The sequence below is a fragment of the Medicago sativa genome, chromosome 5 (assembly GCF_051527215.1).
Source record: "Medicago sativa cultivar Bolivia chromosome 5, Bolivia_mono, whole genome shotgun sequence".
Classification (NCBI taxonomy): Eukaryota; Viridiplantae; Streptophyta; class Magnoliopsida; order Fabales; family Fabaceae; genus Medicago; species Medicago sativa.
This window is the reverse complement of record NC_140753.1, coordinates 66,074,591-66,146,679: the sequence shown is the minus strand read 5'-3', so window position 1 is coordinate 66,146,679 and position 72,089 is coordinate 66,074,591. Positions and strand designations below refer to the sequence as shown.

General features: G+C 32.8%; 5 protein-coding genes and 1 pseudogene across 5 annotated transcripts; all 6 read right to left on the bottom strand.

Moving 5' to 3' along the window:
* Positions 1–635: 635 nt before the first annotated feature.
* Positions 636–10,605, bottom strand: LOC146924125 (uncharacterized). The gene is made up of 3 exons (XM_085709150.1): positions 9,611–10,605; positions 1,755–3,543; positions 636–1,175 (listed from the first exon to the last, which is right to left on the bottom strand). Exons 1-3 carry the CDS (start codon positions 10,481–10,483, stop codon positions 820–822), a joined length of 3,018 nt encoding a protein of 1,005 aa, XP_085565276.1. The 5' UTR covers positions 10,484–10,605; the 3' UTR covers positions 636–819.
* A 13,984-nt stretch (positions 10,606–24,589) lies between these two features.
* On the bottom strand, positions 24,590–31,603 carry LOC146924124 (uncharacterized; annotated as a pseudogene).
* Positions 31,604–34,619: 3,016 nt separating this feature from the next.
* LOC146924123 (uncharacterized) lies at positions 34,620–38,143 on the bottom strand. Its single transcript, XM_085709147.1, has 2 exons — positions 35,364–38,143; positions 34,620–35,165 (listed from the first exon to the last, which is right to left on the bottom strand). The coding sequence occupies exons 1-2, from the start codon at positions 38,044–38,046 to the stop codon at positions 34,810–34,812; spliced, it is 3,039 nt and encodes a 1,012-aa protein (XP_085565273.1). The 5' UTR covers positions 38,047–38,143; the 3' UTR covers positions 34,620–34,809.
* Positions 38,144–42,101: 3,958 nt separating this feature from the next.
* Positions 42,102–50,720, bottom strand: LOC146924122 (putative zinc metalloprotease EGY2, chloroplastic). Its single transcript, XM_085709148.1, has 11 exons — positions 50,378–50,720; positions 48,579–48,710; positions 46,221–46,271; positions 46,001–46,111; positions 45,841–45,915; positions 45,638–45,743; positions 45,451–45,544; positions 44,922–45,075; positions 44,331–44,538; positions 44,009–44,169; positions 42,102–42,569 (listed from the first exon to the last, which is right to left on the bottom strand). The coding sequence occupies exons 1-11, from the start codon at positions 50,585–50,587 to the stop codon at positions 42,321–42,323; spliced, it is 1,551 nt and encodes a 516-aa protein (XP_085565274.1). The 5' UTR covers positions 50,588–50,720; the 3' UTR covers positions 42,102–42,320.
* A 9,064-nt stretch (positions 50,721–59,784) lies between these two features.
* LOC146924121 (uncharacterized) lies at positions 59,785–62,136 on the bottom strand. Its single transcript, XM_085709140.1, has one exon. It carries the CDS (start codon positions 61,244–61,246, stop codon positions 59,945–59,947), a length of 1,302 nt encoding a protein of 433 aa, XP_085565266.1. The 5' UTR covers positions 61,247–62,136; the 3' UTR covers positions 59,785–59,944.
* A 170-nt stretch (positions 62,137–62,306) lies between these two features.
* LOC146924120 (uncharacterized) lies at positions 62,307–71,597 on the bottom strand. The gene is made up of 7 exons (XM_085709139.1): positions 71,459–71,597; positions 71,300–71,363; positions 71,103–71,201; positions 70,898–70,999; positions 69,546–69,741; positions 68,988–69,001; positions 62,307–62,709 (listed from the first exon to the last, which is right to left on the bottom strand). Exons 1-7 carry the CDS (start codon positions 71,578–71,580, stop codon positions 62,431–62,433), a joined length of 876 nt encoding a protein of 291 aa, XP_085565265.1. The 5' UTR covers positions 71,581–71,597; the 3' UTR covers positions 62,307–62,430.
* Between the last annotated feature and the right edge of the window lie 492 nt (positions 71,598–72,089).

The window sequence follows — 72,089 nt, the reverse complement described above, 5'->3', positions numbered from 1 at the left end:
ACCCCTTTTGCAATCAATATGCTATCAAGAATTTGTCTACCTTTAACAATAACCCTTCAAAGCCAATTAACAACACTTTAGCCAGAATTTTATATAAGCACCCAATCAGAGAAATTGGTCTAAATTCATTAAGTCTGAATGGGCTCTCAATTTTAGGAATTACGACGATTAAAGTAGAATTCAACCCTTTTTCCAGTTACCGTTCTGATGAAAATCAGACAAGAAGCGCATATCATCACTTTTAATTTCCATCTGGCCCTGGGCTTTTGTAACCGTCACAATCTCACACTGCCTGTCGAACCTCTTCTTCACCAAAAAGAATAATTAATTCTCCTCTTTCTACCACATAGAGAAACTTAAAATTTAGATTTTCCACCCGTGATCAAAGCGCATTCTCTTCTTTAAAGTACAAACATTCGCCACACCTTTTACCTGCTCCCCATTTACTTAAAAACGTAACTGTACATGTATTTTGTATTTTTAATAACAATAATAAAATGTCACAATACCTCTCAATAAACTAAATAAAATAACACATCATATTATTGTTAATTTTTTTATATTAAAATGATAAAAATTATGTTTTTAAAAATTATTGAACTACACTGAAAAGGATATATTTCTTGAACAAAAGATACCATGCAATACCATATGTATAATATAATGTAACCAACTGCAAGCTCAAGTTCTTATCACGCTACATATATAGGAATTGAAATAGTACAAAATAACAACTAAAAACACACGTGAGGAATACAAGATTCATGATCCATCATCCAAGTGAACATCATTATTTTCTTTATCACGTAGTAATAGCTTCTAGGATGACAACTTCTGTTTAATTTCAAGCAACTTCACTATAACATCTTTTGTGAGCATTCTCTGAGTTGGAAATTCTTCAGAACATGCAACTCCTATTTTAGCAAACATCACTAGACACTCTTTTATGTTATTTTCCACAACATGTGTTTGATCTTCAGAAAATGACATAAGCAAGCATGGATCCACTATATCAAGAATTCCTTCCTGAATTTTCATCTTACAGAATTTGTGTAAGCTTAGATTCTCACAAAAGGTGTTATCTGTTGGTCTCTTTCCAGTAAGCATCTCTAAGAGAAGAATTCCATAGCTATAAATATCTCCCTGGGGTGATACCAAACCACCTGATCCATACTCTATTCAAACAACAAGAATATTAGTTATTAACTATTTTTTAACATGAATTTCATTGATCACTTTGACAAATTCATTAACCACAAACCAAGTTGCTTGGGCTCCAGTGGCAAGGAGCTCCTTCCAAGGACGTACCTGAGGAATACCGGGTTCGATTCCTAGGAGGAACAACGCTTGGCCAGTGTGCATGCCTCTGCGCATGAGCCGGATTAGTCACTCACCTTTGGTGGGTCGGAAACCGGTGCGAAAGCCAAAAAAATTAAAAAATTCCATTAACCACTTATTTTGCATAAATACATGCACTTTCATGGTTAATGAAATCCTAGTAGAAAAACTGGTTAAAAACGTACGTGGTTAACAAAGTTGTAAAATTGATTAATCACACAACTCAAATTTTGTATTACAAAAATTATCCTCTATATTTAAATTGGTGATATATCACTGTATTAAATTGGTGTGTTCAAATAACATTGCTCATATATCATACCCTGATGCATAATGATTAATTTTTTTTTTTAAATAGGCATAGGAAAAACATTTTGAAGGATAGTAAAAAAAAGTGATAACAGAAAGAACTTTACCAGGAGGAACATATCCTATAGTTCCCTTAATTGTAGAGGAATTAACTTGATCTTTACTTGAACCTCCTGTAGCTCCACGAATTAGCCTAGCTAAGCCAAAGTCTCCTAAGTGGGCTACATTGTCATCATCGAGAAGAACATTGCTCGGCTTAACGTCACAATGAACTACCACTTGTTCTGTATCATTGTGAAGATAATCCAATGCATGAGCTACATCGAGAGCAATGTCTAACCTTTTCATGAAATTGAGATTCAGATTTCTAGACTCATGTTCTTCGTTGCCATGCAACATGTTTTCTAGACTCCCATTAGGCATGAACTCAAAAACAATAGCCTTGAAATCTTCACCTTTATAATCAACACTTGAACAACAAGTGAGGATCTTAACAAGATTCCGGTGCTTAATCTTTCCTAGAGCTTTGCATTCCGCCATGAAACTCTTTGCTGCTCCACGCGTTTCAAGATTCAACACCTTTACAACAATAGGTCTTTCAAAATAGAGAAGAGATCCTTTGTAAACAGAACCAAAGCTTCCTGATCCGACCAAATTGGATGATGAAAATCCATTGGTTGCTTCATGCAACTCTCCATAAGTCACCCTTGAGAATCCAGTTTTAAGAGACGGTGAAGAAGGTAACTTCGCGGAATTTCTTTTGATATAATATATAATTATAAAAGCCATGAAAGATATAAAAACCCCGCCAATAACAATGATGAGGATAAACTTCTTCTTAAGAAACCTCTTATGTTTCTTAGAGAGCAAGCTAGAACATGTAGGAAGAATTAATTGAGGAATACCCCCACAAAGATCATTGTTACCCATAAGTGAAATTGCAGTGACATTGCTAAAGACACCTCCTGTGGGAACCTCACCATAGAGATTGTTAAAAGAGAGGTTTAAAGAATTCAGTGATGTTAGATTCTCTATTTCATGAGGGATAACACTAGTGAAGTTATTGCTTGAAAGGTCTAAGATTTGGAGGGATCTTAATGAGGATCCCAAGAAGGAAGGTATACTTCCATGGAAAAAGTTTTTCTGCAACATAAGCTCAATTAGTGTCAAACAACCAGCAAGTTCATTGGGAATTTGACCGGACAACTTGTTTGCGTATAGGTACAATATGGAAAGATGCTTCAAGTTACCAAAATCTGAAGGAATGGGACCAATCAATGAGTTGTTGGACAAGTCAAGATTTATTAAACCTTCTAGATAGCCAAATGTTTGATCAGGTATATCACCACTCAAGTTGTTGTCAGAAATACCAAATGACTGCAACTTGGTGCAATATTTGAGAGTCCATGGAATGCTCCCTTCTAATTTATTAGTATGCAAATATAGCTCAGACAACTTGGTAAGATTGCCAATAACAATAGGAATCTTACCAGATAATTTGTTTTCTTGAAAAACTAATACTACTATGTTTGTAATCTTTCCAATTGAATCTGGAATTGTTCCATCTAGAAAATTCTCCTTCATATCAAATAATGTTAGACCTGTCAGTTGTCCAATTCCTTCAGGTATTCTTCCAGATATTTGATTACTCGCCATGCTAAGAATAGTTAGATGGGTAGAAAAGTTACCAATACGATCTTGCAATACACCGCCAAATCTATTGTCCTCCAATATTAGTTCTTGCAATAGTGTACAATTGGTTAACGAGGAAAGAAAATCCAAATCGTTATCTCCTCCACTCCCGAAATTGTTATTGCCAATGTGAAGAATATGAAGTTTGTTTAAAGATCCCAAAGTTGGAGGTATTGACCCATGAAAACAATTCCATGATATATCTGTTGGAACATGTGTGGAAATTGAGTAAAAAGACTAAACACAAATTCCCATGTTGGGTAGAACTAGTGTTGTGTGAATTGAAAAAAGTGGAGGTCCCACATCGGATGGAACACACACATTAGTAGTGTTTATATAGTGGGGGTGTACCTCTAATTAATTGGGGTACATAAGCACTAGAGAAAAATATATATTGATATATATTTTATTATTTGGAAATGATAAATTAAATAATTAATTTAATCATTATTAGAAAGTGCTTTCTTAGTCCCCAAGTTTTGCTAAAATATTTTTGTACTAAATATAATATATTTTGGTACTCAATTGAGATATTTTTGCACTAGATCTAATATGTGAATTACTTAATCGCAAAGTAATATGTTACTTGTTCCCAAAGTTTCTCATATTACTTGTTCCCAAAGTTTCTCACTTATTAGTTGTGAATTTTTTCTATAAATAGAGAGCTCACACAGTGCATTCTACACACCGAAAAGAATTTCATTGAGTTGCCGGGAATTCTTTTCTTCTCTTCTCCCTCCGACTTGTGTTAACAAGTTTCTTCTGCTTCTACTCCTTTCTGTCCCTTTCGATTTCAAATAGAGCGGTTACGTACCGTATCGAGTGGCTTCGATCAATCGATTGAACCATATTTTAAGAATGTTCTTAAGACCATAGTCCCTTTTTCGGTTTAATGTCCCTTCGGAATTAAGAATGGTCTTAAGTTCATAGTCCCTTCGGTAATATACGTCCCTTCGGAATAAAGAGTACTTTTAAGATCATAGTCCCTATTTGGAATAAACAATGTCCCGTCGGAATTAAGAATGATCTTAACGGTATATAAAAATTATTTCAATAATTTTCTATTTGATGAGAAATGGTGGTATCACCATATTTGAGTGGTTGTAGTGCCATATTGATGTTTTGGAGAAGTTAAAATTAGAATGGTGGTAACACCATATTTGAGTGGTCTCAGCACCATAATAGAATGGTAATAATACCATATTAATTTGAGTGGTTTCAATATTAAAGAGTGGTCTTAGTACCATATTTGAAGGTGTAAATCTCGAACGATTTTCTACAGTGCAGTAGTTAATCGAACAGTTGTAGCTGGGCTTGTTTTATCCTGGAGGCGGCGTGGTTGATAGTCTACCTTGCACAATTTTGGGTAGTGCCACGAAACGTCTTAAAGAGAGCGACCTGGTCGTGACTCAACCTAGTAACAACTTCGGTAGATAATAGAATTTGGAAATTCAAATATTTGGAATCCAAAAACAACAATTTTAAGACGTTTCGATCTACTATGTTTACCGAAGAAGTTACTTATTAAGGTTAAGTTGTCCCTAAATATATTAAGGATAAATCAAGCTATAGAAATACATCTTTTGACTGAAACGATGAAGTGATTGTTGTTTTAAATAACAAACACTAAAAATTCAATTTGTTTGAAATATGGTTTCAAAATCAGAGCCATATAGTGAAACAATAATTTGTTACAAAACAAATCATTTGTTACAGAACCAAACAATCTTAGTTTATTACTAAACATAAGAAAAATGTAATGTTTGGAGCTCAAAAGAAAACAAGTTTAGCTTGTTACGTTTGTCACTAAAACAGCAACCAGAATTGAAAAATCTGTCACGTAAAGGTGATGTTTTTTCAAACCGTAAGAAGAATGGCCATAACTAATGCAACAAATTATACAAATGGTATAGGTAGTTTTATGGCATATTGTTGGGTATACAGAGTCGCAAGTTAGCATATTAAAATGCAAGAATTTAGAATACCCATTTTCCCATGATGCTAATGCTAAGGTTTGAACTTGTGGCATGTTATAAAAATAAGAAAGAATCTGAATTTCAGATTTCTATTGAATAAGACTGAGTTGACTCAGACTTAAAGAGAGACTTGTGTGCTATGCACTCTTGTTGAAAAAGATGGCATGTTCAAAATTAAAATTCTCCTTCTATTTTATTAGTTGTGTGATTTTAATATTTGACATATCAAAATTTATTGTCTGAACAAGCGTTTAATTTTAAACTTGAGTAACTTTGACTTAATTCCAACGTTATATGATTAGACAATTTTATTTATTGCAGTCAAGATATATGAACCAAAAGTTCATATAAATCAGAATTAGAGAATATGAATCTCTAAACATAATAAATTATGATATGTGTGAATTTGATGACACATAAATTAGAAATGATAAAATGATATTTTATCATATTTATTGATGACTGTGAATTTTGGAAAATAAAATTGATACGCTTGATATGTTCAATTTTTATAACAAAAATTGAAATTTATGTTGTATAGAGAACCCAAGTCTAAGAACAAAAATTCTAATTAAGAAATTTTTGAAGAAAAGACAACTCAACTTGTCTTATTTTTTGAACTTGGGATTGTCTGACATAAGTTCGGACTTTGAACCCAAGAGAGTTAAACTCACTAGTAGAGGCTATGAATGTGTATTCATTAGGTATGTTATAAATAACGAAGCATATAGGTTTTATGACCTAAATGTTAAAGTGATCATAGAATTAAAAGATGTTGATTTCTATGAAGTAAGTACCCCTGTAAATTAAAGAATAATGGGGCACTAGTGGGGGTAAACTAAATTCCCCTTGTATATTAAGAACTAGTGGGGGCACTATATCTGATCATATTTCAGTAATCAGAATTAGTTATGAAAACATCATACGAGATGTTATAGAACCTCAAGGAGGTAAGAAAGCTAAAATTGCTAAAGAGTATGAACTTGGTTTATACATTGGAAGAAGATCCATTAAGCCTTAAAGAAGCTATATCCTCATTGGAAGCTGAATTATGGCAAGAAGCAATAAACGATGAAATGGATTATCTAGAGTCTAACAAAACATGACACTTGGTTGACTTGTCTCATAGTTGCAAAATCAATCGGTTGTATTTGGATTTTGGAAAAAGGAACTAAAACCTGATGGAACGGTTGATGAATACAAGGCTCTCCTTGTAGTCAAAGGTTTTAGACAGAGAAAAATATAGACTTCTTCCACATTCATTCACCAGTCACGAAAATCATATCCATAAGAGTACTAGTCCCTTTAGCCGCCGTTCATAACTCGATAGTACTCCAAATGGATGTGAAAGTTGCCTCTTTTTTATGGTGAACTAGAAGAAGAAATCTATATGAAACAACCTGAAAGTTTTGCGATTCATGGACAAGAAAACAAGGTCTGTAAGTTAGATAATTCTTTGTGAGGTCTAAAAAGGAATGACATAAATTTTTTAACATTCTAATGCTATCGAATGAGTATAAAGTGAATGAAAGTGACAAATAATATTTGCACGATCATATTTCTTTATGAAGACAACTTACTCATATTTGGTTTAAAGATTCATGTTATGAATTATGTGAAATCATTGTTTATCAACAACATTGATAAGAAAGACCTAGACAAAGTTGAAGTAATTCTTGATTTCAAGATTACTAGATCAGAAAAGATAACTTTTTTGATAAATCTCACAAAGTTGAGAAGTTCTTAAGGAAATATTATTATTTCATCGTAAACTTGCAATCATATTATGATCCAAGTGTAAGAACGCTTGAGATGGAGTTAGAAAAACAGAATATGCGAGCATCATTGGCTGTACTTAGGTATGCCACTGAATGTATTAGATCCGACATTGCCGATGTCATGAAACTCTTGTGCAAGTTTACTAGTAGACGGATGAGAAGCATTGCCATGCTATAGAAAGAGTCATGAGGTGCCTTAAGAAAAATATGACTCTAAGATTACTTCACTAGGAGTAACCTATTGTACTTAAATGGTACAAGATATAAAATAGAACATCTTTCAGATGAATATTTAGCGACTAGTGTTTGCACATTGAGCATCACTAGAGAAGTTGTTTGTTAAAACAAATGATATTGAATCAGTCCACTATGGAATGAATCTGAGATGAGAACACTAGAGAAAACTAGTGGAGAAGCAAGTTGACAAGATGCTTGCTAGTTGAAATCCCTTAGTGGATAAAACCGGTTCCAGAAGTGTTAATTTATTGTGATAGTCTGCAGCTATTACAAAATTGAGAATCGTTACCACAATGGTAAGAGGCGATTATTAAGGCACGAACACAGAGAAATAGAGAGCTAGCTACTCTCAAAAAGAACGGTTAAAGTAGATCATGTACGTACTGATAAAGAATTAGTCAATCCTTTGACGAAAGGAATTACTAAAAAGAAAGTCCTAAACACATCCAATAGGATGGGACTAATGCCCAAAGGTCACAAGTGATGGTAACCCGACCTACATGACTGGAGATCCCAAGAAATAGGTTCAATGGGTAATAACAAGTCACAAGTGATAGAACATGCTATGTTAAAGGTAAGAAAGCATGATTCCTGCAACGATAGAAGGATGAGATAATAGAAACTCTTAATGAGATCTATACTATATTTGGAGTGGAGTACATAGCTACAGGAGTACTCTTGATAGACTCACCTATACGAATGTGGAACTAAGGACCGGTTCCTATGGGATTCGGGGTAGAATACCTAGAGCGTTCGTTAAACCGGGATACACGTGCAAGGCCATAAACGCACGGGCTTTTAGAATACACCTTATGAAAAGGTTTGTGTGTGGGTTCTATGTCTGAGATAGAGTTCAATGCTGTAAGCAACTCTTGTTAATCAGAATTTTACTCGCTATGCAGAGGTTCAAGTTGTAGGCGACACCTTTGTTTACTAGCAAATCTTATGGAGACGTTTTTGACGTTATTTATGAAACCATTTTTTAAATTCAAGTGGGGGATTGTTGGAACATGTGTGGAAATTGAGTAAAAAGACTAAACACAAATTCCCATGTTGGGTAGAACTAGTGTTGTGTGAATTGAAAAAAGTGGAGGTCCCACATCGGATGGAACACACACATTAGTAGTGTTTATATAGTGGGGGTGTACCTCTAATTAATTGGGGTACATAAGCACTAGAGAAAAATATATATTGATATATATTTTATTATTTGGAAATGATAAATTAAATAATTAATTTAATCATTATTAGAAAGTGCTTTCTTAGTCCCCAAGTTTTGCTAAAATATTTTTGTACTAAATATAATATATTTTGGTACTCAATTGAGATATTTTTGCACTAGATCTAATATGTGAATTACTTAATCGCAAAGTAATATGTTACTTGTTCCCAAAGTTTCTCATATTACTTGTTCCCAAAGTTTCTCACTTATTAGTTGTGAATTTTTTCTATAAATAGAGAGCTCACACAGTGCATTCTACACACCGAAAAGAATTTCATTGAGTTGTCGGGAATTCTTTTCTTCTCTTCTCCCTCCGACTTGTGTTAACAAGTTTCTTCTGCTTCTACTCCTTTCTGTCCCTTTCGATTTCAAATAGAGCGGTTACGTACCGTATCGAGTGGCTTCGATCAATCGATTGAACCATATTTTAAGAATGTTCTTAAGACCATAGTCCCTTTTTCGGTTTAATGTCCCTTCGGAATTAAGAATGGTCTTAAGTTCATAGTCCCTTCGGTAATATACGTCCCTTCGGAATAAAGAGTACTTTTAAGATCATAGTCCCTATTTGGAATAAACAATGTCCCGTCGGAATTAAGAATGATCTTAACGGTATATAAAAATTATTTCAATAATTTTCTATTTGATGAGAAATGGTGGTATCACCATATTTGAGTGGTTGTAGTGCCATATTGATGTTTTGGAGAAGTTAAAATTAGAATGGTGGTAACACCATATTTGAGTGGTCTCAGCACCATAATAGAATGGTAATAATACCATATTAATTTGAGTGGTTTCAATATTAAAGAGTGGTCTTAGTACCATATTTGAAGGTGTAAATCTCGAACGATTTTCTACAGTGCAGTAGTTAATCGAACAGTTGTAGCTGGGCTTGTTTTATCCTGGAGGCGGCGTGGTTGATAGTCTACCTTGCACAATTTTGGGTAGTGCCACGAAACGTCTTAAAGAGAGCGACCTGGTCGTGACTCAACCTAGTAACAACTTCGGTAGATAATAGAATTTGGAAATTCAAATATTTGGAATCCAAAAACAACAATATCAAACCTTTGCAATTCAGTGAGGTTGGATATTGAACACGGAAAAGTTCCGACTATGTGGTTCCCTCCTACCAAGAAGGCTTGAAGATTAGGGAAAGCAAGATGTATATTTGATGGGAGAGAACCAGATATCTGGTTTACTCCTAGGACAAAAACATGAATATTTGATAGGTTGTAAAGAGAATCAGGGATTTCACCTGACAAATTATTTGAACCCAAATTTAGCTCTTTTAGATTTGACAACTTACCCAAGACATGTGGTATACTTCCTTGTAGTTGATTCCTTGCAAGTGTTATATTTTGTAGTGATGAAATATTTCCCAAGGAAGGTGGGATTGTACCCACTAGATTATTTGCTCCAAGATACAACTTATTAAGCTGCATCATGGAACCAAACCATGAGGGAACATTTCCAACGAAATGATTGTACAACAAGATAATTTCCTTAAGATTGGTACAATTAGTAAGCTCAAAAGGAATCTTACCATGAAAATTGTTCTTGCTCAAGTCAAAAACATGCAACCTCTTCAAAAGGCCAACTTCTTTTGGAATTTCACCATGCAAATTGATGTTGGAAAGTTTGAGTTTTCTGAGAAAGGTTAGATTTCCTAAGGATGGTCCAAGAGTACCACCCCAATTTTGATTTTCCAAATGTAAGACAGTGACTCTCATGTGGCGTCGACCGCATGTAACACCCTCCCATTCACAGAAATGAAGAGATTCATTCCATGACGGAAGAGCATCAGGTATACCATTGGTAAGTTTTTCTTTCAATGAAAGCAAAGCATGTTTATCAGTCACTGAACTCAAACTCAAAGCAAGAGCAACTGTTGTTGGCAGCATGTAGTACAACAACAATTGTGAATGAGTTCTCATTTTGCAGCTAGTGAATGTGGATTATTGGAAACCAACTATGATTTAATGTTTGTTTAGCTATAACTTATAGATATTGAAAGAAGTATATGTAATTAGAAAGTGTACCTAGCAATCTGAAAGATAAGTGCTTGGTCAACAATAAAATATCTGCGTGAAAAAAGTGTTTCTTTTTGTGGAAACTGATACGCTGAAAACAAAAACTGCGTGAACTGAGGACTCACGGTGCTTGGTCAAGAATTATTTTCAATCCATTCACGTATCATTCAGAATTTTGAATTTTTATTTGCCTTCATGTTTAGTATATTATAAAATTTTATTTTGCAAAAGTTTGATTTTTTTTTGAAAGGGATGAATTAAATATGAATTCTTGTACTTTTTGCAATTAAAAATCTTGTTTAAGTTATGCTTTATTAAACAATTAGAGATGGTGTCGGTCAGGCAGATTCACGGTGGATGCTTGATAATATCACTTGTCAGGTGGGGGATGGGTTGTCTACTTTATTTTGGGTGGACCCTTGGCTTGAGGGGGAAACCGTGTAGGAGTTTTGTGAGATTGTATAAGTTATGTTGGCAGAGAATAAATTAGTGATAGTGGCTTCTATGTTTGCGAGAGGTTGGGGTGTTAATGGGGAGGCGTGGAAGTAGCGTAGGAGGTTATTTGTGTGGGAGGACGAGTTGTTGGGGGAGTGTGTGGTTCAGCTAACTTCGTTCTCTTTTCAGGTTGATCGTGTTGATGAGTGGATTTGGTGGTTGCATGCTTCTAACTATTACACTGTTGAGACAAATTCAGATAGGCAGCAGCAACATAATAATAACAAATTTTTGTGGTTAAAAGCGGTGCCTCTCAAAGTGCTGATTTTTGCGTGGAGTCTGTTTCTTAACCAGATTCTTACTTTGGATAAGCTTTTCCAACGACATGTTTTATTAATATCTGAACAGGGTTGTGTTGCAAACTGCGATTCAAATGAGGACAGAGATCACTTATTTATAATGTGTCTGTTTCTTAACCAGATTCTTACTTTGGATAAGCTTTTCCAACGACATGTTTTATTAATATCTGAACAGGGTTGTGTTGCAAACTGCGATTCAAATGAGGACAGAGATCACTTATTTATAATGTGCGATTTTTCGGCTGTTTGTGGCAGCTTATTGCGAGATGGCTTGGTTTCTCAACAGTTTTGCATGGTTATTTTTAAATCATTTGCACCAGTTTGGTGGTTTGCGGGGCTTTTCAAAGAAATCGACTGAGTCCATGAATATTGTATGGCTGTCAGTTGTTTGGACTATATGGAAAGCTCGGAATGATAAAATTTTCCAAAGGAAAGAGGATAACTTGTTGGCGCTAAGTGAAAGGGTGAATCTACACTCTTTTTGGTGGTTGAAATCGAAATATGCTATTTTTGATTTCGATTACCAATCGTTGCGGCAGAGTCCTTTAGCTTGCTTAAATTCAGTGTTCTAGCTTGTTTTTCTTTTTTCCTTTTGTTGTTATGTGCCTCGGTGGCATTGTACAGGATTGTTGAACTTTGTTTTGGTCTAGGCCTTTGGCACTCCTTGTGCTAAAGCGTCTAGCTGTGTTTTTATATATATCATTTTGGCTTTTTCAAAAAAAATAAAAAAATCCAACTCAAAATTTCATACAAAAAACACTGTTAATAATTTTCAAACATTAACGCAATAAAAAAACCGGAAAGACGGACACGTAAGTACCCGTCTTTTTGTTAGTATTGATAAAGATAAAAACATATTTAATTTTATAAAATCAACATATCATTTTTTTTTAGAGAGCAGCATATCAATCTTGAATGCACGATTGTATACGCATAAAATATTGCAGTTTTCATTTTTATTTTAGGGAAATGCTAACAAGTGCCCTAAGGGAGCTTGATAAGAAATTTAAAATGAAAATTTCATCTTGGAAGGAATTTGTGCATTCAACACATTGAAAAATCAAAAAGCAACTTTTCCTACATGAAAGTTATCAATTGTTTCCATTTTTTAAATCCTTAAGGGCACTTGTTAGCAAGACCCTTTATTTTATCCCACGAAGATAATCTTCATGCTTTAGTATAATACCACACATTTAGCCCAATCAGCAAGTTGGGTTGACTGACTCGGAATGAAAGACTTGACTAAAGAGTAAACTGTCACTTGATTTGATTGTGATAATAATTAAAAGAGAAGACAAAAATTGTTTAATACGTAATGAGGTACTCCCTTTTTCCCTGATATAACCCTTTGAAGACCTTTCTCCTAAATAGAAGTCTATGCAATTTTCTAGATGCATTTTTTTCTTTAAACATAGTCCTTTTTCTTTTTTTAGAGAAGATAGTCCTCTATAGGCGAAAGCTAAAATTAAGAGAAAATTACATTAACCTCCCCTAAGGTTTTGTTAAATAACACAAACACCCCCTCTAGTTTTAAACTCAACACAAACCTCCCTTATTTTGTTATTAAGTTGACAAATACCACCCTTGAACTTTAACACCTTTTAATATCTCCGTTAACTTCTTTCAAAAAAAAATTATCTCCGTTAACTCCTTCCTTCAAAAAAATATATCTCCATTAACTCCTTAACTTTTAGACACACCCATGAACTCTTAAGTTGAACTTTTTGTTTTCTTCTACTGCTGCATTTTAAATTCTGTTTCTCAGGGTCATTTATCAACTTCATTTCAGTATAAGTTTGAACAATTGAAGTTGTTTATTAAATTGATTTGGGAAACATGCAATTCAACCAATAAAAAGATGAATCTATAAATTTTGAATGAAAATATGACTAAAAAAATGTAACTAAAACACAATGAAGATGACAGAGCGTACAATACAGTACCATTGGTACACGAAGCATTTACAGCAAAATGGGTTGGTGGCAATCTTTTTTCAACGAATTGATTTCTTTTGACTCATTGATTTATGAATCTACCAATTTAAAAATACTATCTTTTTTTTATCGTGTTGCAATGCTTTGATTTGGGCAAATATCATGAACTTTGTTTTGTTTACTTGAATGGAAGTTGGGAATGGGTTTCAATCTTAGAGGTGGTAAGAAAGGAAGTTGGAAAGTTTGTTAACGGTGGCTAACAGACAGTAAACATGAGGGAGGTAAATGTTTTTTTGAAACTAGAGGGGATGAGAGTGTCTTTTAATAAAACATCAGGGGAGGTAAATGCAATTTTCTCTAAAATTAATATAAGTCAGCTTAGTTTTCTCAACTAATTCTCTTTCAGCGATGAAGGAACTTTAACCCTCCTCTGTGTGTTGTTTTACTCTCTCTATTTCTATACCAACTTCAATTAAGGTGTTTCCACACAAATTAAGGAAATGGATAAATAAATGTCATAATTTTATAAATTTATATTTATTCACTATTGGATGTTATTTATCTTCATATATAAATACCTAATGAAGTATAACAGTTTTAGAGAAAAAATTAGACATCATTCATTTATCAATAACTATCTCCAATCTTTAATATTTAATTCTACTCACGCATTTGAAAATAAATAATATATCACATTCGTATGATTTGACGTTAGGGATGTCAATATATATATATATATATATATATATATATATATATATATATATATATGTTGAGTATTGAATATACTACGTACTTTCATGTACTTTTATTGTTTTTTGAAGGGCACTTTCATTTATTTTTAATTGTCTTTTGAAAGTTATCTTTTATAAAATTATTTATGTTTTTCATATAATATGCATGTTTAACTATTCATTATGTGATTACACTATTTCTTTTCCTCAAATAAACAGTTATAGATTTTAAAAGACAGAAAAAAAGAAAGATTTATTTCTTAATAAACGAACTGACAGCTCATCCCAAGACCATGGGCAAGTCAAGTTATTTGCCAATATATTCCATTGTTGCGTTATTTTTATCACAATGATACAATTCGATATTTTATGCAATGAAAAGACAACGGAAATAGTTATTCTCCCATTAAATACATGCCATAGATACCCAAATTTTCAAATTTAAACTCAAATAAAGGAGTATGGAAAAATTAACCAATAATTATTTTACGTGAGGAAGTCAAATATTATCATCATCACAAAGAAATTCTTCATTCTAATGATACCACACATCAGGATACCATTGGTAAGCTTTTCATATTGAATAGACGATTTTGGACCACAAAATACTCCCTTAATTTCTATTTTATCATCACATGAAGATATTCTTCATTCTAATAATACCACACATTTAGCCCAATCGGAAAGTTGGGGAGTCGTTTGGAACATAGCATATTGTTGGGTTGACTGACTTGGAAATTGGAATGAAATACTTGATTCACCACCTAGAAGGCGTGCTGAAAGTGAACCACCAAAAGAATTACAGAGTCACTTTAGATGCCTAAATACAATAGCACCAACAAAGCAAAAATAAAGAAATTACAAGGAAACACCCATACGTAGAAGTGGGTTACGCCACCACTCATGGTAGCAAAAAGCAAATGAAGCAATATTTGATTTCAACCAAAGAAACGAATCCAGCTTGACTTTTTCGAGAAGGGCATAAAGATCGGAAGCCACATTTTTGAAGACGTGGTTGTTCCTTTCTTTCCAAATTACCCACACACAGGCAAGCCAAATTACCCTGAAGAATGAATGAGAATAACACTTTTAGAGATAAAATTAGACATCTATTCGGTTATCAAATACTACCTTTGGTCTTTTTTTTTTTTTTGAAAAAAGAAATCAAAATGAATTATATTAATACCACTACCTTCCCAGCACAAGGTGTGCTAGAAACAATAGCAAAAAATATAACAGTGTTGGACAGTAGCACAACAACAGTTAGCTAATACCTACACATGCAGTAGGATTTAGGCACCAGTTATGAAATGAATAATTAAAGACAACAAAATTAGCTTTAAACCACCAACAGGAAATGAGCTTTATACTCTCCAATATCTGATGGGGAGAATTTTGTTTTCCTCGGAAAAGCCTTCCATTTCTTTCCTTCCAAATTACCGAAGAACTAGCAAACCAAATCACAGACAAGAACGAGCACCGCGATTTTGCATAACCTGAAAAGGTTCAAAACTGAACACAACGATCCATAATGGTGGTAGGATTTGCTGAATAAACTCCTAGCCAATTTCTAACAAGTTGCCAAATCTGACCAAAGAGAGGACAAGAAAAAAAGAAGATGATTTTCTGTTTCTTTAAAACCACAACCAGTAACACAAAATTGAGCATCGTGAGAAATAATCCCTCTTCGAAATAAATTCACCATAGTTGCCAATCTATTCCGAAAAAGTCTCCAAGCAAACACCGAAACTTTCAAAAGGAATTCTTTCCTCCATAAGAGATCTGCGAACTCATAATTAGGTGGAGAGTTCCTATTCATGAGGATACGATAAGCTTCTCCAACTGTATAATCAGCAGCTGGATCAGGAATCCAATACCATCCATCTTCCTTATCCATTACCTGCAACCTCCGATCTTTAATACAAACAAAAGTTATATGTATTTAGTTTATATTTCAAACAAATTAATTTAACTTTTTACTTATTTTTAAGGTCATATGTTGTAAGTTACTTACCAACATGCGGTTGGTATGAGAACCTGTTGGAACATGTGTGGAAATTGAGTAAAAAGACTAAACACAAATTCCCATGTTGGGTAGAACTAATGTTGTGTGAATTGAAAAAGGTGGAAGTCCCACACACATTAGTAGTGTTTATATAGTGGGGGTGTACCTCTAATTAATGGGGGTACATAATTATGTGAACGAAGTAAGCAGTAGAGAAAAAATATATATTGATATATATTTTATTATTTGGAAATGATAAATTAAATAATTAATTTAATCATTATTAGAAAGTGCTTTCTTAGTCCCCAAGTTTTGCTAAAATATTTTTGGAACGCAATCTAGAATATTTTGGATCACAATCTGAAATATTTGGGTAGGCAATCTAATATATTTTAGTGCTTGATCTGAAATATATTTTGGTACATAATATAATATATTTTTGTACTAAATATAATATATTTTGGTACTCAATTGAGATATTTTTGTACTAGATCTAATATGTGAATTACTTAATGACAAAGTAACGTATTACGTGTTCCCAAAGTTTCTCACTTATTAGTTGTGAACTTTTTCTATGAATAGAGAGCTCACACAGTGCATTCCACACACCAAAGAGTTTCATTGAGTTGTCGGGAACTCTTTCTCTCTTCTCCCTTTCTTGACTTGTGTTGACGAGTCTTTCCTCTCTTCTCCCGCCTTCGACTTGTTTAACAAGTCCTTCTCCTTTTTCTACTCCTTTCTGTCCCTTCGGATTTAAGAGTGTTATTAAGATCATAGTCCCTTTTTCGGTTTAATGTCCCTTCGGAATTAAGAATGGTCTTAAAAACATAGTCCCTTCGGTAATATATGTCCCTTCGGAATAAAGAGTACTTTTAAGATCATAGTCCCTATTTGGAATAATAATGTCCCGTCGGAATCAAGAATGATCTTAACGGTATATAAATATTATAACAATACTTTTCTATTTGAGGAGAAATGGTGGTAACACTATATTAGAGTGTTCATAGTACCATATTGATAGTTTGGAGAACTTAAAGGTTAGAATGGTGGAAACACCATATTTGAGTGGTCTTAATTAGCACCATAATAGAATGGTAATAATACCATATTAAAGTGGTTTCAGTATTAAAGAGTGGTTTTAGTACCATATTTGAAGGTGTAATTCTCGAACGGTTTTCTACGGTGCAGTAGTTAACCGCACAGTTGTAGCTGGGCTTCTTTTATCCTGGAGGCGGCGTGGTTGATAGTCTACCTTGCACAACTTTGGGTAGTGCCACGAAACGTCTTAAAGAGAGCGACCTGGTCGTGACTCAACCTAGTAACAACTTCGGTAGATAATAGAATTTGGAAATCCAAATACAACAGTTTGGAAATCCAAAAACAACAATTTTAAGACGTTTCGATCTGCTATGTCTACCGAAGAAGTTACATATTGAGGTTAAGTTGTCCCTAAATACATTAAGGATAAATCGTGCTATAGAAATACATCTTTTGACTGAAACAATGAAGTGTCTGTTGTTATAACAACAACACTAATAAATTCACATATAGCTTTTAATGGTAACGCATGGAGTTAATTGTGTCCCTCCGGATATCCATATAGTTCGACGTATTTTGCATAACAGAATGCTAGTTAAATCCTATTTATTTGATAGAAGGGTAATTATTCCTCTCTTTATTAGTTATGCATGCAATCTACACCATGAAATTGCTAACCGCATGTTTATGGTGCTTAAGTAATATGAAGTGCTTTGCTTCCCGTCGCCTATTGGAATTATTTTTAACCGATCCTGCTCCAATCAAAGCTATTTTTAAATAGCTTGAATGTACCAAGCATGTGGAGGACAATTTTACCAATCATTACTATTTATATGTGAAATGTGAACATTGAAAAATCAAATAATGAACTTATTCAAAAAGGTTTTTTCGATGAACTATACCAGAAATTTGTTCCAAATGTTTCGTATAAATAAGAAAGAATCTTAATTTCAGATTTCTATTGAATAAGACTGAGTTGACTCAGACTTAAAGAGAGACTTGTGTGCTATGCACTCTTGTTGGAAAAAGATGGCATGTTCAAAATTAAAATTCTCCTTCTATTTTATTAGTTGTGTGATTTTAATATTTGACATATCAAAATTGATCACGGGCAAGTGTTTAATTTTAAACTTGAGTAACTTGAACTTAATTCCAACGTTATATGATTAGACAATTTTATTTATTGCAGTCAAGATATATGAACCAAAAGTTCATATAAATCAGAATTTAGAGAATATGAATCTCTAAACATAATAAATTATGATATGTGTGAATTTGATGACGCATAAATTAGAAATGATAAAATGATGTTTTTATCATAGTTATTGATGACTGTGAATTTTGAAAAATAAAATTGATATGCTTGATATGTTAAATTTTTACAACGAAAATTGAAATTTATAGAGTACCCAAGTCTAAGAACAAAAATTCTAATTAAGAAATTTTTGAAGAAAAGACAATCCAACTTGTCTTATTTTTTGGGATTGTCTGAACCATATTTGGATTCTGGACCCCGAGAGTTGAACTCACTAGTAGAGCCTATGAATGTGTATTCATCGGGTATGCGATAAATAACGAAACATATAGGTTTTATGACATAAATGTTAAAGTGATCATAGAATTTAAAAGATGTCGATTTCTATGTAAATGTTTACCCCTTTAACTAAAGAATAGTGGGGACACTAGTGTGGGCTCTAATGGGAGCACGACATTAGTGGGGGCAAAATAAATTCCCTTCTAAAAATTAAGAATTAGTGGGGGCACTACATCTAATCACATTCATGTAATTAGAAATAGTTATGAAAACATCATATGAGATGTTATAGAACCTCAAGGAGGTAAGAAAGCTAGAATTGCTAAAGAGTATGAACTTGGTTTATACATTGGAAGAAGATTCATTAAGCCTTAAATAAGATATATCCTCATTGGATGTTGAATTTAGGCAAGAAGCAATATACGATGAAATGGATTTTTTAGAGTCTAACAAAACATGACACTTTGTTGACTTGCCTCATAGTTGCAAATTAATCGGTTGTATTTGGATTTTAGGAAAAAGAACTAAAACCTGATGGTACGGTTTATGAATACAAGGCCCTTCTTGTAATCAAAGGTTTTAGACAGAGAAAAATATAGACTTCTTCGACATTCATTCACCAGTCACGAAACTCATATCCATAAGAGTACTAGTCCCTTTAGCCGCCGTTCATAACTCGATAGTACTCCAAATGGATGTGAAAGTTGCCTCTTTTTATGGTGAACTAGAAGAAGAAATATATATGAAACAACCTGAAAGTTTTGCGATTCATGGACAAGAAAACATGGTCTGTAAGTTAGATAATTATTTGTATGGTCTAAAATAAACTCCTGAGGAATATGGCATTTGACATTTGACATTCTAATGTTATCGAATGAGTATAAAGTGAATGAAAGTGACAAATAATATTTGCACGATCATATGTCTCTATGAAGACGACTTGCTCATATTTGATTTAAAGATTCATGTTATGAATTATGTGAAATCATTGTTTATCAACAACATTGATAAGAAGGAACTAGACAAAGTTGAAGTAATTCTTGGTTTCAAGATTACTAGATCAGAAAAGAGAACTTTTTTGATAAATCTCACAAAGTTGAGAAGACGGATGAGAAGCATTGTCATGCTATAGAAAAAGTCATGAGGTGCCTTAAGAAGACTATGACTCTAAGATTACTTCACTAGGAGTAACCTATTGTACTCAAATGGTACAAGATATAAAACAGAACATCTTTCAGATGAATATTTAGCGACTAGTGTTTGCACATTGAGCATCACTAGAGGAGTTGTTTGTTAAAACAAATGATATTGACTCAGTCCACTATGGAATGAATCTGAGATGAGAGCACTAGAGAAAACTAGTGGAGAAGCAAGTTGACAAGATGCTTGCTAGTTAAGATCCCTTAGTGGATAAAACCGTTTCCAAAAGTGTTAATTTGTTGTGATAGTCTGCAGCTAGGCATGGCAATGGGGCGGGGTGGGGACGGGTTTTACCTTCCCCATCCCCATACCCTATTCTCATATACTTACCCGTTACCCTACCCATACCCAACGGGGATGAGAAATCGAACCCCATCCCCGTCCCCGACGGGTTCGGGGATCCCATCCCCATCCCCGTACCCGCAGTGAATTATTTTTTAATAAAAAAAAGTTTTTTTTTCCAACCCCAATGTCAATTTTGTAAAGCATTATGTTCCCTTTAACATTTCCTTAACATAATAATTTGGTTGCTCCTTTAAAAATCAAAGGCAATTTTTATAACATGAGAATTATTAAACCAAATAACATAACATGATCTAGGATTGTGTTTCTATTTATATAAAAAGGGGTAAAAAAAATAATTTTTTACATTTGGGACGGGTATGGGTATGGGTTCGGGGTGGGTACATATAACCCCGTTACCCGTCCCATACCCGTGTTTTGAAATCGGGGAAAACCCAAACCCATACCCAAACCCAGTCAAAGCGGGGAAAACCCGTCAAATCGGGGTGGGTTTGGGCGGGTACCCATGGGGACGGGTATTGTTGCCATGTCTATCTGCAGCTATTACAAAATTGAGAATCGTTACCACAATGGTAAGAGACGATTATTAAGTCACGAACACATAAAGTATTGGAGAGCTAGCTACTCTCAAAAGGAACGGTTAAAGTAGATCATGTACGTACTGATAAAGAATTAGTCAATCCTTTGACGAAAGGAATTACTAAAAAGAAAGTCCTAAACACATCCAATAGGATGGGACTAATGCCCAAAAGTCATAAGTGATGGTAACCCGACCTACATGACTGGAGATCCCAAGAAATAGGTTCAGTGGGTAATAACAAGTCACAAGTGATAGAACATGCTATGTTAAAAGTAAGAAAGCATGATTCCTGCAGCGATAGAAGGATGAGATAATAGAAACTCTTAATGAGATCTATACTCTATTTGGAGTGGAGTACATAGCTATAGGAGTACTCTTGATAGACTCACCTATACGAATGTGGAACTAAGGGCCGGTTCCTATCGGATTCGGGGCAGAATACCTAGAGCGTTCGTTAAAACCGGGATACACGTGCAAGGCCATAAACACATGGGCTTTTAGAATACACCTTATGAAAAGGTTTGTGTGTGGGTTCTATGTCTGAGATAGAGTTCAATGCTGTAAGCAACTCTTGTTAATCAGAATTTTACTCGCTATGCAAAGGTTCAAGTTGTAGGCAACACCTTTGTTTACTAGCAAATTTTATGGAGACGTTTTTGACGTTATTTCTGAAACCATTTTTTAAATTCAAGGGGGGATTGTTGGAACATGTGTGGAAATTGAGTAAAAAGACTAAACACAAATTCCCATGTTGGGTAGAACTAGTGTTGTGTGAATTGAAAAAAGTGGAAGTCCCACACACATTAGTAGTGTTTATATAGTGGGGGTGTACCTCTAATTAATGGGGGTACATAATTATGTGAACGAAGTAAGCAGTAGAGAAAAAATATATATTGATATATATTTTATTATTTGGAAATGATAAATTAAATAATTAATTTAATCATTATTAGAAAGTGCTTTCTTAGTCCCCAAGTTTTGCTAAAATATTTTTGGAACGCAATCTAGAATATTTTGGAACACAATTTGAAATATTTGGGTAGGCAATCTAATATATTTTAGTGCTTGATCTGAAATATATTTTGGTACATAATATAATATATTTTTGTACTAAATATAATATATTTTGGTACTCAATTGAGATATTTTTGTACTAGATCTAATATGTGAATTACTTAATGACAAAGTAATGTATTACTTGTTCCCAAAGTTTCTCACTTATTAGTTGTGAACTTTTTCTATGAATAGAGAGCTCACACAGTGCATTCCACACACCAAAGAGTTTCATTGAGTTGTCGGGAACTCTTTCTCTCTTCTCCCTTTCTTGACTTGTGTTGACGAGTCTTTCCTCTCTTCTCCCTCCTTCGACTTGTTTAACAAGTCCTTCTCCTTTTTCTACTCCTTTCTGTCCCTTCGGATTTAAGAGTGTTATTAAGACCGTAGTCCCTTTTTTGGTTTAATGTCACTTCGGAATTAAGAATGGTCTTAAAAACATAGTCCCTTCGGTAATATATGTCCCTTCGGAATAAAGAGTATTTTTAAGATCATAGTCCCTATTTGGAATAATAGTGTCCCGTCGGAATCAAGAATGATCTTCACAGTATATAAATATTATAACAATACTTTTCTATTTGAGGAGAAATGGTGGTAACACCATATTAGAGTGGTCATAGTACCATATTGATAGTTTGGAGAACTTATAGGTTAGAATGGTGGAAACACCATATTTGAGTGGTCTTAGCACCATAATAGAATGGTAATAATACCATATTAAAGTGGTTTCAGTATTAATGAGTGGTCTTAGTACCATATTTGAAGGTGTAATTCTCGAACGGTTTTCTACGGTGCAGTAGTTAACCGCACAGTTGTAGTTGGGCTTGTTTTATCCTGGAGGCGGCGTGGTTGATAGTCTACCTTGCACAACTTTGGGTAGTGCCACGAAACATCGTAAAGAGAGCGACCTAGTCGTGACTCAACCGAGTAACAACTTCGGTAGATAATAGAATTTGGAAATCCAAATACAACAGTTTGGAAATCCAAAAACAACAGAACCAAGAGACTCATACACCTTAAATAAATGGTTAGAAGTTTGATTTATGTCTCTCATATACAAAAATAAATATCACGTCTATCGACTTTTTAATGATTTGATGTTAGGGGTACAAAAATATGATGAATTTTGAAGAAAAATACTCTACTTTCGTTTATTTTCAATCTTAGTTTTAAAGTTACTTTTATAAATTATTTTCAACCTTAATAAAGTTACTTTTATAAAATTATTTATCTTTTTCATAAAGTTACTTTTATAAAATTATTTATCTTTTTCATATAATGTACGTCTTTAACTATTCCTTATATTTTTCTTTTCTTTTTGTGATGGCCGGGGTTCGAACCCCGACCTTGCATATATTATGCATTGTCCATACCAACTGAGCTAAGCTCATGATGACAATTATTCATTATATGATAACTATTTCTTTCTTTGAAATAAACAATTTTCGATAATTTTAACAAAACAATAATTACTAATATCTTCGTTAAAATAATAATTAATACTATGACAAATTAAAAAGAAAGATTTATTTCTCAAAAAACAAACTAGACGGCTCATCCCAAGACCATGGATAGGTCTACGTCTTATTTACGACAGATCAAATCAGACTTTTTTCTTAAACAGAGAAGATTTAGACTTTTTAGAAGCCTATTTAGCTAAATATAGAGCAAGTCACATGCCATGAAAAAAGTCTCGTAGGCCTATCCAATCGGCTTACCTAAGTAAATATGAATAATATTATTTATTATTAATATTATCATATTATATTTTGTATCTTTGAATTATAATATTGCTATAAAGTACTTGTTCAAAAAAAATTACTATAACGTATAATTGAAATATGACATAATAGATAGTCAAATGGTCTAAACTTCATGTTAAATATCAAAAGGTAGTTTAATCCCATTGATTTATTAGTTCACTAGTCTACTCAAACTTAGATAATATTACTTATTTAAAGATGTTCATATGAAATAAACTTTTAATAAGTCTAGCAAACAATATCAGACTTTCAAAAGGTCATACTCAGGCCTAAAAAAATTAGTCTATAACAAATCGTATGTAAGACTTAGGCCTTGCAATTTTTTACTGCAAGTCAGACTTCTTTACAAATTTAAGTTCGGTCTAGCCTACTCCCACCCTGTAAGCACAGGCAAGTCAATTTTTTTTTTAACAACACAAGTCAAAACAGTTTGTTGCCAAATTCTTCCATTGTTGCCTTATTTTTCTCAAATGATACAATTCCATATTTTATGCAAACAATTCTTTGTTCCTTTCACGAAAATAACTGAAAAGACAATGGAAATAGTCTGTCTCCCTTTAATATACGTGAAGTCTGAAAAAAATGAGATTATAAAAAGAAAACACAGCTGTAATTTGATATTCTACCTATTTTTGTCGTTCTACTTTTTCATTTATACATAATATTGATTAAGGATTTCCCACACATTCAATGACAATAATAATAAAAAAAATTAAGCTCTCACTGCATTTTGTCAACAAAAAAAGAGTTTAAGTTAGCCTACGAAAATAAATAAAAAACGCAACTTTTAGTCTCCTAACAAAAATAAATGAATCATAGTAGTCGTTGAGTTACTTTTTTTCATAACAATTTTATTTAAGACGAATGCCAGATACATTTAGGTTTTTTCAAGAAAAATATTTGGTGACAATTTGATCACCAAATTTTTTAAAAATTTCTAGATCAGAAAATTCAATTTTCATCCACTTTCATTTCTCCTTTGTCTATAAACATGATGAATAAGTGATGTCATTAGCTTATTTACTTTTGAGAAGTAAAATAGTTTTTTCTTACTTTGTAAAGGACTTAAATGTGCACGAGGGAAGATTGATATTCATTTACTTAAAAACATAATTGTACAAGTATTATTATTTTTTTTGACAAAAATTGTACAAGCTTCTAGGAAGGGAACTTCTGTTTAATTTCAAGCAACTTCACTATAACATCTTTTGCGAGCATTCTCTGAATAGGAAATTCTTCAGAACATGCAACTCCTATTTTAGCAAACATCACTAGACACTCCTTTATGCTACTTTCCATAACCTTCTGATATTCTTCAACAAATGGAATAAGCCAACGAGAATCCACTATCTCAAGAATTCCTTCTGGAATTTTCATCTTACATAATTTGTGTAGACTTTAGATTCTCATAAAACATGTTATTTGTTGGTCTCTTTCCGGTGAGCATTTCCAACAGAAGAATCCCATAGCTGTAGATATCTCCCTCTGGTGATACCGGACCACCTGCTGCTCCATACTCTTTTCAAAGAAAGGAGTATATATCAAATACTACTAATGTGTGATGATTATGATCAAATCATTTTTTGATATAATGAGAAGGTTAATAAGAATTATGTGTGAATGATAAAGAGAGAAATTACTATGAATTAGTAAGCTATGTAAAGGTAAGGCATAAGTATATAACTAAAACATGTTGAAGGATATAAATAAATAAGTTATAAAAAGAACTTTACCAGGAGGAACATATCCTATAGTTCCCTTAATTGTAGAGGAATTAACTTGATCTTTACTTGAATGTTCTATAGCTCCATGAATGAGCCTAGCTAAGCCAAAGTCTCCTAAGTGGGCTACATTGTCATCATCAAGGAGAACATTGCTCGGCTTAACGTCACAATGAACTACCACTTGCTCTGCATCATTGTGAAGATAATCCAATGCATGAGCAACGTCGAGAGCAATGTCTAACCTTTGTGTGAAATAATTGAGATTCAGATTTCTAGACTCGTGTTCTTCGTTACCATGCAACAGGTTTTCTAGACTCCCATTAGGCATGAACTCAAAAACAATAGCCTTGAAATCTTCACCTTTATAATCAACACTTGAACAACAAGTGAGGATTTTGACAAGATTACGATGCTTCATCTTTCCTAAAGCATTGCATTCCGCCATGAAACTCTTTGCTGCTCCACGTGTTTCAAGATTCAACACCTTTACAACAATAGGTCTTTCAAAGTAGAGAAGAGATCCTTTGTAAACAGAACCAAAGCTTCCTGTACCTACCAAATTGGATGAAGAAAATCCATTGGTTGCTTCATGTAGCTCTCCATAAGTAACCCTCAAGCTCCCATTTATCAAAGATGGTGAAGTAGGTAACCTTTTGGGCTTTCTCGTGAGAAAATGAAAGATTATAAAAGCTATGACAGAGATCACAACCCCACCGATTACACTGATGAGGATAAGTTTCTTTTTTAGAGATCTCTTGTGTTTCTTGGAGGGTACCTTAAGGCATGGAGGAAGTTTCAATTGAGGTGTTCCTCCACAAAGGTTTTTGTTTCCAGTTAGTGAAATTGCTGAGACATTGCCAAAGACGCCTCTTGTGGGAACCTTACCATAGAGATTGTTAAAAGACAAGTTCAACTTATTCAAAAATGTTAGATTTTCTAGTTCAAAGGGGATTATGCTTGAGAAATTATTGACAGAAAGGTCTAAGACTTCGAGGGACCTTAATGACGAGCCCAAGAACAAATGTATAGCTCCACAGAAGAAGTTTCTACCCAGCCATAGTTCTGTCAAATCTAGGCAAGAAGCTAAATCATTAGGAATTTCACCTGACAATTTATTCCAACTTAGATACAATGCTGAAAGATGCTTCAAGTTACCAAACTCTGAAGGAATGGGACCGGTCAAGGAATTATTGGATAAGTCAAGAAATATTAAACCATCTAGATAGCCAAATGTTTGTTTGGGAATATCACCACTCTATTTGTTACTAAAAAAGCTTAATTTCTACAATTTGGTGCAATTTCTTATGGTAAATGAAATGCTTCCTTCCAATTTATTACTAGATAGAGATAGTTCAGACAACACAGTAAGATTGCCAATGACTATAGGAATGTTACCGGAGAACTTGTTTTCATCCAAGCACAATTGTCCAAGATTCTTAAGCTTTCCAATTGAATCTGAAATTGTTCCCTCAAGGAAATTGTTGAAAATATTGAAGACAGTTAAACCAATCAGTTGTCCAATTCTTTCCGGTATCACTTGTTTTATCTTGGTTTTCGGGTGTCAAACATTGATTACGTTTGAACCTTTTAACCTTTGATATCTTATTTTTTCTTGGGAAGGGAAAAAATAAGCAAAACCCTTGAGAATCGAGGTCCGGGAGTTGTTTTCGCTACGGGAAGGTGTTAGGCACCCATAACGACTATAGTATCCTATAGGAACCGTCTTTACTTTCTACGCGCGCGCTTCATTTTTAAGTGCTATCTAAGAAATGATATTTACACCTAAGAGTTTACTAAATGAAGAATTGGAGGGAGAAGAAAGCGTTTGAATTTTTATTTTATTTGAATTGAAGGAATATTGGTTCCTTGCCTACGTACCCTTTTAAGGGATCAAATCCACCGTAGTTCTCTTCCAAAAAATGTTTTTGTTTTTGTTGATTGATTTTAAATTTTGAAAATTGGAATTTTGGAGAATGAGGGAGAGAGGCCTCAAGGGCATAAGATTGTGAAATTGTGAGGTTGAATTAGTTATTTTGCAAAAGAAAGCCAAAGTATGGTTAAAGTTCATTAAGGTTTTTGTTTAAGAAAATAAAAGGAAAATCAATGGGATTTTGATCCCAAGGTTTATTTAGAAAATGATTTGAGTGATGTTGTTTATATTTTTTGGAAAAGAGAATTTGCCTAAGTGTCAAGGTCCCTAAACATACATCTAAAGCATACATTCCCTAAGCATACATCTAAAGTATCCATGTGATGTGTGTGCATGTGTCGGTGCTTGTGTCGGTATACATCATTAGAGTCCATTGTCCTTTACATCATTGGCCTAAATACATGCTATGGTCTTGCAAGAATTTAAAAGCATGGAGGAATTTACAAAATTCCTAGGTCTTTACATTCTAAGTCTTGGCATAAATTGTAAAATGCAAGAAAATAAGGGCTAAGAATGTGAGAGGGAGGATGAAATGTTTATGAAATGCATGAAACATGAAATGAAAGGGTTAGTAGCACAAGACATAATATACTAGAAATTATAAGCAAAAGAATCACTAAAAAAACTTGACAAAAAGTAATGAGACTCTTATCCTAAAAGTAGCAAAGTATACCTAAAATTTACCATATCATCAAGGCAAGTATATGACTTATAATCCTCACATCATGACAATTTTCTAAAGGTTTTATTACAATTAGTGATGTGAGGATCATAAGAACATATTCAAGTCAAGGACCATGACATGTTTTAGATATATTTGACACTTCAATTTCACAAACAAGCATTAAGTTGCCTTGTAAAGCAAGTAATTAGTCACACATATTCACATACAGCAAGAAACACATTCAAACAGTGGCAAATCCATCACCAATTCACACATCACAATTTACAAACATGTATCAAAAAATTGGAATCAAAGTTATGCACATTTTCACAAGTTTTAACATAAAATCCAAGAACTAAACAAAAAAATGTATCAATGTTTTTATAAAGTTTTTTCAGTGCAAAACCACCATAAGAACATCACAAAAATATCAAGAAATTTTTATAAATTTTTAGAGAATTTTCTAAAATATTCTAAGCATGTCAGGGGTGCAGTTATCAAAAGGTAGTGTAAGAATAGCAAGAAATCAAAGGAAACAACAAAAGCTGCGCAGGAGAAGGCCCAAGCCCAAACCCAAAGGATCCAGAAGACACAGAGAGCTTCAGGGACCGTTGGATTGATCCAGACGGATCAACCCTAGATCCAACGGTCAGGGTGCAAAGGGGAAAGAACCAGTTGAACCAGACCGGTTCAAGGGCTTATATAAATGCCTGGAGACCGGTTTACTTCATTCTTCACCTCTCTTTCTCTCTCTAAGGTTGAATCTAGAGAGAGAGGCTCTCCCTTCTCTCTTCCTCTCCGTTCATCCTCCACTGCCGGTTTCTGGAATGAAATGGCTGGAGACGATGAAGATTCATCGGAATCTTCATTGTCACCGCCGTGAATTCCAGATTCCGGCAACACTCAAACTTCTCCGATCTGTTTGGATCTAAACCCTAACTTGTTCTATTTCTTATGCTGGTTACGAATATGAACCTAGTTTTGCAAAACGAACGGTGAATCTTTGTAGATCTAAGTTTGAAGCTACGGTCTCAACGTTTTCAAAGTTTTTTGGAACATCTTGAAACAAAACCCTAATCTGAACTATTTTCTATGCTGATTTTGAATATGTGCTTGGATTTACAAAATAAACGGTGAATCTTCGTGGATTCGTGTTTTAGGGTTTCAGTTTCGAACTTTTTTCGAATCTTTTCAAAGTTTTTTCGAAAAAAAGTGTTTCTAATTCATCGATCTACTATGATTCACCGTTTATTTGTGTTATAGACCTTCGTTGAGCTTTTTTGCGATGAAAAACGAAGAAATTTTGCGGTTACCTGAGTTGAGATGGAGATTCGAACAAAGATCCTCAAGAAAGCTTTCTGGTAAGTTGAAAACCGAAAATAAATCGGTGTTCTTCTCTTCTTCTTCTCCACTGGTTCGAAACTTGCTTCGATTCTTCTTCTTCTCTTCTTCTTGTGATCGCCTTGAGCTTGAATTGCAAGAATATAGTTCGATGATGATGATTCTTTGGTGAATCTCTGAGAACTATTACGAAATTCACTTCAATTTTGGTCCAATTTGTGATTCTGGAAACTTAGGGTTTGATGAATTGGGGATGAATTTCTGGAGAATTGTTGTGTTTGATCGTAACTGTCAAGAGAGAGAAAAGTGTGATTTGTTTCTGTGACTGTGATGATGTGTTCAATTCTGACTGGGATTGTGATGATTGGATCCTTTTATAGCTTGACATGTGTATTTGATAGCCAATGGGATGGTGACATGTGTCCTGGACCTTAACTGATTCGGCCTTGACTGATTTTTGGACTCGAGGGCTTTTCTGCAAAAAATAGAAGTTGTGGACTAAACTACAAATAATAAAAAGGACTTAAAATTGAAAATAAAAATAAAAAAGAATTGAGGACTGGACTGAAAATAAAATGGAAAATGGACTTCTTTGCAAAACTTGACAAATTTGGGACTTGACTAGAAATTTTAAAAGTGAAAGGACCAAAAATAAAATATAAAAGTGGACTAAAATTTGTAATTTGAAGAAAATTTAAAGTGAAACTAAAAAAAAATAAAACGAACCAAAGGACTAAAATGAACAAACTGACTTAAATGAGGTACTTCAAAGTAACCTCTCTCTGCCAAAATTTCGTGTGAAATGACCAAAATGCCCCTAGGGACTAAAATGACTCAGAACAACTCAAATGCAATTTTAAAATGGTTTTTAACAGGGACTTAAAGCAAGAGTTTATACAAACTAAATGAAAAGACTCAGAGACAAGTTTTTTAGGGATTTAAACAGAATTTTAAAACAGGAAATGACTAAAATGCCCCTAGGGGCTAAACTGACTCAAAATGACTTCAAATGTAATTTTTGGAATGGATTTTGACATGAAATTGAAATAAAGATTTATACAACCAAATTGAAAAGACACCAACAATTTTCAAGGACTAAAATGAGTTTGAATGCAGGAAATGACTAAAATACCCTTTTTTCATGAATTTTGCAAATAATATTGAAATAAGATGCAGAGAAAGGTGCAATTGATCAGAGACAAATTCAAATGACTTGAAGTGCAAGAAAAGAAGAATGGAGCTAGTATTTTTAGGTCCAAAATTAGGGTATAACATCACTCCATATATTTGATTATATTCCATATGAAGCAAACGAAGATAAATGGAAAAGTTTCCTATAAGACTCGGCAACACACCACCAAAATTATTGTCAAAAAGATAGATCATTGACAATTGGGTACAGTTTGTTAGCGATGAAAGAAAGTCCAAATCCTGAGCTCCTCCACTCCCGAAATTATTTCCTCCAACATTAAATAATTCAAGTTTATTTAATTGACCCAAATTAAGAGGTATTGACCCATTAAAATTATTATATGGTATATCAAACAATTGCAATTCCGTGAGGTTGGATAATGAAGACGGAAATGATCCGCTTATTTGGTTATTTCCTATCAAGAATTTTTCAAGATTGGGAAAGGAGAGATTTATATTTGATGGAATACTACCAAATAACTTGTTTTCTCCAATATCAAATTGTTGAATATTTGATAAGTTGTAAAGTGAACGAGGGATTTCACCTGACAAATTATTTGAACTTAGAGACAGCCATGTCAAACCTGACAACCTACCCAAAGAATAAGGTATGCTTCCTTCCAAGTGATTCTCTGCCAGTGCTAGAGTCTTGAGTGATGAAACATTTCCCATTGAAGATGGAATGGTCCCAACTAGATTATTATCAAGAAGAGCAAAGTAAGTAAGTTGCACCATTGACCCAAAGCATGTGGGAACTCTTCCGATAAGTTGATTGAAAGCTACACAAATTACCTTGATATTTGTGCAGTTAGTGAGCTCTATGGGAATCTCTCATTGAAGTTTGTTGTTTCTTAAGTCAAGAGCTCGCAATCGCTTCAAACGACCAACTTGTGTTGGAATTTCACCATGCAAGTTGACATTTGACAGCATTCGAAGAAATGTTAGATTTCCCAAGGATGGTCCAAGAGTACCACCCAAATTTTGATTTTCCAAATGCAAGACAGAGATTCTCATGTGTCAACGACCGCATGTAACACCCTGCCATTCACAGAAATGTAAAGACTCATTCCATGATGGCAAAGAATCTGGTACACCATTTGTAAGCTTTTCCTTCAAAGCAAGCAAAGCATGCTTATCAATCTCTGAACTCAAAGCAAGAGTAACAGTAGCTGATGGCATGTAATGCATGAACATTTGGCTAGCAAAACAGAGAAGTAACTTCATAAAAATTGTCATTTTGCAATTTGGAATATATTATAGGCTTAATGGTGTGTTTCACCCCTGCAAATAGGCGGTGTTTAAAAATTGGTCCCTGTAATCGCTAATCCTGGCATTTTACCCCTGCAATTGTTAATCATTTAAAATTTGGTCCCTTGACCAACTTAATCACTGCCACGTCACCAGGTTAGCAAAAATGGCATGGGAATTGACCAAAATACCCCTGGTCAAATTTTTTTTTTCCTTCAAAAAAAAAAAATTCAAAATTTTGAAAATTCTTTTTTAAATTAAAAAAATCTGAAAAAATAATTAAAAGTCAAAAAAAAATTTGGAAAAAAACTGTTAAAATTAAAACTGAAAAATTTTCGGGAAAAAATCGTAAAAAAAATTCGGGAAAAAACTGAAGCCAGGGGTAATTTCGTCAATTCCCATGCCATTTTTGCTAATCTGGTGATGTGGCATTGATTAAGTTGGTCAAAGGACCAAATTTTAAATGATTAACAATTGCAGGGGTAAAATGCCAGGATTAGCGATTACAGGGACCAATTTTTAAATGGCACCTATTTGCAAGGACTAAAGACATCATTAAGCCTATATTATAACTAATATGCGTAACCAAAAGATACTTCTAGTGCATATATGATATGATTATATATAAAGAGAAGTATGTAAAATAGATAAGTGATTAGAGCATCCACAATGGTGAGGTCTTCACCATTTAAGACCTAGTACCTAATAGGTACTCTCATTGTGGGAAATTTTTTTGAGGGTCTTCTAAGACCCAAGGTCTAAGTTAAGACCCCCATCTTTTAGTGGTCCCAACACACTTTTTTTTATTAAAATAATGTTAATGGTGGAATGTAAATGAGGAAGAGTTAGTTGTGGGACCCATTTAGACTTTTTGCAAGAAGGTCTCCATTGGAGTGAATGAGTACCTAATAATGAGTACCTATTAGGTACTGTTATTAAAAAATAATAAAAAAGTTATGTGTACAAGTGGGACCCGTTTAAGACTTTCAAATTGAGGATCTCCATTGTAGATGCTCTTAATGGCCATATTTAGCCCAATCGGCAATTATGGGTGCCATATGGATCATGTCACACTATAGATAAGTGATTAATGGTCACACTATTCTGCTTGACTTGAAAAATAGTTCCCTGCTTAATACGATATTTCAGTTCGAATGTGATATTTATTGCAAGAGAGGACAATTATATTATAGAAAATTCTGTTTCTTTAATGACTTGAATGCCTGATGACGATTAGAATAATTATTGGGTGGACATAGGATTTGAACACTCCATTTGTCTCACACACACACAAAAAAAAAAAAAATACACATGCTATAATCATTTTTTTTTAAGGAACACATGCTATAATCATTTAAAAACTAAAGATTTTTTTTTTTTTTGTTTTGTTAAGTAGCTTAATGGTTAGAATTCACCTTAAAAGGTGAATAAGTGAAAAAAAATCAGGATTTGAATAGTTTCATATATATCATTACTTCATTCCAAACACTTGGGCAGAGGGTTCCCCACAAAAAATAGATTTTGCACACAATCATAATCACACAATAGAGACTCCAATGAGAGAAGACAATTTATCAAGGATCAGCAAAATGACAGTGTGGAAGATAAAGGAGAGAACGGATGGTAGAAATTAAATAAATATAGCTACTTGTTACACACGGACAAGTCCTAATTAGTTTTTTATTTTTTGACAAAGACAAGTCTTAATTAATATTTTTAAAAAAAAAATGCCCACAACGTAATTTATTTTCTTTATTTGTAATTTGTGTATTTTAGAGACTGGTTAAAGTTGGAAGTGTACATGTAATTAAAAAAAAAAAAAATTGGAAGTGTACATCAACCTATTCTAACACTTCGAATGAATAAATGTTGTTATATACATGTTTCACGTAATTAAGGATAATGCAATGTGGATTAACATAATTCAATAAATCTCCAATCCTAATATGGTAGAGGAGATATTTGCATACATATCTCATAACAAACACTCACCAATCCTAATAAATCAAAAGACTTCACTACAAGAAGATTGACTTCTAGTAGGTAATCGTTGAAAGAGCATTGTTATTTATCAAGAATCGATCAAAAAAAGGTCACAGCCAATTAAATTTGTTATTTGCCGGAAATCAATGGAGCTAATGGTGTATAATTAAGAAAATATGTTAACAAATACACTGTCTTGAAATTTTCTCAATATAGTTTGTCACTGTACATATCATTTCCATTGTTGCTATCAAGGTGACCTGCGATTTTTAACTGTTAGTAAAAGTTCTCCAGACCTTCACTACATGTTTTCGACTTCTATCTACGGCCATCGCAGTAGGCAAAAATCGCATAGATATAATAAAATATTTGAGCTGTTCCTACAGTTTTGTATGTCACTAAACATATAGTTCTTATTAAATCACAGGATTGAGCCAGGGAAAACAAAAGGAGGACATGAAGGATGAAACTTTTGAGTAAAAGGAGTTAATTGAAAATTTATGAAATATTTTGTATTAGTATAAATATAATTAAGCAAGTAACAACATAAATACTGCTGTAAATATAACTAATAGGGAATAGCAACTCTGAATCAATGAGTAAACGATTCAGATGTGTGCTTTCAAAGGAGGATTAATGTGCTTACTAACGTTGAAAGAAAGTTAGTTTTATAGTGGTAAATGACAAGGCGTGAACATATACTGTCCATGAATCAAATTTAATCAAAATCCTCACATCAATAGAAGACTTGAACATGTCTTCATGAATAAAAATAAATACCTTCAATGTCAAACAACCAAGGAAAGTTATAGCAGGAGGTGAGTGAGTAGTAGAACAAAGAAATTTATGCAGATGTGTAACCATACGAGAAGCATATAAAATTGTTTACATACCTGCGAGTGAGTTATCTAAAATTGTTTGAATAAATTTCTACCCAAGTATAGCTATTATGACAAACGTGCAAGACATCAAAATATCTTTAGAAACTAAAACCAAAATTACTTCATATTAACTAACAATATTTCCAAACAATACCATGCATTCAATACACTGACTACAGATACAAATTATTATACCAATACAAATAAATTATAATTCGAAGTAACACAACAACAACAACAACAACAACAAAACACACTTTGTGGATACAAGACTAGTCAAGCTCTCTTGTGTTAAACACAATTATTTTCTTATCACATTAGTAATAACTTCTAGCAAGGCAACTTCTGTTTTATTTCAAGCAACTTCACTATAACATCTTTTATCAACATTCGATGAGCAGGAAACTCTTCAGAACATGCAACTCCGATTCTAGCAAACATCACCAAACACTTTTTTATCTTGTTTTCCACAATCCCCGTCTCATCTTCAGCAAATGGCAAAAGCAATTGTGAATCTACTATCTCAAGGATTCCTTCTGGAATTTTCATTTTGCAGAATTCATGCAGACCAAGACTCTCAGAAAAGTTGTTATTTGTTGGTCTCTTTCCGGTGAACATCTCTAGTAGAAGAATCCCAAAGCTGTAGATATCTCCCAGTGGTGATACTGGAACACCTGTTCCGTACTCTTTTCAAACAACAAAAACAACAACAAACAACTATTTAGGAAAAATATAAAGGAGTATACAGTATATATCAAATTTTAACACATAGATCATAAAACATTTGAGGGTCATATCTGATATAAATAATATTAATAATAAATTAGCACAGCCAATTTTCTTAAGAGTAGTAACTAAAAATGGATATAAGTTAAGAGCTTTACCAGGAGGAATATATCCTATAGTTCCTTTAATTGTAGAAGAAATAACTTGATCTTTACTTGAATGCTCTGTGGTTCCAAGAATGAGCCTAGCCAAGCCAAAGTCTCCCAAGTGGGCTACAATGTCATCGTCCAAAAGAACGTTGCTCGGCTTAATATCACAGTGAACTATGGCTTGCTCTGTACCATTGTGAAGATAATCAAGTGCATGAGCTACATCAAGAGCAATGTCAACCCTGTGTCTGAGGCTGAGATTATGAATTCCAGACCCTTCGTTATCGTGCAGAAGCTTTTCTAGACTCCCCTTAGGCATGAACTCGAAAACAATAGCCTTGAACTCTTCACCCTTATAATCAACACTTGAACAACAAGTTAGGATCTTGACAAGATTTCGGTGCTTCATCTTTCCTAGAGCTTCACATTCTGCTTTGAAACTCTTTGCTCCTCCACGTGTTTTAAGATTCAATACCTTTACAACAATGGGTTTTTCAAAGTTGAGTAGAGATCCTTTGTAAACAGAACCAAAACTTCCTGTTCCAACCAAATTGGATGAAGAAAACCCATCGGTTGCTTCATGTAGCTCTCTATAAGTAATCATCAAATTCCTTTTTTGCAAAGATGGTGAAGAAGGTAACATTTTGGTCTTTCTTGGAAGAAAATGGAAAATTATAAAAACTATGAAAGAGATCAAAACCACGCCAATCACACTGATAAGGATAAGTTTCTTTTTGAGTGATCTTTTGTGTTTCTTGGCGAGTACCTTAGAACATGGAGGAAATTTCAATTGAGGTATTCCTCCACAAAGGTTTTTGTTTCCGGTTAATGAAATTGCCGAAACATTGCTAAAGACACCTTCTACGGGAACATCACCAAAGAGATTGTTAAAAGACAGGTTCAAAGTATTTAAAAGTGTGAGATTTTCTAGTTCAAAGGGTACTGTACTTGAGAGACTGTTATTAGACATGTCTAATATTTCTAGCGATCTTAAAGAACCCAAGAACGAAGGTATACCTCCATGGAAAAAGTTGTTCTTCAACACAAGCTTTGTTAATGTAAAACAAGCACCGAGGTCATTTGGGATTTCACCAGACAACTTGTTTTCATTTAGATACAAACTAGAAATCTGCTTCAAGTTACCAAACCCTAAAGGAAGGGGGCCGGTCAGGGAATTTTTAGACAAGTCAAGGTCTACTAAATTTTCTAGATACCTAATTGTTTCGTTAGGTATATGACCACTCAACTTGTTATCATAAATACGAAATGACTGCAAGTTGGTACAATATCTAAGGGTGAATGGAATGCTTCCTTGAAATTTATTTCTATACAAATATAGTTCGGACAACATAGTCAGATTGCCAATACTGTTAGGAATATTACCATATAATTTGTTTTTTCCCAAGAACAATATTACTAGATTATTTAACTTTCCAATTGAATTTGGAATTGTTCCCTCAAGGAAATTGTTTCCTATGTCTAAGTATGTTAAACCGATAAGTTGTCCGATTCCTTTAGGTATGGCTCCATATATTTGATTCATCCCCATATCAAGCCAATTAAGATAGGTTGAAAAGTTTCCTAGAAAATGTGGCAATTCCCCACCAAATCTATTTTCATGAAGAAGGAGCTCTGTCAATTCAGTGCAGTTGGTTAGCAGGAAAAGAAAGTCCAAATCATGAGTCTTTCCACTCCCAAAATTATTTTTGGCAATTTGAAAAAATTCAAGTTTATTTAATCTACCCAAAGTAAGAGGTATTGGCCCATTAAAAAAATTATCTCCTAAATCAAACCATCGCAATTCTGTGAGGTTGAATATTGAAGACGGAAAATTCCCGGTCATTTGGTTGGCTCCTACCAAGAAATCTACAAGATTGGGAAAAACAAGATTCATATTTGATGGAAGACTACCAAATAAATTGTTTACCCCAAGATCAAAAGATTGCATATTTGATAGGTTGTAAAGTGAATTAGGAATTTCACCTGACAAATTATTTCCACCTAGATACAATAAATTCAAACTTGTCAACTTACCCAAAGAATAAGGTATGCTTCCTTCCAAGTGATTTTGTGTAAGTGATAGCCATTGAAGTGATGAAGCATTACCTAGGGAAGATGGGATAGTACCAACTAGATTATTGGCACGGAGTTTTAATTCAATAAGTTGCATCATTGACCCAAACCTTGTCGGAATTCTTCCAATGAGTTGATTGAAGCCCAGATTAATTACTTTGATATTTGTGCAATTAGTGAGCTCCATAGGAATCTCTCCTTGAAGTTTGCTGTTGTTGGTTAAGTGAAGAACTTGCAGCCGCTTCAAACGACCAACTTGTTTTGGAATTTCACCATGCAAGTCGACGTTTGAAAGGTAGAGTTTTCTAAGAAATGTTAGATTTCCCAATGATGGTCCGAGAGTACCACCCAATGTTTGATTCTCCAAATGCAAAGAAATGACTCTCATGTGATGACGACCACATGTAATCCCCTGCCATTCACAGAAATGTAGAGACTCATTCCATGATGGCAGAGAATCAGACACACCATTTGTAAGCTTTTCTTTCAAAGCAAGCAAAGCAAGCTTATCGGTCTGTGAACTCAAAGTAAGAGCAACAGTAGTTGCTGATGACATGAAATAATACACCAAAATTTGGCTAACAAAGCAAAGAAAAAATATCGACATAAAAGTCCTCATTTTTCTATTGGAGAATATGTATTTTGATAGATCAAAGATATATGGTTGGTTATTTAAAGAGAAGTAGTAATGTGCAATAGATAGGTGCTTTGTGGTCCCAATCATCCCAATCAACAAGTCGTGGAATCCATGTCATACTACTCTTGTTGACTCCAAGTCTCCAATAAGATAAGTGGAAGTCGTAAAATTTGACTTCAAGTCTCCCATGACACTGGTGAAATAACACTTAATCATATCATATAGTTCAACATCATTGACTACGGAAGATGCAGACAAAGAGTTGACTCCTTTTTGAAATAACAGGCAAAAACTTGATGGTAAAAGGGAAATAATACACGTCTTAATTACAAATTCTAAAGGAATTATAATAAAAATAAAACGTAAGACCAAAAAAAAAAAACGCATTTTTTAAAAGGGTTAATTATGTTTCTAGTCCCTATAAAATAGCGACCTTGTAAATTTAGTCCTTACTTAATTTTAATAGCATTTTTAGTCCCTATAAAAAAATTTACTTATAATTTTAGTCCCTGCTAAAACAAAGTTTGATTAATTATCATTAAACTCTTAAATTTTTGAACGATTTTTTTAAGACAAGATTAGAACACTATGAAAGGTTCGTTTACTAAAATTTAGAATTTTTTGACATGAAATGAATTAAATATGAATTTTTTAAAACGACAAAAGTTAAAGATAAAAAGTAATAAAATCTAGATGTAGAAATCAAATTTTGCGATAATTTTTTGCGGAGGAACTTTTAGTAATGTTCTAAACATGTCTGCAAAAAATTGTTCAAAAATTTAAGAGTTTAAGCATAAATTAAACAAATTTGAATTGAGTAGGGACTAATACTCAGTGCAGAAAAACAAAATTAGGGACTAAAAATGCTATTAAAATTAAGTAAGGACTAAACTCACAAGGTCGCTATTTTATAGGGACTAGAAACATAATTAACCCTTTTTAAAATGGAATATAAATAAATATGAGTTTAAGGTGGTAGGTTGACAATCCAAAATAATTTTGCATACACAATCAATCAATCATTTAGATTTGTCATAAAAATTAAAAATATTTATTGACGTGACAATTCTAAATGTTTTGATTGGTTGTTTATGCAAAGATATTTTAGATTGTTAATCCATATCATCATTATACTCAATAAATTCTTCTCCATTGAAATGAAATATACGTAAAAGTGATAGTATTCTTTGAAAGAAAAAAGAACAAATGTGATAGTTGAAAACTTATGTGAATTATATGATGGTGAACAAAAATATTCGTATCAATTATATAATCCAAAAACCTATAAAAAGATGTTTGAACTATATAATTTAAACGAGAGTATTTTAGAAATGCTAGACTTCTACCCTTGCTCCGCACAGGTCATTCACACATTAAATATTAAACACAAATTGAAAGATATATCATAGAAATAAAACACTTGATAAATACAAACTACATTGAATTTCAAATTAAAATTGTCTCGTGTATACACTACCACAATGATATTATGTCATACATTGCGAAATACTTCATGATATACCATATTTGAAGTCACATCAGTTATAATCTCTTGCATGCAGAAGTTCAATTCTCTTGCATGTAGAAGTTCAATTGAAGGTAGCCAATGCTAAAAGGGCATTAAATACACGTGGGCATGCTTAGAATGATACCTTGTAGCTTTCTAACCTCAACATTTGTCATTAATATAAGACATAGTGTACATTTGAACTCCTCAATGCACTATTAGTCACAAAAATATGATGGCCTTTGAGTGTTGCTCGAAATCTTTGTTACAGTGATAACAAAAAACTTAATTATAAGCTGCATAAATGAATATATAGAAACTTGCCTACGTTCAACCATTAGAGGTTCGATGATGCGTTGAGAGAATTCTTTATAGCTGAATGTAAACTGCAAACAAAGGAGGGTGCCATTGCACATGTATATATAGAGTGGAATGGAGAGTTTGAATCATAGATATGTGTACATAATGATAGAATATAATATTTTGTTATAATTGGCTATAATTAGTTTCTTGTAATTATGTTGTATAATGATTAGATAGTTGACTAAACGTTACACAGTAGTTGTATATATTCTATTCAAACTGCTCAATCAACATCCTTTATGTGATAGTATAGAATATTTTGTCATAATTGGCTATAATTAGTTTCTTGTAATTATGCTGTATAATGATTAGATAGTTGACTAAACGTTACACAATAGTTGTATATATTCTATTCAAACTACCCAATCAACATCATTTATGTGATAGAATAGAATATTTTGTCATAATTGGCTATAATTAGTTTCCTGTAATTATGTTGTATAATGATTAGATAGTTGACTAAACGTTATCAAAGGTCATGATAAATGCTTGCGGGTTTAGTGGTTAGTTGGGAGATATGATCACATTAAAAGCTGACAAAGGAGGGAAAACTTGAAGTGTTTAGGGCTAACTGTCAGCTTGACAAGTTTAGCTTTTATAATAAAGGATTCTATTCAAACTACCCAATCAACATCCTTTATGTGATAGTATAGAATATTTTGTCATAATTGGCTATAATTAGTTTCCTGTAATTATGCTATATAATGATTAGATAGTTGACTAAACGTTACACAATAGTTGTATATATTCTATTCAAACTACCCAATCAACATCCTTTATGTGATAGAATAGAATATTTTGTCATAATTGGCTATAATTAGTTTCCTGTAATTATGTTGTATAATGATTAGATAGTTGACTAAACGTTATCAAAGGTCATGATAAATGCTTGAGGGTTTAGTGGTTAGTTGGGAGATATGATCGCATTAAATGCTGGTAAGGGAGGGAAAACTTGAAGTGTTTAGGACTAACTGCCAGCTTGACAAGTTTAGCTTTTATAATAAAGGATAAAAGAGTGCCTAAGAAGTGCAGAGGGTTGAAATTGCCTACATTTTTTCTATCCAAACGTGTGAGCATATATGCCGACACATTGTAATAAAAAAACTGCCGACAAAAATAGATTCCAAAAATGAGAGCATCCAAAATCCATATTCACACAGACAAATAATTTTCATACATTATTTGGAAACATATAAATCTAATGATTCATACATCATTTTAATTGGGGATCTCTTTTAGTTTAATAAGAGTTCTTGAGTTTAAATCCAGCTATGGAAATGTAGTAGTGTTAATTCTTTTAAAGAAGAGGTTTTATCATTCATAGAGAGCATATCTGACTTAAGCAATTAATATTTACACTTGCATGTAGATGATATCTTGTTCACACCAAAAATACATAATTAAGTTAAACAAATCCATAAGTCAGTTATATTTTAAATATTTATCGGCTTTAACAAATTGTCAAAGATTTATTTTAAATTCATAGGGATCAAAAATATGTTTAACCTTTTTTTATTTTTTTTATTATCGGCTTTAACAAATTGTCAAAGATTTTTATTTTATCATGTATTACCGGATAGTTTATAATAGAATTTAAAACTAAATGTTAATAATACTGTGAATAAAAAAGAGAGGAAGAAAAATGCATAAGAAGGTTGATTAAATCGAAATTTATTAAACCCCGACCACTACCAAAAAAAATTGAAATTGATTAAATGTTTGTAGAATTTAACATAGAGGATATACGTGTCATTCGATAATCTTATTTAGGAACGCAGTGTTATTTTCACTAATATGCATTGTATGAGGGAAGGAATTGTAGTATAATTTAAGCATCTCCAAAAAGAAAGGAATGTAAATCCACTCTGTTTAATATATTACACATTGTGAAGATTGTTAAATATTGTTAGTTTTATTTACGATAATTAGGAATTAGTTGAGTTAGTTACTCAATCAGTTAGTGAACTTGAACTCTATAAATAGGGCAATTATGTGCACAACTCACTATCTTTCAATGTGACTCCTTTTGAGGATTTTCTCTTATTTCCTAGCTCTCAACCATCTAAAGTCAATTTCCTGTGATTCTAAGAATTCTAATACACATTAATTCAGCATATTTTAGCAATACAAGATTTTTTTTCCAGTGATGAAAATTTTCAACTAAACATTTCGCACTGAACAACTGGAATTTGACATTAAAAGAAAATCGCCCATTTGTTAATGAATTATAAATTACAAAAGTGCAGTCTAGAATTTTGAAGTTTTGCAAATGAACCAAGGGTATGTTTTGATACATTGAAAATCCTACCGTATACTGAGTTTCAAAAAATCATGCACTAGCACTCCATAGTGATGTTGCCAGAGTGTATGCATGTGGCCACTGTTTCTAGAAACTTGCAAGGGTTTCATCTATAAATGGGAAAGGGTATGGCAAGCATACTAACAAGCCTAAGAGCAAAACTGTTATTCCGAGAGCAACATACTTGTCATCAGGTTCAGTTATTTCATCTGATAGAGGAGAAATTGGACCTCTTTGCAAGAAGAATATCAGAACTACCCAGTAGAAAGCTACATCATTAAGCAGTGATGACAGTCCAAGCAACACAATCGAAAATCCTGTGAAGCGAATTGAAGCCTGTGAAATAGACTTAAGTTAGAATCTTACACATAAAAAGAAGTAAAGGAAGGCAATGATATAAATGGAGAGCTTCAATAATAAAACTTTAGATGTTTAAATGTCTAATAATTAATGTTATTAGTTTTAGAAATGTATATTCATACATGCAGGTACATAATCAAGAGGATCTCCACTCAATTAAATATCCTAATAGTATTATTTAAGAAACTAGCAACTCGAGAGGATAAAAGAATTTGGAAAGCCTCCTCCAATTGGACATTTACAGTTATGAGTGCTTATGAAAAGGTGCCACCAAGATTTAAAGGTGCCACCAAGATTTAAAAACTTTTTGTGGAGGGAATGTATAGATGTGCTACAAACTAAAACAAGAGTGAGAGACAAAGGGGTTGAGTGACCTTATGTCTGTACGGTTTGCGAATCAAGCAAGGAGAACACTTGGCCTCTTTTCCTTAAGTTGTCCTAGAAGCGAAAAATGGTGGCTAAAATATGGCTTGCAGAATACCTCGGAACCAAAACTGACAGCAATACAGCTTGACAGTTTTAAAACCTTATTTTTCGCTGCAGGTTTGAAATAACACTCATTAATCTGGCTATGGTTCTATATAGTCTATGGCGGAGTCGAATGCTATGCTTTGGGAGTCCATTCAGGAGAAGCCAGACCAGATTTTGGCACGAGCCCAAGCAGACTTGGCAAGCTGGAACACGGCTAGAACAACTGCACACGGTGACAGTAGATTTGACACAGGCAGACAGCAAACGGCTGCTGTAATTTGGCAGAAGCCGAGAGCTGTTTGGATTAAATGAAACACTGATGTTGCGTTTTCTCAGTACACAGGAGGCATAGGTCTTGGTATATGCATCTGGAATGAGCATGGAGAGTTTATCCAAGCAATAACAATAAACTATACCAAGCTTTTGATGTTCATAAAGGTGAAGCCTTGGGTCTTTGGCATGCAATGATCTGGATACATGAACTACAATTGAATAATGTCATCTTTGAATCGGATTCTAAAATGGTGGTGGATGGCATTAACCATACTCAAGTGAATGAAACCAAATTTGGAGCTATTATTTTGAAATGTAAAAATAACATATCTTCCTTTTTCAACATATTAATGTTGTGTGTCTAAAGAGGCAACCCAATGGAGTTGCTCATAACCTTGTTAGGGCGGCTGCATCACAATCTTGTTCTCGAGTTTTCAGTCATGATCCTATTCGTATGTCTTTCGGTCCAAAAAAGAAACCGGCAAATCATGTTTCACTTTTTACTTTTACTTATTGCTTATTAAATGTGATGACTGAGTGGTTGAATTCAAATTATCATTAAACTTTGGTTAAAGTAGAATTGATCAGAAGTATCGATTTTATCTCAAATGGAACAACCATTGGCCAAACCTAAGAGTCAAGATCAAAATAATACTTATTAAATGCGATACCTTTCTTCCCCATATGGCAAAAGAAATTCTCCCTCCATCAATTTCTCCAGCGGGAATACTGTTGATGGCATTGATGAGGAGTCCTGCCCAAGCCCAGATCACAAGAGGGTTGATAGAAATTGGAGTTCCTTCCTTGAGAACGTTACCAAGAAACAATCTTGCTAAAACAGTACATAAAGAAAAAAGTCATTACATGTTTATTTTCTAAAATAGTGAAGCAGCAAACAAAAAAAAGTGATACATGCAGTAAAGATTTCCACAAATGAATGCAAGCTTAAATTTATCTAAATTTCTGCACGCTTATCAGAAGCATATAGCTTACCAATGCCGCCAGCTAGAAATGACTCGTGAAACACAGAAGCATCAACAACAACACCAATACCGTCACTTGGAGGTATAACAAAACCTAGAAGCAGAAGAACAAGACCCAATGCAAATCCGGCAATTGGTCCAGCAGCTGCAATCTTGAGCAAATCTTCACGATTAGATACTATGCTTCTTATCCTTGTAATTGAACCAAAAGAGCCTATCTGCCACCAAATTAAGCATCAAAATTTCTGTTACAGTAAAACGTGAGAGATAGTACATATAAACAACCAAAACAAATTGACCAATACCAAAATCGTACATGTCACCAAATTTTGTCAATTTGAATCTTGAAAGCATTCCATAACATATTAAATTATGTGGTTTGAAAAAACAGGTACATTTCCATCCCTAAAGTTTATTATATGCATCCTCTGAATAGTTTATATTTTATTGAAGGAACTCTAAGTGCTTTACATGATATATATTAGATGGAAAGCATGATGCACTTTATTAATATTTGTCAGTTAATTGAAGAAATATATTTATAAAAAACAGACACACTCGCACAATTGATATTAAAAGATCAATATTTCTATCATACAACCTGCCAGCTAGGAACAAAGTACGGGACTCCAAGCTTAACTCCAAGGTTTTGGGCAACTAGAAAGTGACCAAGTTCATGTACCCCGATAATAAGTGCAGTAACAAGGGCTCCAGGTAGGCCATCCTTTAACAAATTCAGATTGTCAACAGTTGATCTGGAACATCAACAATAATATTTTGGTGAAACCTCAAAATGCATCTATGATATGAAACAATATTAGTCAACCAGAGTAAAGACAGGTTGTATGATTTATTCCTATGAAAGGTGGAACAGAATTCATTATTAATAGCTAAAGCATTTACTGAGAACATCCTGTTAAATAAACATAAAGCCTAAAAGATCAATATTTTTGTACCCAAACATGGTATTTGTTAGGACTATCCTTGAAATTTACTTGAAGGAATGAGCGCATAAAGCTAGATCAGCACAGAAAACAAAACCACATGACAATGTTTTGTAGGGCAATACACTTCCCCTAAGAGATAATAGAGTATGAAGTGACAAGAAAAGGTACAAGAAAAATGCTCACAATAAATCGGATTGCAAATTGGGGACATTGCGAAGCAGTAAGGTAAACACTGTGACGATTCCAAAAGACGCAGCACCAAACCACTCAGGTACAGCTAAAAAAGATAAGTAATAGCATAAGTACAACCATGAGTAGAAAATAAAAAAGAAGACAATGATCCACAATTTTGAAGGAGTTAAGTAAGTACGAGTTGTCTCTGGTTGTAAAGTAGTTCTTGGAACGACAACGGCCACTGGCTTATCATCCTCAGGATTGACTAGAAGGAAAAGCCTGTATTCATCTCCAAATTTATCCTATAACAAATGTTATGCAGATATCTAGTTCAGAAGTTATTTCAACATGGAAAAACTTAAAAACACACTTAAGAAATGAAACAGAAATATGGCATACTTGCAATCTCTTTGATATCTTATCATAACTTTTAGAAGCTTTCCCTCGCAGGTTTCCTTTGAATAGCACTCCACCCTAGCAGAAAAATCAGGACCCAATCTTCATGCAACAAGACCTTTGAGCATATGAAAAACTAAATAGAGGAAAGATAGGCACACACCTCGTAAGGATCTTGGCTTGTTACAAAAAAAGTATCAAAGCCAAACACTTGATTTTTAAGGATTTCGATTTTTTCCTTGGGAATTTTTATTACATCATCCAGTTGTTGAGGCTGTTAGGGACATATAAAGGACAGAAAGAAAAAAAGAAAAAACATAAGAGATATGAAAAAAGGGAGAATGCCTCTAACATAGGAAATATTGAACATGAAATATAATCACCTTCACACCTGGCAGAGGTGATCCACTGGCAACTTCTATGTTATCCGTATTCTGTTTTGATCACAAGCCCAAAGTACAATAGATGAGAAAATTAGGACATAATGCTCCTTACTCTTAAGAACAGAGTTTCAACTTTCTTTTTTTTTATTTTTCTGTTCATGATGGAAAAGATTGTAATTTTGGAAAATGATGATTAGCAAATGAGATAATCTTTATCAATTTGGCTAGCAACTTGATGACTTATATACTAAGTTGTAAGCAACATCAACTACTGCAAGTGTAACTAACAAAAATCAGGTCCTGTTTCAAGGATTTAATTTAGACAAATAACAAAGACATGGACTAATTAGGGAATATATTTATGACAATCTTCAATGTGAGTTATGAATATCCTCAATGTGAAACTGAAACCAGGAGCATTTTCATCAAGCAATTTGACTTTGTCGTCACAAAAGTGACAAGTACAAATCCACAGAAACAAATATGCTTAATTGCAACTGAAAAGGGGGAAACCCTTCTTTCATGAATTATGAGTATATAAGAAAATGATAGAAAAAAAAATCTGCACAACAAAGAAGGGAACACACACAAAACACACTACGAAAAAGTGATATAACACAAAAAAAATTGTGGATCGACACTTTTACCCACGTCCATGGAAACAGTCCAACCAAATATTCATCATCTCAAATAAGATTAAAAGTTCAATAGAAAATCAGTAACCCTCTCCACTATGTGTACCACCCCAAAGATTCGTATACCCTACTCAAGAGTTACAAGGAATAATAAACACGGACTAACAAGAGACACTCCTAATACATGACCGCTCACACATGCTCATTTCTCTAGAATTTTATTTAACACTTCACATGACCCTTTATATAGTGGCGGGTTGTGAACTTTACAGCCAATGAATAAGTGGCATTATTTACTTTTCACATTTTCCACACCATTGAAAATTTTGAACTTCTTCCAAAGATGGATGAGTATCAGAATCACTCACTAGAGTTATGTTTCTCAATTTGAATAGTCAAAATAATAACCCCAAAAGCATAGCAATTTATTATGCATTGGAATCACTCACTTGAATTTATGTTAGAAATTTCAAATCGGTTTTCGTAACAATTCCACCCTCAATTAAAATTTCCAATCTTCTTTTCGTCAGAAAAGTTTACTTTATAATACAAAATTGCTATTACTGCATTCCCTTAACAAAGTTTTCCCTTCTAAATATTTTTCTTCTAGTTTTATTCACTTGTAGGACCAAGCCCTTATGTACTATACACCTTGCAAACCTACTTTGGACCATCAAACTTCTACTCAAGTGATTTCATCTCTCCAAAGAGACGATGTTGGCATCAGCAACCTTGCATCCTGGGACATATGAACTGCAGCATCGTGGAGCTTTAGTCTCACACTCTCAATGCCTTCAACATCCATTATGTTACCATTTCCTAACTTGAAATCCCCAAACACGCCATTAGTCTTTACGGTGTCGAATATCCTCAATCTTGGCAAATGTGTATTGGGGAAGTAGAACCCATCACCAATTCTGGTTTAACAATCACTTCTGTAATTTAATAGTTCTAACCACATTTGTTTGAGAGTTGTCATCATCTTTATTTATCGTAGAATAATAGGATCTCAAACAAATGTGTTCTAAACCAAGACTTTGTTATCGTAGAATAATAGGATCTCAAACAAATGTGTTCTAAACCAAAACTTTGATACCTCTATTGGGAAACACACGCAAAACACACCACAAAGAAATTGTAGAGCAGACAAAATTTACTTGATTTGGCAGCTATTTATTGTGTCCATGGAAACACTCCAACAAACTATTCAATATCTCAAATAAGATTACATGCTCTACAGAAACTTGAAAATCCACCCCAAGTTGTGTTACCATACAAACTTGAGTGCCCAACTCCAGAGTGAAAAGAAATTATTAACAATCGCAAACTATACAGTATAGATACTTTCGCTGTAGGTGGATCACCCATATACTTGGTTTCTTGACTCAATGACTTAGATGTAGATGCTTTAACTCTTCAGAGAGCCCTTCTTTAGAGTTGTGGGGTGTCCTTCAACAATGAAGAAGTGGACATTAATTGCTTTTAACATTTTCAAAACCTAAACTCTAAAAAAATCATCTCCTTCTTCTACATATCAATGTGAGCTTCTCAGTAATCAAAAATATAATTCCAGGAACATAGTATTTATTTTTCCCATAAGCAATAGCGCTTTTGGAAGTGCTTCAACAAGACATAAAACAAAAGGAAGAAATGAAACAGTAATACGCAAACTTTGTTGACATAGCTATTTCATACCAAATTGAATATAATAGTCAAGCATTACCTGCACATCATTTTGATTTGTATTTTCATCAGTAAACTTGTTTAGCTGTTCTGCATCTACAGGTGGAGGGTTACTTTGCTCAGAGGTATCCTCCAAAGATTGTGTTTCTCCATTTTTATGTGCTTCTTTCTCCTACGTAAGTTTAAAAATTGTATTGTCAAGGAAAAGGTATGAAAAAACAAAGGTCAACATGCAGAGCAAATAACCATTCTTTCTACAATGTGTGAATGTGATGAGATGCATGTAAAATAATATGCACATGTACAATGATAACTATGCCACTAAGAATAATATGTTTCTATTTGGTTTTGCTGAAACAGTCACATCCTATATAAAAATAAAAAGTTTTTCCTTCTTAAACATCACTTCTGATATTCAATTTAAGCAAATAATTGAATTTGCAATTCTGATTTTCTCACACTACCTTTCTATCTCATCACTTTTATACCTCCTCACCCTTTGTGTCTGTTTCCTTTTCCTATTACATAATCTACCACTTCTCTCACTTTCTTTCCTCTAACTCTTTCCGTCGTGCATTACCCACAACCCATATCCAACTTAAGATATCATTATTCTTTAATTTATACTCCCTTCACAACATCATTTGGGACCTGGGATCTTAAATTCTTCAAGTTGTAAAAGCAGCTTCATCAAATGAGTTGTATCACACCAAAATCCAAATGAGAAATGATTCTTTAACAATTCATTTTAGACAACTTTTGCAACAACTTTCTATGTGCTTAACGTGATTCCAATATATGTTAAAGAATATACATTGTTTCGAAACTCATTAATAACTTCATTAACCACAATTGTCAAGTGTTTAACTACATGTAGATTTGAACACCTGAAAATTTGTGGTTGATCACGTCCAAATTTGTGGTTAATAAAAGGATTAACTATGATTTTAGTCCCTCCAATTATAAAGTTTTTTGGTTTTAGCCCCTATAACCTTTTCTGTTTAGATTAACGCCTGCAAGTTAAAAAATTGTTACTTTTAGTCCTTGACAGCATACGTAACTCAATAAAATCATGCCACATTGCCCAATATGTTTATGTCAGGGAAGCAACAATTTCTGAATTTGCAGTGACTGAACCCAAACAAAAAACTTATCGAGACTAAAACCAAAAAAATGTTATAATTACAAGAACTAAATTCATATTTAAGCCTCAACAAAACTACATCGATGATGTTCTATAATACAACTCAGTTAGTAACTGGAAGTATGTTGATACGCAACGGGTTTGAACCCCAGATTACCCACTTTTCCACACTTAAGTGTGTGAGTCTCATCACCAGGCTAATTTACCAAAATAGAATTACATTAATGTTTAACGAGTTTCAACAAGTCGTATATTCATTAATCATCTACTGAACTTAATTGTGTGCGTGTGTTTTTTTTTTTTTGTGATTGTGTTAATCACTTAAATAACACAACTTAATCCAAATAGTCTTGTAATCTCTGTTGCACAAACACTTCTGATTGAAAGACGCCGACACTTGTGATTACATTAAATTCATTTTCTCAAAAATTTATTGGTGTCAATGTGTCAGTGTCAGTGTCGTGTCCAATGTTTGTTTCCGTGCTTCATAGCTTGTAATCAAATATGCATGCTATACCAAAATGCCACCACTCATAACGAATCCAATTATCTTACTTAATAAAGAGAATCAACATGCAATGAATTTTGCACAATTATTACAAACATCAATTCAAATCAAAATAATCCTTCATTACTCAGTATATATCAAACTTCAACAATGAATACAAAAACAGAAACTGAAACAGATAAAGTACCTCGTCTTTATCACCATCAGACTCATTAACACTACAAGCAATCCGTCTTCTTCTTCTTCTTCCTGTAGGAGGATTCAACTTCAACGAACTCGAACGCGAATTACGAAAACGATTAGAAGGATGAAAACGAAGATTGAATTGAAAGCAAGAAGTGCAGTGGGAGAGAGGAACGACGCGGAAAGTTGAAGGTGAAGGTAGTGAGAGATTCATGGTTTTCGATTTGGTGAAGAGAATGAATCTAAGAAGAATGAAACCCTAACGCCATTAAAAAGGAATGAGAATGAAGAAAATGGGAGAGAAGTTAAGAACTGAAGTTGAGGTAGGAAGAAGAAGGAAGCGACGCGAGGCAATGAGAACCAATTATCCGTTATTTTTATTTTTTATTTATTTTGTTGATTAAAATAATTAAATAAATATAAAATACGCGCGTAAAGACATAATGTCACACAAGTCCAATCCGTTTTGTACAGCACTTGTGTGACATTATGTCACAGTGACATTAAATCTGGGCCACACAATACACATTGTCACATAACATCTGGGCCACACAACACATACAACACATCTGAGCCACACAACACACCACTTTTGTGTGGCCCAGATTTAATGTCACCGTGACATAATGTCACACAAGTCCAATCCGTTTTTCTAGGACTATGAGTAGGACAAATGGAGATGACGAAGTTATGAGGACCAATAGAAGAACTTATATAGATTTAGATTAGCGCTTTTTTATCTGCAAACTAAACTATAAATAAATCCTTTTTTTTTTAAGGAACTATAAATAAATCCTGAAAAAGTATATATTATTTATAGACCATATACATTTTTTTTGAAGAAACAAAAATGGAATTTATATTCACATCAACAGAGACTCCTCCTTGGCACAAGGCGTACCAAAAAGGCTCTCAAAGTACACAGTATCTGTTACAATAAAAGAAAATGGTAGTTAGCTGATGCCCAGACATGTCAAAAACAAAAGAGGCACTATTAGCCTTTAATCACTAGTAGGAATGAAATTTAACCTTCTTCAAAAGTTCTAAAGAGGAACTATGGGAATTTTTGAATAACCTATTATTACGCTCATTCCAAACTAGTCATATAAAACATATACATTATTTAATAAATAAATTTAAAATATTAATTTTTATTTATAATGGTGATTGAAGGGTGTAGTTTTTAAAATATAAATACAAAAGTGTGATACTAATTGAGTTTAAATATTTCATACATATCTTAAAATATTTAAAAACTTTAATAATAGAGAGAATCATAACTTATAGTCCATAGTGATTCATTTTTAGTTAAGGTCTTTTTTTTAAAGATCAAAAAGGTAATGATTAAAACTAATAATCCAAAGAGTACTAAGATTAAAGAGTTACATCCTTCAAAAAAAAGATTAAAGAGTTACAAAGATATCAATTACAAAAACAGCACTCAAATAATGGTGCCTCCAAATAAAATAAAAAACAATCTAAAAATCAAAGAAAAATGTTAAATAGCGTCTCTAGATCACTTGTTAAGGAAACTAATAGAGAAATATTGAGTTGCTAAGTAGGGAAAAATGTTATATTCACTTCTTTAAAGTTAAAAAGTTATTGTCTACTTACTATATAATAAATATTAATCCCTATGATTTTACCATTTTGCCCCTAAAAGGGGTATTTTTGTAATTTTCTAATAGGTGGGATGTGGTTGTTGACACCTCACCATTATAAGGGTGCATTTCCCATTTTGCCCCTCACAATTTTTTTTAATTATTTTATGATTTTTATATTTTTAATAACTTTTAACTATTTTCCAATTTTTATGTTTTTAACTATTTTTCAATTTTTTCTCCCAAATTCAGTTGCTTCTACATTGCTGTCGTGGGAGATTAAGATATCGTTTGACTCGGCTTTTTTACCAACTTCTCTACATTTTTAAGGAGAAGTTAGACTAAACACAATATCAATTAAGTACTTACTAAAAAAAGTAATTTTTTTAAATGCATAAAATTGAATGAAATGAGCTTTGGCCAAAAGTTGTTGAATGTTACTTTAAAAAACTACTTCTCAACAATTTATTTCACAAGCATCTCTTTTCAACTCACGCTGCGGATCTTTTCTTTTATTTTTTAATATTATATTGCAATATGTTTTTTCTTCCAATTAACTTTATTTTTTTTGAACCGTTCCATTTAATTTTTTAAGGAGGTTCCATTTAATTTTATTTTTTTTTAAAAGAAATTTTATTATCTTTTTATCACTTATATATTTAATTTCAATATCGTTTAAACATCACAACCTCACAAATATTTTTAGTCACGCTGTCATTTAATGATACCAAATATTTTTATTTCCTTTCTTCAACCTCGCGGATATATACACACACATTAACATTTAGAGTAATATTTTATGTCCGTCTGTCTGTTTTTTTGTTACGCTAATGCACATAATTTTTTTTAGTGTTGCTTGGTTGAGTGCTACCTCGCCGATTTTTTTTCTATTTTTCAATTTTTATATTTTTAAAAACTTTTAACTATTTTCCAATTTTTTCTCCCAAATTCAGTTGCTTCTACACCGCCGTGGTGGGAGATTAAAATACCGTTGGACCCGGTTTATTTTCAACTTCTCTACATTTTTAAGGAGAAGTTAGGTCAAATACAATATCAATTAAGTACTTACTAAAAATGTACTTTTTTTTAATGCATAAAATTGAATGGAATGAGCTTTGGTCAAAAGCTATGAAGCCCGGATACTCCAAAATGGTGTCGTACCCGTGTCGGATACGTATCGGATACCGATACTCCGCGGATACTCCGGATACCGTATCCCAGAAGTATCGGAATTAATTATTTTAATTTAAAATATATATTTTATCGGATACTTAAAAGATACTCGACGGATACACACAGATACTTATAAGATACTTCACACAGACGTATCCAAAAAAAATGAAGTGTGTAAAAATGAGATTGTGTTGTGAAAATTTAAGATACGAATCACTATAATTATTTTTCAATTAACAAATTAAATATTATGATTTTGGTGGATGAAAGTAACGAGAGAGGGGAGATTTAATCAATCAACATTAAACAAACTTTGTTTTGAGTTCTTTTATTGATACATTTGTTGATATCCTAACATATGAATGAAAATAGAATATGATTTATACAAAAACTTTACATTTTTTATTTTGATCATATGTATTTTTTTTTTTAAATTGTAACTTTTATGATTATATAGTATGAGTAATCAATGTTTTTTTAAGTATTTTACACGCATATAAATTTTAATATAAATATTTTGTTTTTTTTTGAAGAAATATAAATATTTTGTTAACGTATCTTAGTCGTATCGTATCCTAAATTTTAAAAATTTCGCGTATTCGCGTACCCGTATCGTATCGTACCCGTATCGCACTACGTATCCGGGCTTCATAGGTCAAAAGTTGTTGAATGCTACTTCAAAAATTTCTCGACAATTTATTTCACAAGCATCTCTTTTCAATTCACGTTTGAAACCTTTTCTTTTATTTTTTAATATTATATTTCAATATGTATTTTTCTTTCATTTAATTTTTTTTGAACCGTTCCATTTAATTTTTTTAAGGAGGTCCCATTTAATTTTATTACCTTTTTTTAAAGGAATTTTATGATCTTTTTATCACTTATATCTTTAATTTCAATACCGTTTAATCATCACAACCTCACAAATATTTTTATTCACGCTGTCATTTAATGATACCAAATATTTTTATTTTCTTTCTTCAACCTCGCAAATATATACACACACACATATTAGCGTTCAGAGTAATACTTTATGTGTGTCTGTTTTTTTTGTTACGCTACTGCGTATAGTTTTTTTTTGACGTTGCATAATGCTTGTGATTATTTTTATAAAATTTTGATTTTAATTAAAAGTAAAATTGTAGATGTCTTTTCTTTAAAAAGGTCTAGATGCCTAAAAAAATTATACTTATATATATATATATATATATATATATATATATATATATATATATATATATATATATATATTTTGCACCTTTATATTGTAACAAACTATGCATATCTTTTTCTTATTCAAAAAAACTTAACATATATGTTTCCTTGACACCAACAATGTAACAAATATAATATCATATACGATAAATTCTTATCTTTTTGAAAGACACCAAAAATATGGTATTCTAATAACGAAATTTGTTATAGAGTATAATTGAAATAGAAAAAACCAACTATTTTGATATTATTTATGTTATTATTTCAGGCTCCTTAAATTGTTTCTCCTATTCAAATATTTAACAAATCATTTATATGATGATATAGATTTGTATTCATGTCACAAAAAATAAACGTTATTCAGTAAATATAGTATTTGTAAAAAAAATATCTTTTACTTTTTAACATTTTTAGCCTTCAGAAAATATTTTAAACATTTTTATTTATTATGTTAATTCATAATAAATTCAAAGTTTTGTCCTCGTGAGATTAGCTCAAATGATAGGAACAATGCATAATTATATGTCAAGTCCGAGGTTCGAACCCCGGACACCATAAAAAAAAAAAAAATCAATGTTTGTACAATATTTTGCCAAACAACATTTAACTTAAAAATAGCTTTAAAACTAAAAAAAACAAAGAAACCAAATAACTTTAGCTTCTTTCTTAAAGACCTTTTTTTTAACTTTGTCTTGAAGTAACTTTTAGACCGTAAAAAACCTTGGCCAAACGGTATCTAAGTTCAGCTGGGAACACTGTTTCACTTTCTTCTTCATAAGAGGTCATTTTCTTCCTTTTTTCATGGTTCTGAGAACATACATGACTTGAGTTGACTGATTTTTATGGCTTGAGGGGTTCATTTTTCGACACTGTTTTAATTTTTGCTTCATCATAGGCGGTTTTCTTGCTTTTTTTCAAGATTATGCATTTTAAGGTTTTTTTTTAATTGTTAGTGGATTATGTACCAGAAATTGTATATGTTGCATGAGTGTAGAATAATCTTCCTTTGTTATGTGGAGTATAGTAAAGGTCATGATGATTGAATTTTAATTCATGGTAAGGTTTTGACACAATTGTTATTTTAACTTCTGGTACTGTACTTGAAAAAAATTGATTCATGTGGGTTATTTTAGTTTTTGTGAGTAATCCTAAAGTTGTAACAGTTTTCATATTTGGTTTATTCTTTCCTATATCATTGAGTCGTATGAAAGTTGATTGGTGTAAATTTGTTTTGGTCATATCATTGAGGTCCAAAAATTTGATGATACAGAAATTTGTGCATTTATGATCTGGTTGATTTGATGATGCAAAAATTGATCACATAGAAATATGTTACCTTCTTTCAATATCAGAATGAACAAAGGGATTAAAATTAAATGATGTATTATTGTATTTCTATATAGGACTTTCAATTTCAAGGGATTATGACTACATTAAGGATCTCAAAAATGATTTGGACATTTGGAAAATAGGATTTGGAGTGCTAGATTCTTGGATTGTGACTGGTAGTAATGAGAATCAACATATGAAGCTCATTATTTGTGATGCAAATGTTAGATGAGTTAGTTACGATTTGTTGTAATTTCCTTAATGATTAATCAATGTTACTTATTAGTGTACATTTTGATTTATTTATATTTTTTGGTTTCTTTCTCGGGTTTAGGGTGATCGAGTTCATGTAATAACTCGATATAGAGAATTGGAGCATTAGAAGGCTTTGATCGAGGAAAACAAGACTTATACTTTGTATAATTGTCATGTGTTTGATAATGACATTGCATTTAATCCCTTTAAGGTTGTTTTTGGTTCTGGTACAAAGGTGCAGAAGTATGACAAGTTAACTAACGTTCTTACTCATGAATTTCGCTTTAAGTCATTTAAGGAAATTCACGATGGAAAATTCAAAACTGACGTTTTATATGGTATAGTTATGTGCTTTAATTTATTTCTGTGTTTTCTCCGTTTATAATGTTCTTATAGATGTAATTTTTTTAAAGAAATCATCGGGCTTCTTCATGAGATTGTCAAGACAACGCCAATTGGGACTGGAAAGAAACTGTGTACGAACATTGTGTTGAAAGATAAAATGTATTATTTTCTAATTTGTCAGCATCAGATGATAGAATTTTGTATAAGTTTGATAATGACCAGAAAGATGTCTTTCCTTATGCAGTGGGAATATAGTTGATGTAACACTATGGGAAAAATACTCCGTAGCTTTATCATTTACCTTCTATTTATCTTGAGTTCTTTGCTTCCATTTTGTAGTCAATAGCTAGATTCGAGATCCTGCACGAGTTCTATTGTGAAAGAGATGGATTTGGCCAACTGCATATGCAGCAAGGTTCTTATTTATCTGCAATTTGTTTTGTACCCAACACTTCCCAAATGAGATATCAAGGACATTTCTAAAAGGAACACGGAAGACAATCACATTCATTGACAAACAAGCTCAAAAAAGGTATAAGTGTCGCTTGATAACGGCAAAGAGAGCAAGTTACAAAAAATACTTAGGCGGCCAATGGTTCAACTTTTGCCGAGAGTATATGTTAGAGGTAGGTGATAAGCTAATTTTTGATCTAGAGAAGCCACCTAAAAATATGCACGTTCAAGTCGTTCCCAAATAAATATTTGGTGTTCATGATCCGCACTTTGAATAGATCACCTTAACTCTAATCCTAGACTAGATTATCTTCACTCACCGACGCTACTTCTTTGTTTGATTTCATTGATGTAAATATGAGTATCAATCCTTTTTTGGTAACTCTATAACAACAACACTCTTTTTTATAATTTTGGATAATATGTAAATTCCTAATCTCATAAACTGATTATATGCTCTCTTAATCAGCCCATATATATATTTTATGATGAATCACAATGTTCCGTTGTTTTAACATCTCTTCTTTCGAAGAATTTTTTTATCGAATACGTTATTGAACCCGTGCTAAGCACGGGTTTGTAACTAGTTTTCAATGAAAGTTTTTATCTTTTTACCTTTTTAATTAGTGTTTTTAAGGTCAATTCAAAACATTTAACATATGAGAGGTTGAGTGCTACACCGGTAGAAATCAAATGAAAAATCATTAAAGTTGAATTTGATCCAAAACCATACAAGAAATTTAACCTTGTCTAAAGATGTATTAAGCTATCTTGATTACCCAAAACTTTCGAAAGTAACTAGATGCATATCAACCAAATCGCATCAAAGCATTCCTTTATTTTCTTTCTATAAGAAACCAAACAAATGAATTTTTTTTGAAACAGCCAATATTATTCACGATGAATGAGTGCAAAGCGAACAAAAGACATTCACGGACAAAGCCATGAAGGCTAAAAAACAAAAGGTGACGTATATATGCGGAACAGCCGAAAAAAATACAAACAAATTCTAAAAGGAACCCCATAAACAAATGACTAGCCCAAACTAAAGCATGATGCCAAGGTATACATAAGACCCCTCACCAAAACCATACAACAAAAGGATCAACCCATGCATACTCCCAAATCACAGCCCTCCAATAGCCGAACCAAATTTGAATTTCAGCACCAGAAAAACAGCACACAGACCCTATGAATTGAATTGAATTGAATTGCAAGACTAAAAAAACCTATGAATTTTGGTGACACTTAAGAATTTTAGTTTGCCCTCTTTAATAAAAAAAAATATATTTTGGTTTTTTGTTAGTTTTTTGTTTGAATTATAAGAATCTCTATAACATTTGAGGAGACATTTTAGAATTGTGTGACACTTAAGAATCATGTATTATTAAAATTGTATCCAAATAATCTCTATAACGTTTGAGGAGCCATTTTAAAATTGTGTGACACTTAAGAATCATGTATTATTGAAATTGGAGTCAAGATTTTAAGATAGTTTGATGACTTCAATAAAGACAAATCATTAAAAGAAAATAGAGTTTAATTCCGAACTGAAATATTATCAATAGTCCATTATCTGAAAATCAAAGTATTAACACAAAAAAAAAATCTAAATCCAATTTTGAGAGTCATTTCTTCCATCTTCTAATTTTAATTGAACTCACAAGAAGAAGAGAAAAAAAAAAAAACTCCATTGTCTTTCAACAGCCTGCAAATTCTTTTTTTCTCGTCTTAAATGAAGTGGTAAGCACTATATAAACTCGGACACACACTAAATTTAAATGCAAACGAAGATATACAATCTAATATATCCATATCGTCAATTGAACTAAATTTTGTGACAAAATTCATCCTCTTTAAAATGCAACATATCTCTTTAATTTTTTTTTTTTTTGGTAATTATATCTCTCTTTCATTTTTAATCAAATATGCGATAACTTTATAAAAGACATGCATTTTTAGCCACTTCATAAAACACACTAACTGTATTGTACCAACTCCTTTCCACATTAACGTTTTCTCCTTTTTTATTCTCTACCTCTCTCATGATTCCATTGCGCTTAAATTCTAAGCATATAATTGATGTATTTACTACTCCCTCCATTCCTTTTTATTTGATGTTTTAGCTCTTAAGTTTTATTTCAAAATATTTGATGTTTTAGAATTGTTAGTATTGTTTGTCCAATTTTACCCTTGTCACAATTAATTACCTTATGACTTTTAATTTATCACAATTGTCAAAAATTGGAGTACTAATTACCAATTGTCCTTACCTAGGTAGTGCTCTCCCTTAGTCTCATTTCAACTACCAATGACACTATTTACAACTACCGGCTAAAAAGATAACATTGGCTAAAACCCAATGACATGCACAACTATAAAAAGAGAACATTGGCTAAAACTATTCATACTCCCCATGGAAGCGACTAGAAAAGGCACGTATGAAACAGAGAGAGAAAAATTGTTGAAGATGGTAGTTGAGGATTCACTTGAAGGGAAAGTTGATTATGAGTTTGATACTGCAGACACAGCTGAATCCAAACTGCACCAACAAGCAGTGGAGATGGTAGTTGAAGATTTAGTTGAAGAGGGAGTTGAAGAACCACGTGAAAGGCAAATAGTGCTGGACATTGATCTAAATCTTCCTGCTGATATTGGATTTGATTTAAACAAGTTTGCAGATGAAGAAGACCTAACTCCCAAAGAAGAAGCAGCAAGAGCTTGCATGAAAATATATCTTCCTAGTTTCTACTAAATCCCATTGCAATCTATGTTCCCTTTACTATTCAAAAGTGCATGAAATGCATGTAGGAATGAAGTCAATTTTTATTTTCCTTGTCTTTTATGCTTTCGGTTTTAATTCTGGATTGTTGGAATAATATAAATTTTCTGTTCCATTTCTTCTTCTGTTTTTTTTTTTTTTTTTTGGGTTAGAAGCATAAGTTCTCATGTTGTGTATTGGTATTGATTTTATGATATGTCTAGAAAACTTCTGTCAAAAAAAATGATATGTCTAGAAAGGAGCAATTTGAATGTGTACTTTCATATGTGAGAAAACTGATTCACACGTTCATGATAGTATCCCACAAAATAAACTTATAAATTGAAGACACAACAATTGCTGGAATTAAAATGAAAAGAAATACACAAAATGAAATGATTTGCTTTGGGATTTATCCTTGTCTTTTTTGGAACAAAATCTAGTTTAAGAAATTGATAACCTCTTGCACCAAATTAGAATCACAACTGACATTTGTTGGTAGTTGTCCTTGTCTTTCCAACGCTTTCTTTTTCATGTGTGGAATTCTAAACTTGTTTGATCCTTTTGCTTTCATGATCTCTTCCATGCACGTTTGTAAAGTCAAGAATATATGATTTGACTTAATTGGTGAAAATTCTTCAAATGACTTCTCCACAACAGTAACAAGTTCATCAATAGTTTGAGATACCTTTTGTTGTTGTAATGACTGAATAGCACGAAAAAATCCTAGATCAAGAACATTTAATTCAGGAGAATTCGGAGGCTGGCACATCAAACGGATATCAAATCCACTTTCCTTAACAGCTTGACAAAATTCTTCATCATTTATATCAATATGCGTTCTCGCGTTATCTTGTTGAATAAATATCGGAATTCCGATATCTTCTATCGGCCATACGTCCATGACAGAGGGTAATACTTTGTCGATATAAAATGATCTTATAATAGCTCTAGTGACCGAAAGGATTGGTTTAGTCTCCATTGTACCAGCCACTCTATTAACACTAGTCCTTTTAGCAGGCTCTTTTATGACAAAAGGAAAGACGCCAATTTTGCCATCGAATGTTACATTTCTATGTGAATCGAATCTCGGGCGAGCTACGGCAGCCAAAAACATGACTTTTGGGAGAAAGTTTTTGCTTACGCAATGACGCGTCGGATCATCTTCATCTTGCAACAAGTAATATTTCTCATTTTTTTTTGTCATAGAGAACCACTTCTCATCAATGTGAATGATGTTATACATTCCCACAAAAGTTGGATTATTGGGTATGCTATTGGCGTCAAGCATTGATATGCAAAATTGTAATCTTGTTCTTTTGTTTTCTTCCTTCAAGAAAGGCTTTATAGCATTTGATTGCCTCCGTATTTTTCCGGACTGCATAAGCCGAAATAACGAACTCTTATTGACCCCTAAGGCATGGGCTAAAGATGCAATTGTTGTCCTTTTATGCAAAGGCACATCACGAATTTTTTCCAAATCAATTTCTGCTCTCTTTCGACCACATCTTGACATTCTGTGGGATACATCAACATGAGCACCACAATCTTTTGCTCGTTTCCAAATACGTTGAACAGCTAATATAGGAACCGTAAAATGTGATGACACCTCTCGTGTTGCAGTTCTACCCAATTTCCCGTCAACACTCTTTTTCAATAACATCTCATATATGTCTCTTCTTTTGTCATTGGACATGTTCTTTCCTCTCTTATTGATAGTAACCACTTGTGGTAGTGGCATGTCCTCATCAGCTTCCTTGTGATTATCATTAGCATCACCTAAAAGAAAAAGAATGCATAATTGGAAATATAACACTAACTGCGGGAGGTAAGAGCAGTACTCATAATAAGATGGATATAATATTATAAAAAATTGTGATAGAAGGAAATAAAGTGAAGATGGAGATTGATGCAAAAAAATAAAATAAAAACTGAAATTCTAGATACCATCATCTGAGTTTTCTAGTGCCACATCCCACTGGTTATTGAGAAAGTCTTCATATTCTTCATCCGACTGTGTATATTCTTCTTGAGGTGGATCACTAGATTGAAATAGAAGAACATCATCATCATTAGTAAGAGGTGGTTCATTGTTCAAGTCTAGTGAATGTGGTGAATTTGCCTCATAATTGAAAAAAGGAAAATTCAAATCTATTGCAACTAAGGGAACGTTTATGTCATTATTTGTATCCATAACTGAAATATCATCATGAAGTTCAACTTTTATAAGCAATTTTAAGGGATTTGAAATATGAGATTCTAAAATGAGTGGGAAAATTTAAAAACCTCAAAAGTATAAGGTGGGAAATACTAAATGTTTTGCTGGAAAAAAAAACGTGGGAAAAAACAAACCTTTCACTTTTTAAAAGTGTCACCTTATACTTCCACGTTCATTTTTTGGAAGTGTAAGTAATAAATGTATTGAGGGAAGAATTGTATACTCCCACAGCTCATTTAAGAAGATTTGGAATTTTGAGAAGAAAAAAGCAAGGAGTAATCATGGCAGCCAAAAAATAAAATAAGGGTATTGTAGTCCAAATCTACAACTATTTTCATTCTTTAATGATTCCTTAATATGTGTGTAATCAGCTAAAACATCAAATAAAAAGGAATGGAGGGAGTATATGTTATAGAATAGTTAAGACATTTACTATAGAATAGTTTAAAGGACTCGAATAAATTGTCAAAATCATGAATAAATTGTTACTATTTATTGGTGATGCCTTATAATTCAAGGAACCATGGTTCAGAAAACTTTCAGCAATATAAATCTCCAAGGAGCAAAAAAAACTTGTCATGATCAATTTCATATCCATCTCTAAAGTCTCATGAACAAAATAATGCTCCCTATCATCCACAACATACATATATGAAGAACATAAAACAAACAAGGGCTAAGGAATACGGTCATAACAAATACAGCATTCACATATCATCTGGTTTTTCATCCCATCTATTCTTGCGCTTTGGTCTTTCAGGAGCGACACTCTTCCCGATCAACTCCTCTATATGTTTAGGTAATGGTGGAGGTGGAAAGTATATGAGGTCCACATTGTCATCATCACTGCTAATCCATCCATGGCAAGGTCTGTACCTACTTTGTGGAAGCTGGTCCCTTGTTTTTGTGGATTCAATCATAGAAGGCTTCACAGTAGTGGTTTCAACATTGCTCACAAATGTTTCATGATTGCATTCTTTGACATTCTCCATTGGCTCTTGCTCTTTGACATTCTCCATTGTATATGTAACACCTACAAACATTTTGATAAGGATTAGAACAAAAGGAATTAAAAATAAAGGAACAGAAATGTATATATAATTTATATAGATAATTTGGTATATAACAAAATACAGGTTTTCGAGATTTTGTCTCTCCACAATTCAAATTCTTCCTAATTCCACACACTTTTTCTATTCTGGCTTACTTCTATTTATATTACAATTCACACCCGTTCTTAATAGATGCAATTAATCATAATCGTTGTGACTGTTCCTATTAGTAACCGTTGGTAGAACTGGTGTTGTTTGCCTTTAAGGGTTGCGTCCTTTCTTCATCAGTTGTACCTTCTTGGGACGCCCTTCTTGGCCCCACTGGATGCGTCTCTACACTAAGGGTCGTGCCTCTTTGATTCGCATCTCTTAACCCTGCACCCCTTTGGTGGGTCGTGACTGTTGGGTGACTTGCACCCCTTGGGAAGTTACAACCTTAACACGTGAAAGGTGGATCATGGCTCACAAGAAACATATATTTCACAATCAGAAAGTTCAATCAGCTTCAGCTTCTTACAAGCCTGGAAATGATATCATTGTGTGTAAATATTCGATTAATTGCATACATTAAGATTAAATGTAGTTCCAATATTAACTAAAAGAAATAAAATATGCATTTTTTAATTGAATAAAATATGAATTTTATTGTCAATTAAGGAAATTATTCGACTAAAATTTATTTTATAATCGAACCTCTCCTATTGCTGTGACTTCAACATGAGCAGAAGGGTCAGTGTTCCTTAGAACCATGTTGTGACAACTAGCAATAACATCATCATTCAAAACTATAACAGCATCAAATGGACCTCCATCTTCACATTCTACACCTTTATAGGCTTCTTCAACTGCTTTTCTTAAAAATTTGTGGTCTCTATCCTTGATAGCTAATTATCCAATCACCAAAACCAAATTAATGTATAAGTCACAAATGAAAATATCATTTCAAGCCTAATATTAAATTTTGGTCGTTCGATCTCAAATTGATTATAGATATTATTTTTTAATGATTATTTGGTGATGATGTAATGAGATTTAGCTGATCTAAAATCAAAGAATTATATCAATTTTTGTGTGTAGATGCATGTATTTTTTGGATTTGGTACATATAAAACGTCATAAAGTTTTACGTATCAATTGTTTGATCTCAAATTAACAATTGAGATCGTTTAAATTATGTTTTTTTATTGGGTGTTGTTATAATTTTACAAAAAATTACACTTTAGAGTTCAACAAAATCACAGTTCCAATATATCTCAGGAAACGCACTTCAATTGTAACATGCACTATAGCCTAGAGCTACTATAATCCTTATTTTAATTTTGATTGCTATTATTTTCAATCCTGGACCCTTATCTTAGTGAAACCTAAACAAGGACTATAGTGCTTTCAGTTCCATCCTTGTTTTGCACCACTAGGAAGATCAAAAATAAAAATAAATCATAAATAATGCCAATCGAAATAAAATCAGAACATTCACTTGGAGATTATAAGACCAGTAATGGAAAATCCAAACAAGAATCCATAGAAGGGAATAAATGTGCCACACTCTACTGAATCAAAGAGTACTAAGATCAAAGAGTTACAAAGATATCAATTACAAAAACATCACTCAAATAATGGTACCTCCAAATAAAAAAGAGAGCCTAAAAATCTAAGGAAAATGTTAAGGAGCGTCTCTAGATTACTTGTTAAGGAAATTTTCTTTTTTTAATAAGCTAAATTAGCCCACTTAAATTGACACCGGAGAGAAACGAACCTGAGACCTCGAAAAAGAGCACACTTTCAGATCCTAAACAAATACCACCAGGACAACCTAAGTGGGTTTTTGTTAAGGAAATTAATCGAGAAATATTGGGTTGGTAAATGGTATATTCACTTCTTTTAAGTTAAAAAGTTATTGTTTTCGATAAAAAAAAATATTATCTTTTTAACTAGTGTTCTTAGGTCACTTGTTAGCCTAATCCAAATCAAATTACAAATAAATTCAATTCAAAATATTTAGCATACAAGAGACTGAGTGCTACACAGGTAGAAATCAAATGAAAAATAGTAAAGTTGAACCTGATCCAAAACCATACAAGAAATTTAACCTTGTCTAAAATGTACGTATTAAGCTATCTTGATTACCCAAAACTACATAATTACGATGCTTCCAAATTAACTAGATACATATCAACAAAATCGCATTAAAGCATTCCTTTACTTTCTTTCTATATGAAACCAAACTAATGAATTGAATTGCACGATTAAAAAAACCTATGAATTTAATTAAGGTTTAAATTTTAGTTTGCCCTCTTTCATATATAATTTATATTTTGATTTTTTTTGTTAGTTTTTTGTTTGAATTATATCTCTACAACCTCTGAAACTAATATTTGAGGAGACATTTTAAAATTGTGACACTTAAGAATCATGTATTATTGAAATTGTATCTAAGTCTTGTATGTCAAGATTTTAAGATAGTTTGATAACTTCAATAAAGACAAATCATTCAAAAAAAAAATCGAGTTTAATTCTTGGCTGAAATAATTATTGAACAGGTTTTAATTACCTTTTAGTCAAACTTGATATTATCAATGGTTCATTATCCGAAAATTGGAGTATTAACACACAAAATGAAAATCTAAATCCAATTTTGAGAGTTGTTTCTTCCATCTTCCAATTTTGATTGAACTCAAAAAGAAGAAAACTCCATATAGTCTTTCAACAGCCTACAAATTCTTTTTTTCTCTTCTTTTAAATGAAGTGGTAAGCACCATATAAACTCAGACACACACTAAGTTTAAACACGGACGAAGATGTACAATCTAATATATCGATATCGTCAATTGAACTAAATTTTGTGACCAAATTCATCCTCTTTAAAACGCAACACATCTCTTTAATTTTTTTTTTTGGTGATTATATCTCTCTTTCATTTTTAATCAAACATGCGATAACTTAATAAAAGACATGCATTTTTAGCCACTTCATAAAACACACTTTCTGTATTGTACCAACTCCTTTCCACATTAACGTTTTCTCCTTTTTTATTCTCTACCTCTCTCATGATTCCATTGCGCTTAAATTCTAAGCATATAATTTATGTATTTACTATATGTTATAGAATAGTTAAGACATTTACTATAGAATAGTTTAAAGGACTCGAATAAATTGTCAAAATCATGAATAACTTGTTACTATTTATTGGTGATGCCTTATAATTCAAGGAATCATGGTTCAGATAACTTTCAGCAATATAAATCTCCAAGGAGCAAAAAAAACTTGTCATGATCAATTTAATATCCATCTCTAAAGTCTCATGAACAAAATAATGCTCCCTATCATCCATAACATACATATATGAAGAACATAAAACAAATACAGCCATAACAAATACAGCATTCACATATCATCTGGTTTTTCATCCCATCTATTCTTGCGCTTTGGTCTTTCAGGAGCGACACTCTTCCCGATCAACTCCTCTATATGTTTAGGTAATGGTGGAGGTGGAAAGTATATGAGGTCCACATTGTCATCATCACTGCTAATCCATCCATGGCAAGGTCTGTACCTACTTTGTGGAAGCTGGTCACTTTTTTTTGAGGATTCAATCATAGAAGGCTTCACAGTAGTGGTTTCAACATTGCTCTCAAATGTTTCATGATTGCATTCTTTGACATTCTCCTTTGGCTCTTGGTTTTTGACATTCTCCATTGTATATGTAACACCTACAAACATTTTGATAAGGATTAGAACAAAAGGAATTAAAAATAAAGGAACAGAAATGTATACATAATTTATATAGATAATTTGGTATATAACAAAATACAGGTTTTCGAGATTTTGTCTCTCCACAATTCAAATTCTTCCTGATTCCACACACTTTTACTATTCTGGCTTACTTCTATTTATATTACAATTCACACCCGTTCTTAATAGATGCAATTAATCATAATGGTTGTGACTGTTCCTATTAGTAACCGTTGGCAGAACTGGTGTTGTTTGGCTTTAAGGGTTGCGTCCTTTCTTCATCAGTTGTACCTTCTTGGGTCGCCCTTCTTGGCCCCACTGGATGCGTCTCTACACTAAAGGTCATGCCTCTTTGATTCACATCTCTTAACCCTGTGGGTCGTGACTGTTGGGTGACTTGCATACAATGCTTCCAAAATTAACTAGATACATTTTTTTTAGGAAAAAATAACTAGATACATATCAACCAAATGTTGATCAAAGCATTTCTTTACTTTCTTTCTATAAAAAACTGAATTGTATGACTAAATTTTAGTTTGGCCTCTTTAATATATAATCTTTTATTTTGGTTTTTGTAAGTTTTTTGTTTGGATTATATCTCTACAACATCAAAAACTATAATATTTGAGGTTACATTTTAAATTATGCGACACTTATGAATCAAGTATTATTGAAGTTGTTTTGAAGTTTTGTACGTTAGGATTTTAAGATAAATTGATGTCTTTAAGAGGAATCATTCAGAAAAATTCGAGTTTAATTTCTAGGTTTAATAGCAGTTTTAGCCCCCTAACTTTCACGAAGTTGCGATTTTGACCCCCTAAGAAAAAAAACTACAAAACCGCCCCCTAAGTTTTGCAACTGCAACAGTTTTGGCCCCCCGAGGCCAAAAAAATAAAAAAATAATAACACGTGGCACCTCACTTAGGGTGCCACGTCAGCATAGACTGAGTCAAAATTGGCCTAGGGGGCCAAAACTGCCACAGGTGCAAAACTTAGGGGGCGGTTTTGTAGTTTTTTTTTCTTAGGGGGCCAAAATCGCAACTTTGAAAAAGTTAGGGGGTTAAAACTGCTATTAAGCCTAATTTCTAGGTGAAATAATTATTGAACATATTTTACTTACCTCTTAGTCAAATTCCATATTATCAAAGGTCCATTATTTGAAAATCGGAGGATTAACACGAAAAATGAAAATCTAAATCCAACTTTGACAATCATTTCTTCCATCTTTCAATTTTGATTGAACTCAAAAGGAAAAAAGAAACTACAGTATTTCAATTTTCAACAGCTTATAAATTCTTGTTTTCTCTACTCTTAAACGAAGTGGTAAGCACCATAAACTCAGACACACACTAAGTTCAAACGCGGGTAAAAGGTTACAGTTTAATATATCGATCGATATTGTCGGTTGAACTAAATTTTGTGACGAAATTCATCCTCTTTGAAACGAGGATACACAATCAAAAGAAACATGGAAAAAGAAGGATTAGAATCAAAATTCTAAAGGCAGTGAAAATATTACGTATTTAAGCAAATTTTCCCTTATGAGTGTTTAATGCTAGTAACTTTTAGTAATGAGTTGTGTTAACTGAAATACAGAATCTCAAGAAACCCAAAATATTTCTTTTTCTCCATACTTTCTTAAGAATAGCGACCAAAACTTGGCCACACATTACAAAGGAGTAAGCATTGCAATGAAGTCACTAACCAAATTCTAAAAAGAAGATCAATGTATAAACAGAACAAACGAAATAAATACGAGCCAAGTATACAAAGAAGATCCGTGTATAAACAGATTGTCAAAATCACGGTGACAACATGATTTTGTTGAAACTACAGAGTGTAGCTTTCAGAAAAACTGCAGTGGCACATGGTGATTTTGACAATTTCACCCCCAATCTAAACTTGCACTAAATTGGTTCCTAGACTATTGTTGTTTCTTGTTTAATTATCAGATCAATGATTTCCTTCTAAAACATAAATTACAGAAAGCCCTTTACTTTTTTTCGACCAAGTTTAAAGGACTCGAATAAATTGTCAAAATCATGAATAACTTGTTACTATTTATTGGTGATGCCTTGTAATTCAAGGAATCATGGTTCAGATAACTTTCAGCAATATATATTTCCAAGGAGCAAAAAAAACTTGTCATGATCAATTTAATATCCATATCTAAAGTCTCATGAAAAAAATAATGCTCCCTATCATCCATAACATACATATATGAAGAACATAAAACAAACAAGGGCTAAGGTATACAGTCATAACAAATACAGCATTCACATATCATCTGGTTTTTCATCCCATCTACTCTTGCGATTTGGTCTTTCATGAGCTAGACTCTTCCCGATCAACTTCTCTATGTGTTTAGGTAATGGTGGAGGTTGAAAGTATATGAGGTCCACATCGTTATCATCACTGCTAATCCATCCATAGCAAGGTCTGTGCCTACTTTGTGGAAGCTTGTCAGTAGTGGCTTCAACATTATCCTTAACACCTACAAACATTTCAACTATTAACAAATAATAATAATAATAATTTTTTGACTTTTCCTAGCTCTTTAGGAAACCTAAACATATTTTCAACAGAGCGATTAAGTTAGTTAAAAAATCACACATCTGACGTAGTCACGCGATCTTGATTTTCAGATTAAGATCGAATGGTTTACATACAAACTTTGTTAAATCATATCCAAAATACAAAGTTAAAACAGGAGTATCTGATCTTAATCAAATAGTTCTTATCAACGATATGTGTGATTTGGTGGATGCAATCAATCCAAATCCATAAATGTATCTTGTAAATTTAGAGGACGATGTACCAAAATACTTGACCAAAAAATTAAATCTTTCAAAATTTCATTTAGGCCTCACATGATCTGCCCTAAACCTAACTAGTGTCTAACCTTCATTTAGGAACTTTTTTTTTTTTTACCTTGATTTAGGAACTTATATTTAGGAAACTTCTAATCTTTCTAACATTGAAGAGAAATGCAAACATATTCAAATGAAAGGACCTACAGGAGGGTAGGATTAAATTACCAACTTCTTCTTCTACATTGCCAATTGGAGTAGAGTCATGATCGTGATCATTGGTTTGAGATGCAGAGTCCAAATCATCATTACCCCGCGGTACATGGTCTTGATGCACAAGATAAGAGGAGCCAACTTCAGTAATCCCGGTTGCAGGAGTGGCAGCTGATGATGTCTCACCAACACCATCCTTTCTTACATCATCCTGCAAAGGATTATCATTTTTCTTGTTATTAGTTCAAAAATCATAAAATGTATACCATCTGTGTAACAATCTATTTTAACTCAATGTCTAGCTATGAGCAACTGACAGAGACACAACATCAACACTGATACATAGACTCAATGTCTAGACACCGACAAAAATTTGAAAAAATCAGTGATAGAATGTTATTACAAAGTGCCGGTGCTACATAGGTTTCTAGTAGTATGTTGTCCAAGTGAAAGCCTCGACAATGTTCATCCAAATGAAATAATTAACAGTATTCATTAAATTGTTAATCTAATTAATCAGTTGAAATAAAAAACCAAATGTGAAAGGTTTTACACTTTCACTTGGTTGGAATTCTACTGCAAGAACAGTTACTAGAAGGAGGATACACAATCAAAAAAACATGAAAAAAAGGATTAGAATCAAAATTATAAAGGCGGTGAAAATATTACGTGTTTAAGCAAATTTTCCCTTATGAGTGTTGAATGCTAGTAACTTTTAGTAGTGAGTTGTGTTAACTGAAATACAGAATCTCAAGAAACCCTTAATATTTCTTTTTCTCCATACTTTCTTAAGGATAGTGACCAAAATTTGTACACACATTACAAAGGAGCATGCATTGCAATGAATTCACTAACCAAATCCTAGAAAGAAGATCAATGTATAAACAGAACAAACGAAATAAATACGAGCAAAGTATACAAAGAAGATCCGGGTATAAACAGATTGTCAAAATCATGGTGACAACATGATTTTGTTGAAACTACAAAGTGTAGCTTTTGGCAAAAATGCAGTGACTCGCGGTGATTTTGACAATTCTACCCCCAATCTAAACTTGCATTAAATTGGTTCCTGATCAATTATAAACTACGGAACTTGACCAAAAAACAAAATTGTCAACTACAAAAATATACTCTCTCTGTTACTTCCTGATATTTGATCCTATATTTTTAGTTTGTCTCACAACTTCAGTTTGGTTAGAAAATCAATGTATAATTACACAATCACTTCTATTGATACCATTACAATAAATTTTATGTTTACTAAGTGTCTCACATTGAATATAGATGAGTAATTGGCACAAATAATGAATAGTATTAATGTACATTATGGGAATTTAAGATTTAGTGTAAAATTGCTGAATGGGTACCTTGTCTTCATCACAAGTTGGTTCTTTGCAAAGAATGGTTTCAATCAGCAGCTTGTAAGAGCCCTCTTCAATAAAGGGCCAACCTTGATTTCCTTCATAAACCTGAAAAACAAAGAAAAATCAAAACTTTTTTTCAAAATAAGCAAAAAAAATGGAAAAATCAAAACTTTTTTTGTTCAATGTATTTGAAGAAAAGAAAACCAACATCAAGAAGCTCCTCAACAGTTTCCCTGATAAGCTTTTCCTCAAATCCAAGTTGTCTCATTGCATCCAAAGCAGCATCCATTCTTGTGTTTCCAACCGTCTAGTTTAAGGGAAAATGACATAAAGAGACATGAAAAAAAAAACATAAACAAAAATGAAAAAACAGCATTGTTTTTGAGAAAGGAAAAAATGAAAAACCTGTCTTCTGGGTTGTCTTCTTCTTGGTGCCATTGTTGTTGATTTGTTCTTTCGGCTAAAGGAACTGAAAAACAGAGAGAAAAAAAAAGGGTCTTTATTAAGTTGGAGAAAGAGAGGAACAAATTTTGAAGTTGTTTCTGATTTTTTGTGTGATGATACCTTATTTGTAACGTTTCTGAGTCTGGGAGAGTGTTAAGCTCTGCAAACATTACAAATAAGGTACGAAAAGAAAAAGTGAGTTTGTATACAAAAACGGCAAGTTCACAATTACTGGTCAACATTTTTCTTTAAAGGGTCGTGCAAACTATCTAGGACATTTCATTAAGATTTTCAAAAAAATCAATAGTATATATAGAATAAATTATTACAAAAACAAATTAGTATTTATATTGTCAAAAGTTTATTCTTATATATGCTACGTTAATCGCGTTTGATCTAATAAAAATATTTAATTATTTTTATGGACCTCGTTTTTAAAATGATTTAAAGGCTAGGTAATTTGAAATCTTACATTAGTATCTAACAGAAAATTATTGTTTTGTCACATCATTACATTCATGTAGATATGCAATTATGTCTTGTGATATGATATGGAAAAATAGAGAATTTGTAATGGAGGATCGGTTTAAAACAATTTTACATTTACAATATGGCTTTTTTTAATAGTTGGTGTCGGATTTAAGGATCGATTAATTTGAGCGGTCTAATTCAACTACCCGCTTACGAGGGAGCTCATTTAAAGTACGACTTTGGTTTGTATAGACATAGCTTTGTATGGTCTTGCAGGGGG

Coding starts and splice junctions, on each gene's coding strand:
- LOC146924121 (XM_085709140.1), bottom strand. CDS start 61,246: ATGCCACTACCACAAGTGGTTACTATCAATAAGAGAGGAAAGAACATG.
- LOC146924122 (XM_085709148.1), bottom strand. CDS start 50,587: ATGAATCTCTCACTACCTTCACCTTCAACTTTCCGCGTCGTTCCTCTC. Junction 45,744..45,840: donor AGATATCAAAGAGATTGCAA/GTATGCCATATT, acceptor CATTTGTTATAG/GATAAATTTGGAGATGAATA. Junction 44,539..44,921: donor ACTTTGTTCCTAGCTGGCAG/GTTGTATGATAG, acceptor ATTTGGTGGCAG/ATAGGCTCTTTTGGTTCAAT.
- LOC146924125 (XM_085709150.1), bottom strand. CDS start 10,483: ATGAGAACTCATTCACAATTGTTGTTGTACTACATGCTGCCAACAACA. Junction 3,544..9,610: donor TCACTGAATTGCAAAGGTTT/GATATTGTTGTT, acceptor CATGTTCCAACA/GATATATCATGGAATTGTTT. Junction 1,176..1,754: donor TATAGGATATGTTCCTCCTG/GTAAAGTTCTTT, acceptor TTGTTTGAATAG/AGTATGGATCAGGTGGTTTG.
- LOC146924123 (XM_085709147.1), bottom strand. CDS start 38,046: ATGAGGACTTTTATGTCGATATTTTTTCTTTGCTTTGTTAGCCAAATT. Junction 35,166..35,363: donor TATAGGATATATTCCTCCTG/GTAAAGCTCTTA, acceptor TTGTTTGAAAAG/AGTACGGAACAGGTGTTCCA.
- LOC146924120 (XM_085709139.1), bottom strand. CDS start 71,580: ATGTTGACCAGTAATTGTGAACTTGCCGTTTTTGTATACAAACTCACT. Junction 71,000..71,102: donor CTGTTGAGGAGCTTCTTGAT/GTTGGTTTTCTT, acceptor TTTGTTTTTCAG/GTTTATGAAGGAAATCAAGG. Junction 69,742..70,897: donor CAACTTGTGATGAAGACAAG/GTACCCATTCAG, acceptor AATCCTTTGCAG/GATGATGTAAGAAAGGATGG.